The sequence below is a fragment of the Euwallacea similis genome, chromosome 8 (assembly GCF_039881205.1).
Source record: "Euwallacea similis isolate ESF13 chromosome 8, ESF131.1, whole genome shotgun sequence".
NCBI classification, from domain to species: domain Eukaryota; kingdom Metazoa; phylum Arthropoda; class Insecta; order Coleoptera; family Curculionidae; genus Euwallacea; species Euwallacea similis.
In genome coordinates, this window is record NC_089616.1 from 2,006,180 (window position 1) to 2,078,268 (window position 72,089).

Consider the following 72,089-nt stretch of genomic DNA (forward strand, 5'->3'; position numbering starts at 1 on the left):
GACACATTACCACTTATTGTCGGACTACAGATGGCGTGCCACTCTCATATGCACACGTGACTGGTTTTACTTTGTAATCCATGGGGACACACTTACCGCTGAAGTTTATACAATTTAAATTCGAATTTTGACTTCTCATAAATCCCTTTTTCTCTTATCGGCAATATCGGGTGTTCACACGTGTCACTTTAGGTGCTTTTGAATAACTTCTTCTGAATGAGGCGCAGCCATTGGCTTTTTTGTCAGATCTAATAAGATCGAACCTAAGCCTGGAATAATAACGCTCGATTAAGGGGCCACAGTCACACGAGTGGCCATTGGGCTTGAAATATTCCCGAGAAGAGACTGTCTTTTGAATAAAACATCGACGATCAATTTATGAGTGAAGTTTAGGAAAGTCGCTAAAGCATCTATCTGTCTCTCTTGTGCATACTATCAGCCACACAAGTATGTCTTCGTTCGAGTTACTTACGGTCGCAAAAACTGACGATTTTCTGTAACTGAAAATTTCTAAAAAAGCCTGATTTTTTGCGCTCAAGTCCAAGATATTCCGCTCACAAGCTTCCAGGCAATACAATGAGCGAAAAATGTTATTAACCTACTAACGTCCCATAAAGTGTTAATCATATCTTCTGAAATTATACGCCGATTTCATGCTTGCTCATGAATACTCACTCTATTAACATCGCTCGGGCAATTACCTCTTCATATTCTTAAATAATACATACACGGCGCTTTGAACTAAACATAATTGCCCTAAATCACACTGAAATTAGGTTCTTCAATGTACGTTTTACGATCATTACGATAATTGCTCTAACGGTAAAACACTTTATACGCCTGCTAACGTTTTTTATAACAAACACTGAGAATTGATTAGCTTAATTTCGATTTTTTCCGCCGTTCGAACGATAATTTTGCTCGCCATTTAAAGTTAATACAGCACCTGCATAAACTTCCTAATTGCCTCCATCCAGTGAAACCTGATGAATCCTTGCGGGTCAATGTTTAAACAGTGCGCCAAAGAAGCATTATCTGTGCACCATAACTCACCCCAATATCTTCTGTGCATTTCACCCTATTCAATAATCAATCAGAATTACGCTCGCAATGTGGAAATTAGGTAAACAATGGGTTACATTTAATTATAGGTGCAAGTACTAGAGCCTTCTGGGAGGCATATACATCCTAATTGGTGTTTCAATAGTCATTAGGCCTAAGTAGTAGTATCCTTAGAAATCCATTAATTGCTATGCCTTGTGCCCTCTCAACCTTAAAAGAGTGGTACTTATTACTTATTCATCATATGTAAGCGGTTTTTAAACATAAAACCGCCATTGTTGCCTATTGTTTTGAAATATTTAACTTTGCTTGGCGAATTAAGGGGTATTGCAATGTTGGGTTGGGTAAGAGTCAGTCGCCGTGAACCTTATGCGTTAAAGGCCAGATGGAATTGACACATTTTCCGTTTGTGATGAGATTTGTGCCTCAAGTCGACTCATTTATGAATATACGGAAAACATAAACACATTCATGGTCAATGGCTCAGGAGGTGGCTGACTGGAATAATTGGGAGAGATCGACTGAGCCAGCTATCAAACAATGCGACAAAAATCTGTCCGAGCAATCGATGCGCTGAGGCTGTGAGCAGACTTTTTAGAGAATTTTAGAGAATGAAAAACTCTTATACACCAACTTATCCATAATTTTCCTCTGCACCCAACACGAGAAACTTTCCAAAACTCATTAAATTTTTACGATGGATGATTTTTCACTTAAACTCATATATCATGTATCAGAATTTCCCCTTGCACTCGGGACAATGAAATGACCTAGATACACACTGCCTTACTCAGGGGTTTGCTATAGCAACGGGCCACTTATAAACTGCATTTATGCATTCTTTAATGCATCCCCTATCCTTCATTTCTTGCTGGATTAAGACACATGTAATTTGCAAGGGGATTTTCTGCAGGGAGGAAGCACTTTAGGTATTAAACAGAAATGGGCATCTGGGGAGAAAACTGCGTATAGAATCAGAAATATGAAATGGAAATTTAAATATGTGAGCCTGTAAATACATTTCCAATTCTCATGAGAGACAAGCCTGAAAAAAAATTGCTTTTTTAATGATCCAGAGATTGTATCCAGAGATAAGATGAAAAAATTAATTAATGAACGGTTAGGGGTGATCAATCTAAATCTTTATCCAGAGATGAGATCAAAAGAACGATATCTAGGATTGGTGAGTACTTTCTGAGTGAACCAAAGCAGGCATCAAGCATTCAAAGTAATCACCGACTTCTTTTGCATCGTTGGTGACCAAGAACAGTGGTACAATCCCAATATAACTGGACTCTAGAGAGTTCGATTCTTCAACTTCATTGCTAAGATTTATTAGCACCATAATTTTCTTCCAACCACTTCACATTCGCAAAAGAATTCACGTATTTCTGAGTTTCATTGTCTGGTGATTAAACTCAACTTTCCGTATGAAACGGCAAACAAGTTACGTTGAAATAATCGAACCAGTAAAATTAACTGAAACTGATATATTTTAAAATTCATGACATCTAACAGGTTCGTGATTGATGAAGTTCTCATAACTACTGATAAAGTACATTTAGCGGCCTATCCATTAACTCTGGCTGGCAAGTGCCTATATTTTGCGATTTTCTCAATGTGAAGGCGAGGGAGGCAGAAATTGCCAAAAACCATCAATCAATGAAAAGATAATCTCTCTCTCGTAGATTTGAGGCCGGCATTAATTCGGCACGTCATGGCGAGAAGCTAAGCAGATTTCTGGAGCTAATGCAATAAAATTGAATAAAGTTTTTTCCAGTCATCGCTTAACTTTGCAATAATTTCTCAGTAGGGAGTCCCAGAAGTATTTTTCCATTCTGTAAATGGTGTGGCCGCTACGAAGTCCTGATTTAAACCCATCAAACTTCCTTTTTTTTCGTTTTTTTTTAGGTACTGATATTCAACTTCGTACCTAACAGCCAAGAAAAGTTCTTGTCCACCCTTGTTTAAGGTAGAATCGCTCTATTTTTTGCCCTTTAGCCCCCTATACTTATTTGCACTATTGCCTCTGGGAAGCCCTGCATATAAACGCGGTTGCTAGAAATTATTAGCAAGAAGGAAATCGAAAAACCTCAATAAACTATTAATGAAATCGATGGCAAATTACAGTCTCATACTTCAGTGAATCCAACGATTCGGTTTCTTTCGCTTCAGAGCTACCCTGAGTGACAACCATGACGTAGGAGTTAAATGAAACGTCACTCAAACTGGAGCATAGTGTCCGCCTTATACTTGTTCTTGGTCAGCTCGCAATAATAAATCTTTACATTCCAGTCTGCCGGACTGACCCTTAATGGTTATTCAATTAAAAACATCCCCGCTTCTCTAATTGTCAGTTAGTTATTTATTTCCTTTAACACCGCAAATGCTCCAAATTGTTTTGTGTCATCACCTGATGATCAATCTAGTCAAACTTTAACCTAGATAAAATGTCTCTTTCCATGATCCCGACCGATCTTTATGGCCAAAATGTGCGTTAAAGTAATGATAAATCGCAACATTTTATAATTAAGTGGGCGTAGAGAGGGAATAAAACCCCGACACATTGTAAATTGTTTGGTTAGTGATTTACACGTTTTTTTAACACAGAGAAATATTCCCAATTGTAATTTATATTCAGTTTTGGTCAAAAATAAATCTTCTTCTGGTTACTTTATTATTAATGTGATAAATGGTTATTTACGCCTTTGTCCGTTTTACGAGCTTATTAATTTTATTGAAATGTATTGTGTTGTTCTGCCATCAATGAATTGACACTTAAAAGGCAAAATTATTTTTATGGGCACTAAATTTTTTCTGCGCCCTAAATCAAAGTAAACTCTATATTGTTACGGTCAACAGAATTTTAAACTCCCCTCGGTAAGAGTCTCATTTACACACTAGCGGAATGTTGTTCTCAGACTTAAAGTATAAAAACGGATGGGTGTTCACACACTCTGTGACAAACAATATCTGTCAAAAATGGTGGCAGTTCATCAGCGTGACTGGAACTGTCACCTACCTCTCTTATCAATGGCGTAATGAGATTTCATCCAGGAACCCATTGGTCACACACCCAGGGTGAAGATACGAATTAACCTGAACTAACCTGAACTAACCTGGATCGGAGAACGAGATACCAAGAAGGTCTGTCTGCTGAGGATAAACAAAGGAGAGAAGTGTTAGGACTGGCGAGTGGCCGCCTCAGTTAAAAGACCTTCGAGTATGTAAGGAGATCCTTGTTAAGAGTGTCAGTGAGCGAGTCACTGGGAGCTATGCAAGTTTCGGCTTCTAAATGGTGTGGGGAAGATTATTAATGAATCTCAACAGGATCATGTGTTATGCCCTTATTGGACATAGGTATAATTTGTAGCATAGCCGATAATCTCCGATAAACTCGAATGCCAAAGCATTAATTTTATATTCTCTCTGAAATCCCGAATTAATTCTCTGAAGGGACAAATTCATGATTCCGCTTGAAATTTTACTAAGTCAATTTCCAATGCACTAATTTCGTATTCGCCTATGAAGGAGACCGGTTTGGTTTCCGTTTGAAACATCCAACACTATTTGAACATAATATTCTACGAAGGAGGAAGATTTAAGCCGAGCCATTACATAATGTTATTTCGACTTAATCCTGATCCCTTTTGGGACCGCATTAATATTCTACAGGTAGTTCCATTCAGAACGTGTCTATTCAAATAGAAACCGAAGCATTACGGGTGTCCCGCCATTAGCTTTGTTCGTCCAAACAGCAATATGTTATCGGGTGATGGGAAATGTCCTCTACTGGGCATATGCAAACTCGCATATTTGGATTATGCGTTTTGTGCGGTTCAATGGCAGAGATAATCATAAAGTTTCGGCTGACTGTCAAGAACGCGTCTTTCTGCAATTTCGATTGTTCAACGGAAATATGAATTTTTGCCAAGCAGGATGCAGTATGAGTCATCAGCCCTCTCTCCTCCATGGAATGATGCAGGTTGGGGGAATGAGAAGGGACAATTTGGAAGTGGTTCTGAATTTTGCATTGTTTCAGGTTGTAAGTTTATTGGGTTCTGCAAATGTGTCTCCATGTGTTAATTTTATTTGAGCATATACAGAGTGTTTCAGAATTGCACGGCACTATTGGAGCTACATATGTATTCTCTAGTATAAAATACAGAAAAAAGCTCATATGAGCATATATCCGATTTCGATCGGTAGCGAAGTTAGTGGGTGTTAAAAGTTAAGAAAAAAATTGTTTTTTTATTTTATTGTGCTTCATCTACTGCAGGTAGAGCTTTCAAGTTTTATATGCGTATTAAGTAATAGGTGCTGTTTAATACGAGAGTAGATTGCTTCTATTTACTATACATTCTATTATTTTTTGAGGTTTTGGCACATAAAATCCTTTAGAAAAATATGCTCGTGCGCCCATTGGTGTATGTTAATATTTTTTAAAGATCTTCAATCCATTACCTAAATTTTCTCTTTCTTGATTTTTGGTCAAATTCCGTTTAGTTTCTTCATAAGTTAATTCATTGATAAATTCAATCAAATCTACAAATCTCATGATGTTTCAGAATTGCACGACACTATTTGAGGTAAATAGTAAATCGATTCATAATTAAATTTAGAATCTAGACTTGTAAAAATATATACGAGGTGTTCCATTTAAAATAAGCGATTTTTTTGTCTTAAAATTTCTTTAAATTTGACATAATTTTTGGAGGCCCCGTATAATATTTGTAAAAACTTTTCTCGTTAACCTAATTTACCATGTCTGGTTAGCATGTTAACAAATTTTCGTAAAGCTAGCTTCAATAATAACTGAAAATTTTATATTTTGAAAAAATGGTGTTTTAGAAAGGTTTTTTTTTAAATCAAAATATCTTCCAAACGGTTAGGTTTCGGTATAGGGATATCTAATAAGAATTTAATTAGGTTAATCCTCAAATTCTAAAAATACAAAAATATACCGGATGTTCTGTTTAAAATAAGGAAGTCGACCTTGACTTCCGGTATAACCGGAAGTAGTATGACCTTCAAAGTGTTTTTAAGAAATAGAGATATTAATTTAACCTTAAAATATGAAAAATTAAAAATATTTACAAGTCAAAAAGTTTCTAATGAAATAATTACGTGAATCACCCTGTATTTGTCGTAGTTTGTTGTGTATACAGGATGTTTTAAAAAAGGATTCGGGAATGAAGGGTGTGATTCCTTAGCTCATTCTAAAAAGAAGAAATTTCTATTAACAAGGGTCTGCAAACGTACCGTTTTCGAGATACAGGGTGTCAAAAAAAAAGAATGCCGATGTTGCTGTCTTTGTTGTTGTTGCTTTTTGTTCATGGAAATGTAATGTTGCAAATGTTATTTAGTAATTGATAATAACTGGTAAATAATTGGTATATTCGAGGCCAATTATTAATGTGGATGAACTACAACAGAGAATAGAAAATGAGTGCCGAACAATTAGACAAAATCCAGGGTTGTTCGAAAGAATAAGAGCTTCTTGTGTACAAATGACAGATGGACATGTAGAACATCTTTAAGTAAGGAAAAAAAGTTAAAACTGTTTTTGATCATGTTTTTTTTGGACAAATCTTTTTTTTGACATCCTGTATCTCGAAAATGGTGCGTTTGCGGTCCCATATTAATAGGAACTTTTTTTCTTAGAACGGGCTAAGGAATCACACCTTTAATTCCTGAACCCTTTTTCTAAACACCCTGTATGAGGGCCATTTAAGCATGTATTTGTGCCACTGAATCATCCGAAATATGTGCAATAAATGAAAATTAATCTTGCAAATATAAGAGAAATATAAATGAGAATCATTTGTCGTTTAAATCTGTACAAAATTCAATGATAAATCGGCTCAGATTGTTAATGAGGGTATTATGGAAACGAGAGGGAAAATCCTCCAGCCTTTTGACCGGACCAAATTAAAAATAACCTTAATGATTATTACGAACGGTCCATTTCTATTCAAATAAATTCATGCGACTTTTATGAACATTCTTCCGCCAATAAGCACCCGTATGAATGGGCATTGTATTGGAGGTGTAATAAAGGACTTGAAACGAGTTTTTTAATCCTTTCGGTAATACGAGTCCGAGCCCGGGGTGCAAATTGAATTTGCGGGGTTGGCGAGACATATTTGTCCATGACGCGTCCTGTAATAGCATTCCTGATACTAATAATGAAATAGGCATTGTCCGTTAATGCACAAGGGATTCCTAATTGTTTGTATATTGTCAATTTACATCTGATGAATTTTACGAATTCGCACTACCAATCAACGCGCCTGTTGATCTGATTAGCGTCCCAAGCTTTTTCAATTTCCATGAAAAATGATTGAAATTCTACCATGAAATGATCTTTTATACTTCGTTGCTTCTGCGAGAATTTATTATCTTTAAAAATTCAAAATAGTTCAGATTTGATCTGAATTATTGATTTAGATCGAATTGGTGAAAGATTGAACTTCCAGAAAATTCACATCGAACTGCTTTTGAGCAGTACGGTAGTAGCAACCCCCATTAAAGGGTCGTTTTTGCAGTGGACACTTGCGTGTTACTGTGTGTAATTAACATCAGTAATAACTCAACAAATTTGATTGACATTATTTAGATATAAATCTTCCCTCAACTGGCATATCGTAATCATCTTTGCTTTATTCCGTAGAATTTTATCTGATAGCAGCTACTACTAAACAGGCATATATCTCTCTATCTATATTCTTTGTTTGTGGTCATTTCAAACAATAGTTCCCATGAAAGACCGGACGTTTTTGTCGAGTTTACACTTCGAACAAATGATCCATCATAAATTAATTGTATTGTGCATAAATATTAATGATTTATATATGGGTTTAATTCCATGAAATGCCGATAAAGAATACCTCCCATTAAGATAGTCAAAATGTCCCTTGATCTAAATTGAAAACCTAACTCAATGGGCATATAAGTAAATTAGTTATATCCCTTTAATGCCAATCCGTTGGGCAAAATACACTTACCCCCATCCCCTAGACCAAAAAACCCATAAGCCGCCATCTTCTCAATTATAATTTTTAACTTGAAAGCTGGTTTTTCGAAAAATCTGAAAAAAATCACACATATATAGTAAACCCTCGCGCATTTACCACATTTTTTTCCTGTTAATTCTAAAACACGATTTTAAAAATTTCAAAACGTAATAACTTTTTTTCAGAATGGGCTGTAGGTCCAATTTTTTTATTAATGATGGGTATTTTTATGGCAAATCTAAGTGTATCTAAAATATGTCAGTTTTTAGGCTGCGCCATATTGAAAAATGTAAAAAACTCAATTTTTTGGAATTTTTTTCAATGCCGAATTAAGCATTTCGGCTTGTTTGGGCATTTGATGCATTTTTTATATATCTATTTGTGAATAAAATATTTTTCCAATTCTGTATATTTCGTAGTCATATTCAAACCGTCTTTATAAGTAGTAAAAAACCATTTAATTTAAATCGAGAAACAGTAAATAAAACGCGAGAAACAGATACTATTAGATTATAAAAAATGCAAGAAGTGCCAAAAAAAGCCGAAATGCTTAATTCGGTATTGCAAAAAATGCCAAGAAATTGAGTTTGTTGCAATAATCAATATGGCGCAGCCTCAAGTGACACATTTTATATACATTTAGATTTGCCATAAAAATACCCATCATTAGAAAAAAAACTGGACCTCCAGCCCATTCTGAAAAAAAGTTACTTCATTTTGAAATTTTTTTTTTCTTTAAAAATCTTTTTAAGTTAGAATTAGCAAGAAAAAAAAGGAAAAAAATATGGAGAATGCGCCAGGGCTTTCTATATACATATGTGTGATTTTTTCAGATTTTTCGAAAAACCAGCTTTCAAGTCAAAAATTATAATTGAGAAGATGGCGGTTTAAGAATTTTTTTGGTTTAGAGGGTGGTGGTAAGGGTATTTTGCACAACTGATTAGCATTAGAGGGTTATAACTTATGTACTTATATGCCTATTCAGTTAGGTTTTCAATCTAGATCAAAGGGCATTTTGACTGTCTTAATGGGGAGTACTCTTTGAAGAAGTAAAAATCTGCGGTGATAGATGCGAAAAGAATGTGTCTCCTCGGCAGGACACAAGATTAATTGAAGTAAGTAGTTCAGAAGGCCACATAACTACCAATAAAAAGGTGCATCTTCTGACCGTTCAGAAAAATTTAAACAGCAATTATTTTTCATTTTCTGAGTACCATTTCTGAGTACAGAGTTGAGATTTTCTAGAGTACTGAACTAACTTCAACTGAGTATAAATTATTTTTGATACATTCGGCAGTCGGAGATAGTCATCAAATAGCCTTTCTGGGTTGTAGTACGTGTTCTTTGGTTTTTTTGAGACCCGCTATCAGCCTGAACCTGTGCCCTCTTAGGGGATGGTAAAAAATTGCTCAACTTTGCAAACAAAAATGATAAAAAAAAGCGAATTAATTCACATATAGGGTGCTACACGTTCAGTTTTTTTTTTGTTTTTTTTTTGTTTTTTTGCAGGTTTTAAATATTTTCGGACGTTTAGTTGAAATTTACCCCCAATCGAGACACTTACCTGCGAGGCACTCCATAGTGTTCCTACGGACTTTCGGACAAATAAATTCATTTGGCGACTCATACTGCGGGGTTCATTTGTCCGACGATGATTTTGAAAATTAATCGCTTCCCCATTCTTCGTGACTTCCGTCCCATGCCATCAATTACCCGAAAGTAAATAGAGCTTTTGAAAATTTCGCACTGTCATGGAAGACTTGAAGCGAAAATAGACGCATCTCCACTTCAAATTAATTCCGAACCAGAGGGATAGTGTTCCATTAAATTAATACAAAATAGAACATGTGGCCGCCCTAATTCCTCACCGCTCAACATTGAGATCATGATAATTCGACAAGTGCTATTGTTGAGAATAATGCTCACTCACGGTCGCTGGACGGAAGCCAAGTGAAATCTGCCCAATCGAGGGGGCCCGGAAGGTTGTACTTCAGCATTTCAATAGGAATAACACCTGATAAAACCACCCGTGATTAATGAAATGAGACAGAACACTAATTATGCAGGAAACCGTGGAATTAGTGGAAAAAATTGCAAACTTATCGCACAGGCAGAGTCGGAGTTCCCCGCTCTTCGGGCCGGCACTCTTAGGGTCCGTTCTCGGTTATAAGGGAACTGGGGTTATTTATTTGACTTTTTAACCGGTAGAAATCCAATTTTACTTATCGCACAAAAGTGTCAAATTACTTTGGAAGATATGGTCTGTTATTGTGGATAGAAAATACGGGGACAAATTTTCACCGGAAATGATATTACCCTCGCAATCTTGTGCTTGTAACAATGAAACTACCCTGAGTAAGCGGAAGCTATTTTTTAAATATTCCTCCGGCAGCCCGTTCATTCTACATCTGTAATTTATGGCTATAACAGGAAAGGGGGTCGTTTTCGTCGCGACTCTTCCATATTACACATTACATCTTTCTTGCAGCATGGAATTGCGACAGTTGTGCCATGAATAAATTTCCACTATATCAAATCGTACATATGAAATGGTTATTTAATAATTTAACCCTTTCAGTTCTTACGGTGCTTATTTGCCCTATTAGCATATTTATGGCTTATTTGATTTTCTAAGGGTTAAATCGCTCGAGTTGCCAATGAATGCACACTTTCGAGAAATAATCACGCACATTTGCCAGGAAATTGGTAGTTGCGATGCAATATTTTCCCTTAATCAATGGAATAAACAGTTCGTGCACGTTAATTAAAAAATTGTCGAAGAACACGAGTCGACGCGACCGTTTTCCAGAATGACGAAGATGAGGCCCACATTAGGCAGGTGTTGATGAACGTGCTTGATGAGGCCCATTTTCACACGCCGCATTGGGCCACATGAGATCCCGATTCTCCATGGTCGGATTCCGAATTGACCCAAAGGGGTTATAACAGGAAGCATTTATGCTTACTCGACCATATTTAACCGTCATTTAAATCTATAGAAAGATGCGCCCATATGTTACAATTTGATTTTTGGATAGGTATGGGCGGAGGGCTGCCCCCTCATGTTATTTATTGATGTTAGCTGCTCGGAAGGAGCAATCTAACGAAAGTAGATATTATGGGGGTTTAAATCGTGCTTCTTGAGACAAGAGGAATTTAAAAAGTTCAGTTCGGCACCCCCCGCACTTACACAACGAAGCGACGGAACTCAACGACATTTTACAGGGTGTATCAGCATGTTTTTAAATTTTGTACTGACCTTCGAATTACTACCTTTTTTTCCCTGAATGCCGGGAAGTGCGTCCTCTCAGGGTGAGCGCATAATAATCGAATGTGCGTTCGATGAACTACGCAAGAATTTCATTTGTCCATTTTCTCACGAGGTGCTCTAGAGTAATTCGCATTTCCCCATTCCGAGTATTCAGCGAGTTAATGCTCCGATATAATTCTGCTCTGGTAATAGAAAGCTCTATTACCATAAAATCGGTGCACGCTGCTTATTTGTACTGCCAATAATGCTTCAGTTAGGTCTCCACATGCAAATAAGGTCATAAATTTCTAAATTGCACCTCAGTGGGCAATAACTCTGGAGAATTAGACAGTTCGTGTCGCTAGTTCCTGCTATTTTTCTAATGGAATAAAGAAATTGGAAGCGCTTAAGTATTTCCGATATATATTGCCGTCTCTTTGGAAAATGAGTGGTAAACTTCGAGCGCAGCCCATTCCGGTAATTAAAATCCTTCTTGGGGCCGACGATTTAGGGCTCTTTGAAAAGGGTGTCCAGTGGGTCAACTGCGCGTTATGCCCTAATCACCGCCATTTTTCTAAGTATGAAAAATAAGTGGAAGTATCTATGCCCTCTGCATGTTACCACCTCACAGGTCTCACGTAAGATACAGTAGCCTGCTCAGCTGGTTAGGAGAGGATTATAAAGTCCCATCGCCCAAAAGACTTAATCTCACCCTCTTTAATATGAGGTCAAGAGCTTAATTTTTCATCTTTTGTGCAGATACCGGTGAAGCACATATTTTAAAACACGTTAAGGGCCATCGCCGACAACAAAAGTCATGAGCCGCTCAAAATGGGTAGCAAAGATCATTTTTAATCTTGCACGTCAGTTGGTCCACAAAGAGCAGTTAATGTCCGTGAAGAAAAGCGACAATATGGGCACGATATGATTAATGCAAACCGCTTTTATTTTCGCCCAATGACCATTTTGATTGTGTGACGAATATCTCATGATCTTGTTGCCGTTGGAAGGAATGCTGCTCGGCAGCCCCTTATTATTTAAATTGTCCACTTGTGGCCCTTGGATAGTTCAAGTAGATGTCCTGAAAAGTTGACAGCAATGGAATTTTAAATCGGCAGGAGGAATATTCATGGTGTCTCAGAAACAATGGTATTAATTAGTGCAGCGCGCTAGAGGGTGAAAAAACACAGCGAAGGAGTTAAATATTCTCAGTAAGGAAATTTTATTCTGTCTCGATGTAAAAAAGTTCGAAGTACCAGCTCGTAAAAAATCAAGCTATACGGGGTTATTCACCCAATCCGTTCGTTAAAAGTTTACTAGGATCTAAAAGTGATGCAAATTTGAAAATTTGGAGTTATGTTAACTTCGACGTGTACTGTTTTTTTTTAAATATTTTCGACTTCCCGTCACTTCCGGTTTAACCGGAAATAACTGTCAACTTGCTTATTTCAAATGGGACCACCAGTATATTATTTTATTTTTAGATTCTGTTTAATATTTGAGACACATTTTCTGAATAATGTCCTATATTTAGGCCTTACCGTTTTTGAGATATTTGACCTTGAATTAAAAACGCGCCTCCATAATGACCAATTTTAGAATTGCATATCTCCGTAGTTGTTAAAGGCATAATCTTCATATTTTACAGAATGTCAATACATAGTCTTAAGTTTACAATTTTGCTATTTATATGGCTTAGTATTAAACAAATTGTTCAAAATTTAGCTCCTAACATTTGCCTTTTTGAAGTTGCAAATTCTTTTTTTTAATAGGACGCCGTATAACTTTAAGCAGTATCAGGTAGAGAATGTAATTCTCTGTCGAACTGTATTAGGGTTACCTATACCTACTCCAAACCATTTTCGAAATAATTAAGTTTTACGTGAAACTAATAGCACATATTTATTTTGGTAAATTTTTATTCTTCACGTAGTTGGCCATGCAAAACAAATAATGACAGTTATTATTTGCATTGTATGTTTTTACATTTATATTTTTTTGTTTTTATGTTTTTTATTTATTTTTTTTATTAAAAAAATAATTCAAATGAAAAGAGGATGTTGCTTCATGCTGCGCATGTCCTAAAACATACGCGCATGGGCGTGTAGCCTGGAAAGCATGGAAGGGAAAAAAGAGGGAGTCATAAGCAGGCATTAGCTCGGCCTATTGTGGAAACACCCAAAGTGTCCCCAATTTCGGCGATGATATCCGCGGCAACTTCGCCATGGATACTTGCTGGAATTTACCCAGCCAGGAATATCCAAAAATTAAAAAGCTAATATTTCCTTCCATCCTGTCCAGGCTACACCTGCATTTGCGTGTCTCTTCAGATATGTGCAGGTTGACGTGTGTGTCCTTTGTAGATAAACATGTTTGATGAAGCCAATAAGTAGAAACTCGTATTCTACGTGAACGTTTTATTCCTTTGAGGACTTTCTATTAATTTTTTGTGCGCAAATTTATTACTGCTCTTGCAACTACATTGTTATTATTGTTATTCAATGTTTGTCTCGGTCTTTAGTAGAAGGCAAATGTTATTGTCAGGTAGTTTTAGCTCAGAGTAGCGTGCGATTCCACCCCTCCTTGTGGCTGAGGTTGAATTCCCCAATAGAAGAAAAGTAGAAAAGAATAACAATGCTATACAGGGTGTCCCAAAAGTAACGGGACAAACATCAACAGCAGATTCCTGCCATCAAAATATTAAGATCCAGTGCAATTGTTGTATGCCGAAAGTTAATACCAACAAACATACAGGGTGTTAAAGTTTAAATTTTATTAAGGTTAAAAAACACAGTCTTTTAACCTATGACACTGAAATTTGGTATATGGGTGTTTTCGAATATGGAAAATAAGCTAGTGCTATTGATTTTATTGTAGCTAATAGGGGGTGCCACTTGAAACCGTCTTGGCTAGTTAAAAGGGCTCGAATCTTTTTCTGTACAAGTTTAGTAGTCCTATTAATAAAAAATATTGTTCTGTTTAATATTTTAGATAAAAAAGGTATACTTGTTAGTAGCTCCAAACTGGACGGTTTTCTAGATATTTGTCGTTTTAATAACGTTAATATATTCATAATGTAGGAGGAAGTCAGGAGAACGGTTGAATCCACGTCATCTTCGTTCCACCGTAAAACATTGAGGCGGTAATGTTTTAGTGTATGTATGACTGCAAATGGGGTAGGCAGTCTGTATTTCATTGAAGGGACTATGGATAGGTTCATGTATAGAAACATTTTAACTAACTATTTTGAAGCGAGTGCTGGGAATCTTGGATTGGCCAGGTATTATTACTTTCAACAAGATAGTAATCTAAAACACACTTCACAATTAATGAGGAAATTGTTGTTATATCATATCTCTCATCAATCAAAAACACCCCCTTAGTTCCCAGACCTTAGTCCCATTGAGAATTTGTGGCAACATCTGGATAGGCAAAGTCAGGAAGCATAACATTCAAAATAAAAATCAATTTGAAGCAATTCTAAGGAAAGAATGGCAAAACATTTGATCAGGTATTACCGAAAACTTGGTGAATTCAATGCCCCGTCGCTTACAAGCTATTGTTGAAGCAAAAGATTTCCTACAAAATGTTGACAATATCCTTTAAAAATACTGTTAATAATACAGTGTACGAATACTTTTTTGACCTACTGTATATGACAACATTTGCTTTACAACAACGTCATAAAACTTAATTAGTTATCTGCGCCAGCAGCCTGAATTCAAGCTACTGTACGTTTCTCGGTAAACACAGAAATCTGTTCTTGAACATCATCGTTCATTTGATCCCGACTGTTGTATAGTAAAGTTGGATTGTTTTACAACATCGTCTTAAAGTTTCATTTCTTAACCACTCCACTGTCCTGCATTCGAGCCGCTGTATTCTGCATCTTCCGAAGGGAAATTGAAGCCGAATCATCATTTTTAGCTTGGCCCAAGGACGTTTGATAAGACGCGCAAGCGATTCACAATTGTTTGTTTGCGTTCGTCACAGCCCTCCACGGCCACCTTCGGCAAAAATGCTAAAATAATCAGCGACGATATACAAATCTGACAAGGGAAGGGACCCAAGTGTACCCCCCGCTTGTAACGACATTTTGTAGAGAAGTAGCTTAGACCTATCTAAGAATAGTGATGTATATTTTACGTGCCATTTTCAAGGTTTAAGGGGTGAAAACTACCCTCAAAGTTTCGCCAATTTTTCGTTTTTTGACGATAACTTTTGATCCAGATGAGTTAGAACAATAAAAAAGAGAAATGTTCCTTTTTCAATTCGCTATCAACCTGTCAATGTCCGTAAGAAATATCTTTTAGTTTTTTTCTTTTTCGAAAATTTCATTTTTTTTTCGCCCCGTTTTTACACGCGTCCTTAATTTTTTACCATTTTATAGAGAAAATATTTCTCAATAAAATAGTACAAAGCAGAGCTCAGTACCACGTTTCTAACAAAAGTTATAATTGTTTATATAAAAGTGTGCACGCCATGTTCGACCTCTTATAACGTCAGAACCGCAGGTCGCAGAAGAAAATGTATCCTAATAAAAAAAGCTTTATTTAAGGAGTATTAAAGAATGGTACCATCGAAAATATACTTTCGATTGAAAGTTAGATTAACATTCTCTCTGTAGTTAACATGTATTATGCATCAGCGTAAGGCATTTTTCCAGATATGAATAATATACAAGAGAATATTTCATTGGTATCTATGGATTATATGTATGTTTTGCAGTAATGATGTTCGTCGAAAAAATGTTTAAAACATACATTTTTCTTACACCAAGAACGTCTAAATATTGCCACTTGGTCACATAAATTATAAAAATAAATAAAATATAAATAATAAAATTTATGTTTCAAAAATTTTTCGATCAATACCAATACTATAACGTGCACACTTTTATATAAACAATTATAATTTTTGTTAGAAACGTGGTATTGAGCTCTGCTTTGTACTATTTTATTGAGAAACATTTTCTCTATAAAATGGTAAAAAATTAAGGACGCGTGTAAAAACGGGGCGAAAAAAAATGAAATTTTCGAAAAAGAAAAAAACTAAAAGATATTTCTTATGGACATTGACAGGTTGAGAGCGAATTGAAAAAGGAACATTTCTCTTTTTTATTGTTCTAACTCATCTGGATCAAAAGTTATCGTCAAAAAACGAAAAATCGGCGAAACTTTGAGGATAGTTTTCACCCCTTAAACCTTGAAAATGGCACGTAAAATATACATCACTATTCTTAGATAGGTCTAAGCTACTTCTCTACAAAATGTCGTTACAATCGGGAGGTACATTTGGGTCCCTTCTCTTGTGAGTTTAACCCGAACTAATCTGGACTAAAATAGTAAACGCTCGCATTTGCTAATACAAGTGTGGGGTGTTTCATGGAAATCTTCAAAGAAAGCATCTAAATGACCTTTTTCACCTCTCGGAATATACCTCAAATACATCTAAAATTGTAGAGAACTGGGGCCCTCACATATTTGATCACTTCACATTCTTTTTGATTGATTTATCACGCTAATAATCCCACCTATTGTTATAGGAATTCTATTATCTAAATGATTTTCAATTTAGTCCAATACAGGCAACTCCCTCGCCTGCTATTTATTTCCGATTTCACTCCATCAAGTTTATTCATAAGCTGATAAGATTTTTAGTGCATGAAGACACAGGATATAATCTCTTTAATATATTTCGAAAACACAAAGACGTGAACCAGGAAACATGATTGATATATGTGGAAAATGAATTTCCATTTTACCGAAGACATTAGTCGATAGTCACCCCTGGCCCGGCACAATTTGCTTTCGTTTGACAGTGGCCATCCATCATTTCGCTTGTCCGAATTTGGCTCTACCAAATACTTCATATCAGAATGGTACATCGCTTTCGTAACAATAGACGCTTTCCATTATGTTGGGTCAGTGAATATTTAGCTTTACTGAGATATTGGATAAGTGGTTTTGGTTTATATAATAAATTTCCCATTTGTCAACTGAAAAGGCCATAAACTCACATATTATCGTTCGGCTCTGTAAACGATGTTTTCACAGGCGCAAATTTAGCCGAGGTTCAAAGAGGCAGTCCCACTTAATATTTTCGGAGCCGAGTAAATTTACGATCTTTACCGAAGTTCTTTTATTAATACAGTCACCATAAAATGAAATATGTTTGCCATTAGACGTAAACCACGCTAATTTCTACTTCGATGGAGAAATTAATAGGTCCCCGACGGAGATAACGTTATAATCTATGACGTATTTCTATGCGGGGAAATTCTACTTTGCTGACACTACGCCCATAAAATAATGATCATGTAATTACACTTTCCCTCATTTCCATAAAATGTCATTAATAGGTCCATGTCAGACTCATTCTTCTGATTGAAGCCTTTTTGCCGGTACGTTTTGCCAAGAAATGCACGAAATTTCTCCATGTCGAACTCAAATACGAACTATCTCGTTCCTTTTTTTTCTTCAGTTAAAGTTTTTTCCCTTGTTACCATCTCACAATTCTTTCCGGTCGCTATTGTTAAACCTACTTTCTTCACAAGTAGCTCATATGTTAAATTGCCAAGAAAGACGGATTGTTCCTCCTTTCTTTTGTGTCTGGCACTATGCGTAAATACTACTCAGAAAATATTTCCATGGAATAAAAAAAATTCATATACCTTTATCTACCCCAGATACCGCTTGAAAGCCTCAATTTTTCTGACAAACTGATTTTTTGGATTAGTTTTCGAAAACGCGAGAGATTTTAGGGTACACACAGCCAACGAGTTTGAACGCTTTAGAGCGTCAATAGAAGCAGCAGCGAATTGATAGTTGGTGATAGTAATAGTTTTTGTTAAGAGGAAATGTATGAAAAAAAAGAGGAAAAAGTATTAAAGAGAAATTTCATCGTTTGTTTCAATTTAAACTTAGCCAAAAATTAGTCTTTGCCGCTTGAATGCTGGCAATGGAGACCTGCGCACGCTGATAATGGATAAAGACTATTAAGAGGTTTGCACATTACGCTGACAGTGATAACAATAAAAGCAGAAATAAAAGTAGAAACTTTTAACATCCATATTGCACGTGCAGAGTGTATGAATCGAGTTATACGATCAATAGGACAGTTTATGGAGATAGTTACCGCCAAAGAGAGTAACACTTGTGAGGGTCGTATATTCGGCTATAAAAAGTCCCCGAAGAAAAGAGATGACATCAGAATAAAGTGGATCATCGGAGATCGAAAGCGATTTCGCACTCGCCGGTGAATGCGGGCGTATTATCCGGGTTCACTTAAATCAAAAGCGGCATTAAACTAGTTGATTTTTATGGGCAAATTAAAAAGTTCCATTTAAATACATTTGAAATATTTTACGGCTTGATAGTAAAGCAGAGCTATAAAGCGAGGTTTGCATGCTAAGTGGCTTGACATAGTTCGCTCTTCAATCACCATAAAATTTCGGTACATGCCTCTGCCTTTGTGAAAACGTATTAATATACATATACATTGTGTCGTTGGCAATAGCTTTTATTTTTACAGTGTCAATTTTTACTACCCATTACCTATAGTTATTTATTTTTTATTGGCCTTATTCACATTCCGCCTCTTTATTTCCTGAATGCCGCTATGATTACGTTCCCATGTTTAACGATATTATGGTATGCAACAATTCTTTTCAAACAGCTCTAAAGTGCTGTATCTCTACTTTGTTGCGAACACAAGTTTTTAGCTTCCAAAGAAATTTTTTATGATTTTTTAATAACCTCTTTGAATATCTGATGTTTTACGAGCAGTTACACGAAATAACTAAACCAACACTAGATATATCTTGAGAAGTTAATAATCTGTAATATGCTTCTCCGCGAGTCAACGACTCTATTATGTTAAGCAACTACCGGAAACTATGTTTTGTTACGCAACGATTCAAATCAAGCACAGCCCGAAGCCTTAGAGAGACAACGTATCTTCCTCCTTCCTACGCAACAATGCCCTCATCTATCCTTCATCAATTGGCCGCTAGCCTGCAGCACTTATATCCATTTTACTAATCTCAGTTAAAAAACTCCGGAAAACACAACCCTAAGCCCTGGAGGCCGACCATGTCTTCCTCCTCCCCGCGCCACAATGCCCTCATCTCCTCACGTTCCCAACTTAGAAATACCGCAGGTGGTAAACTTCCTGTATAATAAATATCCCGAATCAAACCCAATCGATTTGTATCCATTTTACTAATCTTAATTCAAAAAGTTCGGAACGTTAACAAATTAAATGTCAATTAGGGTATCGAAATCGAACGAGTAAATGCGTGTTCTTGATATGGCAGGCTAATTTAGTTGTGATGGCGGGGTCTTCTTTGCACTTCGGGACGATTCAATTTAAAAAAACCGTAATTGTCTTGTTGCATGTTTATCGTGCCCTTGAGCGTGAGAGCCTGGAGATGGCACTAATTGCATCGAAATTAGACCACAAATACGTGGCTGGGCCTATATGTGCAACAGTGTAACTGGAACTAATTATAATTTCCTGGGTTGGACATGCAAATTTAGAAAGGAATCACTCAGGAAGAGATGATTCGGTTTCGTTTGTTTGTGCAGGGAAAAATAATTCAGCTCGATTGGCTGTACAGGGTGTCCAATGTGAGGATTTCCGGCATGGGGATCTGGTGACGGGCCATTCTTTAAGAGAAGAGGAAAAGTTGCGACGTTGATTTTGGCGTATAATTGAACATCAAATTGCTCGAATTTAACCTAGCTCTTAGGGTTCCTGAGATCTTCGTGGTTGAGCTCCAGGCATCCTGATATCCAGATAAATTTTTTTTAATCGAAATAATTGCAAAGACTAATTCCCATGCCACCCAAGTTTCCTGTGCGATTTCCACCACGCCATGGTCAATTACCCCTTATTACTCATTTTTATGTGTATTTTAATCTGAGATTCAAGCCGGAGCATTCACCTTGCACCACTGTTCGCGACATAATTAGCAAATTGGTTGAGTTACTTTAAACATTTATCACATTTAGGGGTGCTTTATTATGCACGAATACATAATGCATCGGTATAAATCTTATAGGTTTTCGCATGGCGGAATAACTTAGTTCCAGCTACAGCCGAACAACAATATAAGGCAATGGAGCCGAGATATAATAATTCTTCGCGGAGGTTAATAAAATAGAGTGAACTTAAAAACTGCATTAAAACATGGCGGGCCACCTTTGCATGAAGCAATAAATTGCAAATTCAACGGCTTTAAAAAACTTGATCTCTGCCATTAGTGCTTAAACTATCATAAATCCTCAATTGGTGTTCGACATGTCGACTTTGCAGTCAGGGACGGCGCACTGATAGTCCGGAATTGAAGGTGGTGATTTACTCCTTCGATTCTGATACCCATTGATTTTGATTTTGTTTAATAATATTTTGCACCGCTGTTAGTGCCCTTTTGGTAGCGCACAAAGGAAGCAAAAACCGGAGAGGGTGGGCATCAACCCAAAGGCACGTCACTGGGAAGTCGCCGCTTTTAAAGTAACTGCAGGCAAGCATTTAAGGGCGCCCAAGTATGAAGTTTATTTGTCGTCCTATATCGGATATGGTAAAATTTGGGGGCGCGTGACATTTTTATTTTTTAAGGGATGGGAGGAGGACTACCCCTGTGACTCTCTTCAGGATCACCCGCACGTAATTATCAGTTATCGGCCAAGCGTAAAAGTGCACGAGCTTTTTAGCGCCGTTTTCTTTAAACATATTTATGTCAAAGCTTTTCAGTTTGCCCATGTCGGGGCCGATATTTCACGTTCGAGCTTCAGTTCACCCAATTACCCAGCAGCATTCAGTTTGATCAGCGGTGTTTTAGATGCTGCACATAATATGTTTTAATCGTAATCCTCGAAAAATCACAGTGCATTCTCTTCTTGTGTTTGTCCGTTCAACACAATTTCCCCATCTAAACTCGCTTGTCTATCTCTCTATCTATTTGGCTGAGAAGCACATCTCCTGTACGACTTTGGAATTTCCTCGCTTTTCCAAGATTTATTAGAGAAATGCGAGCTTTACTCCGACCACCTACAATTCTCAGATCTGGAAATCTTCGTCCGGCAGAAGTCGCCCCTGATCCTCAAGGTCGACCAGAGGTTCCAAAAATGCTTGTTTAAAATTACAGAACACCCCTGCGCCGAAAAATGGAGCCGCAAAAATTTCCCTAACAGTTTTTCAGTTTTAAACGCCGATATCTCAGGAATACGTGAAGCAACTATCTTGAAAAATAGCTCCAATGGATGCGCTTTATAATCCTGCACAAACCGAGTTGCAAGACCTTTTTGGTTCCTGAGATATGGGGTCGCATTAATGCTGATTTGTGGGGTTTTGAATCAGCTTCAGGATCCCACTGAAACGAGAAATAGCAGTCCGAGGAACATTAGCATGAAAATTCCTAAGTAAGCTGTACGTAGGTACAGTAGTGGCCAAAAGTAGATCGACAAACAGAATTTTTCAATTTAATCATGCATATGTTAATTGATCTGTTTCCTATGTATGTATGTTATTTGTCGCAAAACACGTTATAAGAAATAATAAATAAATGTTGATAAAGTTACTTTATTGTCAATAAAAAAATAAATATTTGGAATTCACCCGATCAAAAGTAGGCAGACAATTTAAAAATAAAAACAAAAACATAACAATTGCCTTCAAATTATTTCAAAAATCAATTAGAACCTTTCTCAAGGTATTACTATTTGGTAAAATACTCATTGTTATCAATAACTGCCTGACATCGACGCGTCATAGATCCCATCAATTTGTTTAATATTGCTGAATAAGTATGTTGCCACTTTTATTGTATTTCAGTAAACAATTCATCGCAATTTGAATAATTTTTATGTCTCAATTCTTGATCAACAATTTGCTACAGGTTTTCTGTGGGATTCAAATCGGGAAATGGGAAGGCCACTTCAAAATCGGCACTTCTTCTTCTTCAAGAAACCGTTTAATTAACTTTGAGGAATGTTCGGGGTCGTTGTCGTGTTGAAAATAGAATCTTACGGGTAAGTTGTCTTCAACATAAGGTAACATCTGAAGTATATCCCTGTACACAAATCTATCCATAATTCCATTTATTCTATGTAGTGAACCAATGCCAAAACCGTTGAAACATCCCCATATCATTACTGATCCTCCTCCATGCTTAATTGTGCGTCTGGTGTATTTATGGTTTAATCGCTGACTAGTTGGACATCTAACGTATTAAATGCCATCGGAATTAAACAAATTAAACTTGGATTCATCGCTCCAGCAAACTCGTTTCCAATCCAGCCAATGAATGTGTTGTCGAGCAAATTCCATTCGGGTCTTCCGACTTTTCTTACTGAGAAGGGCTTTTTGCTGGCCTACCTGCAAATAATTTCTCTTCGACTAATATTCGTCTTACAGGCCTTGAAGATGCAGAAACTTCGAAAACATCCAGCTCGGATCGAATTTTCTCAGAAGACAAATGGATTTTTCGAACTAATAGTCTTTATCTTCAGCACATTTCTTTTGTTTAGCTTCTTTGGTCATCCAGTTTTTAGCTTTGGGTTAATTGATCCAGTTTTTTGGTATATTTTTATTGTAGCTCAAATAGTGCCCTTTTTAACATTGAACCTGCGGGCAATTTGCACTTGCCGTTCACCCTCATTAAAAGCTTTGGCAATTCGCTCTTTTAAATTGGTGGACACTTTTACACCACGAGGCACGTTGTGGACTATAAACCAAATGCAAATTGTATTAATATTTTTCTGATATCTTAAGAATTTAAAGCAAATTCAACTATCTTTTTATTGACAATAAAGTAACTTTATAAACATTTGTTTATTATTTCTTATAATGTGTTTTACGACAAATAACATGCATAGGAAACAGATCAATTAACATATGCATGATTTATTTAATTGAAAAATTCTGTTTGCCTATCTACTTTTGGCCACTACTCACCAACTATTAGCTTATATTGTAGTATTCACAGGGTCGGTCTTAGCAAGTCTGGCGCCTTGGGGGAAATTTTTAATCACCACCCTCCTGCCCCCAAGAAAAACCGTCGGCCAGGAAAGTCCACCGTCTTCCTGATCTGCCGCCCTGCGCTATCGCCCAACCACCTCGCCCCCCACCCATAAGATCGGTACTGAGCATGCGAACTTACACCAACGAAGAACTCTTAAGTAATAATTGAGTAATAATAGAATTTTGATTACTGTGGTGTTTTCTTTACACGCAAATTGCCATGAAATATGCCGAAGTAAATATATGCATTACTAAATGACGATTTTTCCTAAGTTCTCCTGTAAACAAAACCCGAAGCAAATTACCTTAGAGCTCGCCCCACTAATTCGATTTACTGTGTTCTTTTGGGGGATAAATATTTATAGTGTTGATGTTAGAGAGGCAAAATTATAGGGGTTGCAGGTAAAATGATAAGAAAAATATGCCTAACATCGTTATTTTTGAATGAAGGTACGCCTGAAAAATGTCTCAGAACGTCCGAGGACTCTATTTGCTCTAGCAACTAAAACTACTGTGAAAAAACAGCTAAAAACGCAATTATGTACGATAGTAATCTTGACAAATTTCATTAAATAGTACACATTCTGTAGAATGGTGGCTTTGTACCTAATTGGCAAGAGAAAAAACATGTGTCCATACATGTAAAAGGGTAGAAATTAAATCGTTTGAATTAGATGGTCACCACTATAGATAATATCTCTCGGACGAATTATTTGAGCCTCATTTCCAAATACCATTAGGACAAATTACCTATAATTTGGACGGGACACCTTTCTTATCTATGAGTTTTATCCTGGAAACAGGTCTGTTATTAGTAGTTTGGTGAAATCTATATCGTCACATAATTAATATTACAATGAATTCAATACAGTATAAAATAATTTTAGAAACAGACAAATATGTAAGAGAAATTTTGCTGCAATTCTCAAAGACTTTTTTCACCTTTGATTGTCTCAGTATTATGTTCCGAGTGCAGTCCAGTTCTTTACACCAAGGATGGTACCAACTTCTCTTTTTCTCTCTCTCTCTAAATACCGAAAAACAGTTTTTCTCATTAAATAAAAATCAATTATTTAAATTGCTTATGAAAGAAAAAGTACTCAATGACAAATTAGTATTTTTCCTTATAATTTTGACCTAAAATTGGGCTTAATACGTATGCCTTAATTGCGTAGTTCGACATAAAAGAAAACACTATTTTATTTTAATGACATATTTTTGTAGATTAAAAATGACCTCTAGATTTCAAATAAGAAAAAAATTATAGGGTGTTATTACATTTAAAAGTCGAAGTCTTTCCGGTTAAACCGGAAATCCTAGATAAACGTCATTAATGTCAATCAATCGTCTCTATTCTCATATAGCTTCCCTCAAAATTTCAACTTTCTAAGTTTAAAAAACAAAAAAAATTATAAGGGCGAGCAACCTTCTTGAATCACCCGTTATACAGGGTGGCGCATCGAAAATCAAACAGAAGCATTTTCAGATATTTGAAAATTTATTTTCGAAAAATGTGCGGACACGTAAACTTTATATTCGAGGGGGACATATGAACGTATACTCGCTCCTTTCACATCAACCCCCTAACCGGGGTGAGTTAAACCCCTAAAATCTTACATGGAAAGTAGGGTTGAGTAGTATCTTGTTTGAAAGATCTTTCGATTCTCGTTATAATGATCGGCAATTTGACTAACTTTGATTTAGCAGTTTTCGAGAAATTTGATCAAGAGATGTATGGTCTGATACGAATTAATAGTGCGAAATTGGCAACAAATATAATATAGGTACTTTTGACTGATTTTTCAAAAAATTCTGATAATTTCAACTACTTGAGAGAATCAAACCCACCCTCAAAAGAAATTAATTTGAAGTACCAAATTATTTAACGAGTGATGAATTATTCATTATTAATGTAAGAATTTTTAAAAAGCACATATCCAATATTTATTTACGCATTGATTAGTTAATTAAGTGTTCGAAGCGGTGATTGCTAGTTTATAAAAAGGAATACAAATTTTGCTCAAATCACTGTCGCACATTTTTGAGCATTTGAGGATTCATTTGACGGCATTCATTTATTATTCTTTGGCGAAGGTCTTCTAAAGAGTTCGGTTGAGTTGCATAGATTTTGCTGTTTAAGTGACCCCACAGTAAAAAGTCTAAAGGTAATAAATCTGGCGATCGTGGAGACCACTTTATAGCGCCTTTCTTTCCAATCCAACGACCTGGAAATTGTTCATTTAAATACTGTCAGACACGTAATGCGTAATGGGGGAGGGGTACCATTCTGCTGAAATATCAACTGGTCCTCAATGTAATTTTCATTATTTTTACATAATTTTGTTAATGCCGGATGAATTGTATTTTGTAATAATTCTAAGTGCACGTCACTAATAAGATTTCTGGATAATAAAAAAGGACCAATAAGATGATCGCCAAAGATGCTAGCCCAAACATTTCATTTTTGTGAATACGGGTATGCACCTCATGAAAAATTCTGGGATTTTCATCAGACCAATATCGACAGTTAGGCCGATTCACCGTTCCGTTTAGAAAAAAGAAACGTTCATCAGAAAAGCAGATGTTAAATAAATAATTATTATTTACAATTACTCGTTCACTCATAAATTCGCAAAATTGTTAACGACGGTTACAATCAGCCATGTTCAATTCTTTCAATAAGTGGATCTATAAGGATGAAAATGATGGGCCTTTAATGTTCTTTGAATAGTGCGTCTACTGATTCCAGTTACAGTATCCAATTGATGAGTACTTAATGTAGGATCCAGATGAACCTGTTCTAAAACCCCGACATCAATTTCTTCATTTCTAGGAGGATTTCCATTTTTCCTTTTTTTATTAACCACAGGTCTGACGAAATTTATGATCAAATTTCAAAACGTACTTGCGTTATACTTGATTATCTTCATGATTCTGGTTGAACAGTTGAGCGGTTCGGTTGGCACACTGACGATTTTCAAAAAATAAATGAATGATTTCTACTCTCTCTGCAATCGAATGAACCATTTTTGATTTGCAATATGTAAACGGAATTATGCATATAATCTAAAACGCGTTTATTTTGTGAGTGTGTGCCAAACAAGTTTCTTTTCCTCTTTTTTTGTAAAAATATTCAAAATATGAAAACGATGCTTAATTTCTATTGTGTATCTTTACGGAATTTTTTTAATAAAAATAAAGAACGAGTCAAAGTACCTGTTTTATGTTATTTTTACCTCATTTGTTGTCAATTTTACATTGTTAATTCATATCAGATGATATATCTTTTGATCAAATTTCTCGAAAACTGTTGAATCAAAGTTAGTCAAATTGGGGATCACTATAACGAGAATCGAAAGATTTTTCAAACAAGGTACTACTCGACCTTACTTTCCATTTAAGATTTTAGGGGCTAAACACCCCGGCTAGGAGGTTGATGTGAAAGGAGAGAATGTACGTTCATAATGTATCCTCCACGAATATAAAGTTTACGTGTCCGAGCATTTTTTGAAAATAAGTTTTGAAATATTTGAAAATGCCTCTGTTTCATTTTCGATGCGCCACCCTCTATATCCAAGTTAATGAATATGCAATAGGTACGCGTACAATATATAATATAAATATAAATATAAAAAATACCAAAAATTTTAAAAAATACCAAAAAAAAGACAAAAAATACAAGAAATGCAAAAAACGCAAAAAATAAACGAAAGACCATGTTTTGAATACTTAATTCTATTTTTAAATAACTAGATTTGTGTACATCATTTTTCTCGTAATTTGTACGTTTCGTAGAGCTACCTATAGTTATGTAATGCGGAATTTTAAGACAAGCGTGCGCAGATTTAACGACTTAACCAACCAGACCAGTTTCACTTTCATCTCGGAAGCTTGCTAGGAAGTGTGTCGATTACATAAAATATCCATTTCTTCGTCTGACCATGTTAGTGTTACAACACCAGATAACAAAACCGTCTGTCTGACGTAGAGTTTTAGCAAGAATTTCATCGGTTAATGATGATTATTACGTATCGTATGAATGCATGCATTATTTATTAATCAACGGGACCATATGGCAGCAGCACGAAGCAAGTACTTTTAACGTTACGTTTAGAGCAGCTGAAATCTTCCAGACATTGAAGAAAAGTGGATTAATACCTCTAAATGCATTTCCTTGCCAGGTTTATGAGAATATTGCTTGGCAAGGCATAAGGCTTATAATCCTGGATAAATCCCTGCCTCTACTCCTCTTTATTTAAAAATAATGTAAGAAAAGCTCGTTTAAAGAACCTCTTTTATTATTACCGAACCACTGCTAAAACGAATGCTTCGATTTCGGCTTTCACTATTCGGCGTATACACAACAAAACAGAGGTGCGCGGAGGGGCTAAAAACCACAAGGTGAGCGGGACTTACTAAGCGTTTAAACAATCAGTTTAACCATATTTTAGTTCCACATAATGTGAAGTAAAACGTTCTTTTGAAATTTTGTCACGAACAGATAGCATGTATCATGGTTCTTTCTGGAAAAGTAATTATAAGAATTGTGTTTGTTCTGTGTTTAGTGCTTCTTATAATCTCGGATTACTCGGGACTCTTCAACAAGCTGATTGGAGGCACTCGGCCGCAGGAGAGTAAAAACACTCCACCTCGCCCTACGAATCCTGGATATGGAGACCCGAAGGCCGACATAGATATAGATGCGGACATTGAAGAGGAGTCCGTAAGACATTTGAGTGAGTTCCAATACTTAGTTAAACAATATTGCGGAAGCGATCAAGGCTGTACCTCCACGACTTGACACCTTGCGAAAGCTGCGATTTTCGGCTTTTTTGCACGTGCCATTATGGACCTTAACAAAACTTTTACTTTTTACGAGTCTATGAAATCTTTATGGGCAAATATGCGCTGTAAATACTTAACATGTTGCGTAATTATTAAATCCTTGAGGGATTAATATCGATGCAGAACAAGTTAAGAAAATCAAAAATGAAAGGTTTCGTGGCAATATCCTCAAAATGGGTTTCTTGCGAGGTGTCGGGGAGATTGATCTCAGAGAATTCAGTGAGAGACTATGAAAATATAAAATCAGGTTGAGGCCCCTATGTCGTGGCAAGTGATTTCGGTTTCCTTGAAGATAACGAGAGAGTCTGTCAGAGCTAGTCGGCGTTTTTCAGAATCTGTCAGAGCCTGTCAGATCTTGTCAGTACTTGCTAAAGTCGTTCAGAGTCTATCAGATCTTGTCAGTGTTTGCCAGAGTCTGTCGGAGCTTGCCAGGGGTTCAGTCAAACTTCTTGCATTTTGATTATCATTTTTCATTTTCCCCAATTTGCAACCCGTGCCGGCAGCACTGATTCAGTAGCAAATAAATCCTTGAATAGATCATGTCATAACACATAATCGCATTCCCTCTGTTATTAATTTCCGTTACAGACTTCTGTTCAGCAATTAGATTTTCCATATTTGGCCCAATTTCAATTAAGCTTTATTGGCTTTATTACTATTATATTAATATTCCCTTATGTATTTTCAGCTACGCAGACTGCAAGGTCGCAAATATTGCAAATGATCAAAAATGCCTGTCTGCCGAAGTTGATCTGCGAACTAACGGCAACACCCCAAAAGGAGAAACTCACTGAAACCGAAAAATCCCTATTAAACTTACTACGGTAAGAGTAAACTTTCGCCAGCTTGCAATTACTATTTTTGGCCAGAAAGCCTCGGAATTGATCCAATTTATTCGGCCGTAAGTTTAAGTGCGCTGTATACATTTCCTTACTTAACTAGCGATAGTTATCCAATGATGATGTAATCCGCCTTAAACCGGCACACACGTATTCATTTATTCAGAGAAAGTCCCCTGCTCAGTTGTTAAGTAATATTACATATTATAAAGACGTGTGTAAACAATGTATTAAAGCTGCTTGGGCACATGTTGCACGCGCAGGTATCGCTTACTATTAACGTTTAAAAGGACATAACATGTACGTGCGCAATTCAATAGATATGTTTGTAAGGCAAGTACACGTTATGTTCTTGACCCTTTGAATGGAATTTCTAGACAAAGACCTCGTTTTGGTACCGTTTAACAGGGACATAAACTAAACCTATTTCGCTCCGTTCACTCGGAAACCAACTCGAGATAAAAAGAGCTTGCTTTGGCTGTCCGGAATTAATCAAGCCCATAAGTTTTCCGCTGACCAGTCGAACGTCTGGTCAATAGCAAACGGTCAATGAGAAAACGGAACCTACTAATGATTTTTCCAGGGACACAACTATAAGCACTACGGCGGAATTGACCTCTAAATATCACTTTGCGGCGCACATGGGCCAACTAATCGCCGGAGTTGACGGAAATGGTTGCCATAATTTTTATCCAACATGTCCATTTCCTGGATTGCAAGTCCTTCAGATGATGAAAAAAGTTCGGATGCGCTGAAATTAGGACGGGCCGTTCAGAGGGAATTGAGAGAGTCTCTTTTAAGGTGGGTAATTGACAAGGGATTATCGGAAGGATTAAAGCGCAGCAGTTTCTAGAAAATCCGAAAAAATACGCGAGGACTGTAATATTGCAATAATAATAAAATTTCAACCATCTAAAGAGTAAATGAATCCAGTTTATTGACCCACGTCTTTGAAGTTTCCGACTTTCTTACCGAAATTGAGTGATAGTATTATAGAATTATTCCAACCGGTCGGAAACCATCACAGAACTGCTCAGGAATTCTTCTGGGCAATTAACATTGCGAATTTAAACCCGAAATTTGCAATGCGTTTGCTTAGGATTGTTCTTGAGCCATTGTTTATATACAGCATAATTATTTCTTTTCAGGTGTATTCAATGAATATAATATTTAACGGTGGTTCTGTATAAATATAAACAGAAGGTGACTGGTTTAAGCCAATTTCATCGACAATTACGAAGCTGTGATATAGGCTGTACAATAAAACCCGGCTTATCTCCACTAACATATATTTTTAAGCTTTCTATTATTGGACATGTAAATAAAATCGTTAGAAAACTGATTTCTGGTTTTAGTATTGGAAATGACGAAAAACACATGACTGATGACACGTGACAAATTACCAGTGACATGTGGTAACTGACAATTGAAATATAACAGCTGATTAATGACAGTTGAAGTGTGGCAGTTGCCATGTCATCTAGCAATAAGAATTTCCTTGCAATGCAAGAATTTTCTAGTCTAAAATCCATGTTGCCCCATTATACATAGACTCAATGAATCCTTCCTCTGCCAAATCTCCAATTAAATCTGCACATTCTAATGCTTATAGAGCTGATATGGCTTGAATTTAATTATTGCTAAATCTGTGTACAGAAGGCGTAACTTTACAACGGGAACAAAAGGTCCTAATTTCAAAATGAAATAGTTTGGAAATGTATTCATGGGCGGCAATAAAGAGCCAGTTCTTTGTTTTTATGCAAAAGAGTCATAAAGTTTCGCGCGCGATATTTAAATTTATTTTCCAGAGAAGAATTACAACGTCTTTTCCATTTTATATCAGCATATTTTAAGTTAATTTGGACGGAAAGTGTACGAAAACTACATTCATTTCCATAAATAAGCTCCTTCTTAAGTTTTTATGACATTTTGTTGAAGTGTAACGCGTTTAATTACATACAATGAAATATTTCTTGTTTGTGTTTAATCTTCCTTAATGATTTAGATAACGCTCGAAGGCGGCAGTAAGAAGGTACATTTGTAACACTGTTGCTTGCTTCTTGGGAAAAAATATATTTAGATGATCCATAATGAAAATACCTCCAGTTAGGGAGAATGACTTAAAGAAGTTGATGGAAATGGGTTGTGAAAGACCGATTAAAAAAATCAAACGTTTAGTATGAATATTCCATGAGCGATTTGTTATTGTTTTTCTCATCAGAGCATTGGTGGTAAGATCCTAGTACGCCTGGAGGTATGGAAATCATAGAGAGGTATTGCCGACCATCCACTAAAATGCCTTCACCACGTAGAGCTGCGGGCAGATCTTTGACCTTCCCATAATGCTCACCTGAACTATCCTTGTTTTTATGGACGATAAGTGATCTTGCTGCCAGACATGTAGGCTACCTCGGAGCGATTATCGGGAGCCACATAGTGTCGAGTGGATATGTCGATCCAGGATCACCAAAACTCCTTTCCTCCCTTCATTCTGACAATCCCTCCCGGGACTGCATAGGCGTTCGTTCGGGAAGGGACTCAACTCGTCCGGTTTTTTGATCCCTTAAAAATTGCCTCTTCTTTGCCTCTCCTTCTCCTCGCTCGTCATTATTTCTCCGAGCATTGTCGTTATCGATATTGAGAGTTTTTCGTTCTTTATCAAAAATTCCGCGACATTGTTCTTCGTCAGTCGCGTGTGTGCGATTTTTCGAGCAACAACCGTCGATCTCCCCCAAACAGGACAATTTTCCTCGAAACGCAACTTCGCAAATGGTTTTGTTTAATACGCAAATAGTGTTCGAATTTTTATGCAATCACCCAATGCAATTACATAAATTAATTATTCCTGAGTGATGCAACACTGCCAAATTAATGAAGCTGCTTGATGCGTTGCACTTTAATGACTTTGTTCATTGTTTGTTTAATTCATCCTCGTTCAGCTACGATTCGATATTCCACCGTTGCTCAATTTTTGCTTATCTAATAATGCCTATTTCGCATATTTAACATCGGCATGCCCTCCACAGACAATTTAATTATGTAGAGTGGTGGTCACTTTCACTCTTAAAGTCTGACTTACAAACATAATTCTTAACCCACTCTTGCTTTCGCGGTTCGTGGTACCATTAAACGTCTGCGAGTCTGTTGTCAAATATTTCATAATATGAATGTTCTTAGTGTTATTTTTCTTATGCACTTTTGCATGTGTGTTATATTCGTTTTAATGGACGGTCCCAAACTAACAGCTGCCCAAGAGCCAAGCTTCGAATTACCAGTGGAATTGATCGGTTTTCCTGTCATTATTGTCGCAGTGCGATTATCCAATTTTGTTAAAAAATTGGCCTACTCGTTAAATCCCAGTAAGTAATTGCATGGTAGGGCATATGGTTCAATCGAAATTTTTAATTTCTGGTTGCGTTAATAACGTGACCTATTTACTGGATTTACGAAGGTTGTTTGCTTTCAGTCCACTTTTCGTTCAAAGCACACTTAAAAGCGGCTTTTGTGTCGTCAGTAGTTTCAACGGACCTACAGCACGTACGACCTTGGTGTTCGTTTCACTTCCTAAGAAATCATTATGGCTTACTTGCACATGTGTGACAATAGCAGAGGAACATAACTGGTTTTTAATTTTACATTCACCGTTGTGAACGGAGGAAACCATAATTGCGATTTTCTGTAATTTCCTCAGAGTTGGTGCCAACAGTGGAGCGGCATGTTCTGGTTCTTTCGGTCGCGGGGTCTATCAGTAGCTACCGCTGGAGATGTGAGAGAGAGAAAGATTTTCCTTACAGCTCTCCCCTTTAGAATGATTTCAACCGCCGTTTCTTCTTTGGCCTGGGATGGTAGCTGATGGAAACGTTCTTTGGTTGTCGGGATGACTCACAGTCAGGGCCGGCCTTAGCAAATCTGCCGCCCAGTTCGTTATGGGGCCGGCTCTCACATTGCCTACAGTGGATTCCAATTTTCCTTTAAAAGCCAATTTTTTCCTGACAAAACCTTCGAATCACTGGATTTTAACGGGTTTTCGACCTGTCTCTTTCCACGTTGTTTTTCCACGGGTGGAAAGTGTTCGCGCCCCATCCGGGTGGGTTTCACGCTTAACCTGGCTAGCCATCAAACGATACTTGAAAAAATGTAGTAAATTCTCCTGGTAAAGTGACCCACATTATTGGCACTGACAGGAAAATTAGGTCGATGTTTGCTCCTGGGTGAGGCGCAGGTTAGCCCAGGTTAGCCAGCTTGAGTCAGAATCACTTGAATTTATGATGTCCAAAAACTATTAAATTTTTTTTCAGACACATACACCAGCAAGAGGGCACGCAGGAGCATAAGCAACGAGGAAATGATCAACATGATTGAGGCTGAAAAGCGACTGGTCACCGAGCTTGGTCAGAACGTGTGCATCTACCCGAGAGTATGCCTGCACCACGCGGAAAAATCCCGCAAATTTGGTCCACAGCAGCTCGAGGTCAATTGGGACGATGTATTCAAGTAAGTCTGAAGCTTCTGCGTAGGTAAGCAAACGAACTGCCTCACTTACCCCTAAAAAAATGTCACACGTTAATAACATCACTTAATTAAGAAGCTATTTACATAATAGCGGGCGCTATTATGAAAGTCTAACACATCCAAAAACCGAGATAACAATCGAAAGGGTTGCCTAATGAATTAAAATTTAATTAGAACAAATTGGGGTGTTTAATTTTTAACTGTGCATACTGTGAAACAACGTGTTTTTGGACGTTGAATGTAACTGCTGGCGTTCTCAATGTAAATTGGTCACGGTGGTGCTGTTTGACACAAGTTGCATCTGCTTGTAAATGAGTCTGTAACAAATTGCAGGGAAATTTCATGCAAATGATTTGGATTTACTAGTCTCTATTAAAGTTTAATATTTAGTTTTAGTCCAAGCAGGTTTCTTAACGAAGAGTTTTTATCTGCAGCAGCTACAAGACCTCCAAGGAAAAACAGAAGGAGTTTTACTTCCTGAGTGTGTTTTTGGGGGACTTCCTGGCCTCGCCCAAGTTCTGCAATCAACTAGTCAAGAGAGGACGCAGCTGCAAAAACTAGTATTCAAATTCTGTGAAAAGGTCGCTTTTCATGCAACTAGTGCATGCTTTATGATAGGCGATGAGAGCAATGTGGTGATAGTATGAGATACGCGTTTTTTTAATTTAGTCATATACGAAGGTTTTATTTCTCCGGTGGAGCCAATACTTTTAAGGAAAATTAGGAGCAATTAAAGTCAATAAACTTAGGAAGCTACAAATGAGATCATTTTAAGGGTTGCTGACCCTTAAAAATTCATGCTCTTTTCATGCTCTTTTGGTGACACGTAACCAATTTTCATAAATGCATGGAACAAGAGGCGGGTTTGTTTACATAGATTTGAACCACCCTGTACATTTATAAATCCTACGTCCTCGTGCGCCATTTTTAATTATATTATAGGTAGCGTAGTAATAAATAAATGTAAATAACGTTATTTATCGAAGAAAAATCAACTAGCTGCAGCTGAAATGAATCAGTGCAGACACGAGAGTATATATTTTTAGGCTTAATTGATTGATGCCAATGATGATATAATTATTCGTGTATACGCCCGTATGCTATAAAGGCCGAACGTGCAATAAAATAACTTTTAAGGCTTACTCATGTACATAGATTGAATATTTTTATACTATTTGTAGCGATTTTTCATCAAGCACAGATTTACTAAAAGAAAATCGAACAGGAGTTTCATTTAGATTTCCAAAGTTTGCGCATACTACAGTATGGTTTTTCGTACTTGTCGAAGCGTTACCTGGGTCTCAGAGTTCACGTAGCAGTTTCACACCACTCTAAACAGCTATCGCACTCAAAAAGAGAAAAATCCAAGACGTTGTCCTTAATTAAAAAAAAATGATGATGGCCGTGGAAAATCGAAACGTCGGATTTCAAATATAACGTCGCCTGTTCTTCTACTGCAACCCGTTAATAAGCATAAATGCTAAATTATTTTTTTATTAATAATTAGAAAATCAATGAAAGAAATAAATAAATAAACACAGTTCAACAGCTTCTACTTAACAGAAAATATCGTATTTGGATCTCTCTGAGTGGGGAAACTCAAACGATGAGATTTTAACCTTTTATCACTAGGAAAACTATCATAAAGAAGTTGATTGTAGTGATCAACTTCATACGGAGAACTCTCTTGGTATACTGACTCAAAATCGTGAGAATCCAGCTTTAGCTCCCCAGTTCCAGTTCTGTCAGGAAAGATGTTTTTGGATGGAACGTGGTTGGGTAGTGGTCGTTGAATGTCAAATGAATCCACGTTATTCAATTGCAAGAATTGCAGTCTTTTCCCATGTCTAGAGGGAACATTGTCGGTTTGTGATGGAAACTTGAACAACAAGCGATTTTCTTGCTGCTGAAGACCGCTGTCTCCAATATCAGTGTGCGGAAACGCCACCTTATTAATCTCTGGTATATCATTATTTAAATTATTATCACCAAATGCAAAACCTCTATGTTCTTTATGATCTAACCCCTCAGGGTTGTTTACATAGAACCCTGGCCGGTTTTGAATCCGTTCTTCAGCTACAGCCGCCTTCTTGCTGAAGTATCCTGGAGCATAGTGGTTGAAGCTCTGAGCGTAATTCTGGGGGTTATATTGATTTTGCTGAGTATTCAGGCCTTGAAAGAATCTAAAGAAACCACCATTATGGTTATTCAGATACTTCATTAGTTTTTCTGGATCACTGGGACATTCCGGATATGCAAGTCGACATGACCTGGTATTGCCTCTAGCAGCGAACCCCAATAGGGCTGCCTTCCCAAAATGCAGCACTGGAGACATGTTTGCACTATGCAAACCCGAAAGGAACCTATGAAAATAGCAAATTTTAATAAAGGCTCCAGCATGATTGGTGAGTAATAATATACGTGGTCAAAGACTCCAAATCAAATCCCACAGGGAAACTCCCTCCTGCCTGTCTTCCAGTCAGGCCTCCAGCAGTGACTTCACACAATAGTTTGGGAACACACTGTAGATCGTCATTCTGAGCTATTGAGAACAAAGCGTCCATCACAGATTCTTGGCTTTTCTTGAAAATGTTTTGAGCATGGTAAGGTGGTCTTGGGCGATATCCATATTGGTATTGGTATGGCTGGTAGTGTTGGTAGTAGGGTGGGTACTTATTGTACTGAGGGTGGTAAGGTGGGTAGGGTTGGTACTGTCTTCCTTGTATCGCGAGGTTGGAAAGGGATCTGAAAGGTGAAAGATCAATACAAAATGTAGGTCGATCTTAGGTAGAAAGAAAGAAAAAGAGATGTATGAAATTTGCCCTCTCCTCATCGTCGCCAGCCGGAAGCGACGCAGGGAAGAGTACCCACTAAACACCTTGGGTACCTCTCTTCGAAGCCTTTCCGAAACATCATTAGCATTACTTCAGAAGAGGTGGGGGTGACTGAATTAACCTGGACTAATCACCCTATCGAAGTACTACACAAGAATGCATTAAGTTCGAAATTCACAATGAGTAATATCACCCTCAGAAAAAATTGATACTTACAGCAAAGCTTGATCTACATCCCCAGAGGCATTTCGATTTGAAATGCATCGGACCCCACTTGTCGCAAAGATGACCACTGATGCACTAAAAACTAAAAACATTTTCACACAGGAATTGAAACGAATGCGATCTTCTTGAAAGAGTCGTGCAAAATGTTCATTAACCTGAACGCAACCGTAAAAATATCTCTTAAGAAAGTTACGTAGGATAGAAAACCCACGCTAGGATTGCAAATCGTGTATTTTTGTTTGGACACTTTCTTTCGCCAAATATATCGAATTATATTTCCCAATAAGATTACTGGAAATTCCACGGGATCATGACAACATCTTTCCTTTAGATGGTCACTATTGAGGTCATCTAAGTCCTGTTTTTACGGTCTTCCCGTAATGAGGCTACAAAGGCATATTTCTCAAATCTTGCCCATGGTATTATATTAAAGAATTAAACGAAATGAGTGGTTTGAATGTGTCCCCGTTCCACATTAATATTAATGTGATGTACGTATTCATTTATTACGGCACAGTGTATGACATCAAATACGTGATTCACTTTATATGCGGGATCCATACGGCGTAATTCTGCATATTTTTCTGTAAAATTAAATTCATTAAATTTAAAAGTCACCGCATTACATAACAGGCTAGTGTGAACAGTAAAGGGGACTCGAAATTGAATGGAATTTATGGAAAGGAAATATGACGGTGCGGCAGTAGGGTTAGGGCTTTAGATTAAAACTCCTCAAATTAATATCAAAGGTTTCACTATAATTAAAAAGCGGGAAATGGTAATTCATTGTGAACTATAGAGATGTAAAGGCTCAAATGAACGTAATAATAAGTAACCGATGACAAAAGATTCTTTGACTGTGGCAACTTCAAAGTGTTTGCAACACGTCGAAATCAGAGAGCTTCCCCCAGTTTCCCGTTTATCCCTTAATGCTATACAAATCCGTGCCTCCATGGAGCTTACCGTCGGTTTTTGTTATTCCTCGAGACATTGTTCTTCCTCATAGATTTAGAGGAAATCACAAGGGTGACGATTCCTACACGCCTAAATGCTCTTTTTATAATCCGCAAATTTTACAGGTGCTCGGGTCTGCCTGCATAGACGCAATTTCATCATTCACTGGCTTCAATATTTTACGTTATGAAATTGATGGAAAACTTGGTCACATGAAAACTTAATCGATTGACGAACATTATTTTTAGTTGACTTGACCACTTAATTACTGAGTGTGCCGAATTTCCTAATGGGAAATTCGAAATTAGGAGGGCAAATACCGGTAGGCCACAAATGTTAAGTCCCAGCAGGCTTTGAATTTGAAGTTTCGGTGCGGCTGCGCAACGTCAGCACGATTGCTGTCACTTCGCGGTGGAAAGTAGTACTGAATAGAAATTCAAAATACTGTAGATTTTGTTGTTAATTATTTGGTAATTTAATGTCGGATTACGTAGAAATTCTCTACTCAAAATCAATTATGGCTAAATCAGTGAAGCCCTGGAAGCAGACCAGGAGAAACTCCTTGGAAAGTCAACAAAAGCTGAACTACCCGTGGATTACCTGACATAGGGATTTGGCGTTGGAATAAACAGCAGCGCATCCTTCTAGCGAAATTATTTAAAAAGGATTTTTAACGTATCGCATTGTACTCGCGTATTATGGCCATTATCCACTTAGGAAAATGTTACTAGAAAGAAGTGGTGATGCGACAACCGCCGGAGACAAGAAGAAACCAGGGAGCTGGCGAAATTTCATGTCAGTTAAGCAGAAATATCGCACAAGAAACGGAGTATTCTGGAAAGGAAGGGGGCTCAATGAAAGCCAAGTCTCAAATAGAGGTATCGATCCTACAAACACCGAGGAAAAGAGGGAAAAAAGGGGCTCGACAATCGCCTCTTTCCACTCTCTTCCCTTTAGGAAGGCAGGAAAATCCGACGAGCATCCGAGGACAAAAAAAAAGATGGTGAATATGCGAAATGCAATAGAAATCGGGAACAAACGCCAGATCCAAAAAAGAATTTAGAGAATTGAAAGTCGGTGGGGCGTAACAGTACGCGTGGTTTATGATCTACTTACAATGTGATTTGCAGTAAATCATCATCACCCTGTAAGTAAAACGGTGCCCCAAAAGATTCAGTCCTGAATTAATTGAAGACGAGAGAAGAGTTGAAGAGCTTCTTGATAATGGAATTGTGGAAAGTTTTCGGTTCTAAAGAATGGGCGAGGAGTTCTCATCAACCCCCCTCGCCCGTCTCAACAATCTCTAAATTAACTTTTGAAGATTTAATGACCTCCCGACGACCTCCTCATTCATTCGACATCTCAGAAGATCGAATTTCATCTACTTAATCTCGTGCGGGGGCCATGGGTCGTTCAATTTACATTTTCAACCACAAAGAAGAGTCTACTAGTAGTTATCTATGCCAAACTCAATATGTGTATCTTCGCTATAAATTAGAAATTAGGGCGGAATTCGTGATTCCGTTCGATTTATATGCCATTGTTACACATCGTGTTTACTTAAAATTACCATTTCATATCTCGCCAAGTGAAGCAACAAGAATATACGGAGCGTTGTAAAGATATAATAGAACTAAATATTGACTCATCCCATTCCTACATGCAGATGCGTTCTGTGATGCGGCGTTGTGAGTCAAAACACTCATTCCAAGCGGGAATCGCAAATTCACGTTTCGTCATTACCGAGGGGGGTGATTTTTTCAAAGGCATTTAGTCAAACACAAAGAGCTGCAGTATCGCAAGAGACCTTGCACCGAGCGTAGACTATTTATTGTTAATTACGATATCCCTTTCTTCCTTCTAATTAACGTGGCTGAAAGCAGTGGCCTATATAGCAGAGTGCATGATGGAATACTGCAAATAATCTGGGTATTACTAACCTACATTACACCCCTCGCTCTTGAGTCTTCATAAAGGAAAATGTGCTTTTTATATTTAAAATCCAGAAGGGGGGTTTTTTCCTCTCGTATCAAGGGCTGTAGTGCATCTTTTGTTCTTTAATAAGCGTTCCTGAAATATGCAATATAAAACCCGTTTAGTATCCACATAAAGCTTTTTATCTAGGATTGCTAAGCTATAATTGCGCTCTGCAAATATTTGGCTTTGTCATATTTTCCGCACAGAAAAATCGCGAAAATTACACTTACTTAAGCGGTTAAAGCGATTGGGCCCGAATAACTGATTATATCTCTTTATTTGCTTAACTTTGTCGCAGCCCTGTGGGCACAAAAGCCTATCGGAACCAGATGTCTCTCCCCTATTTACTCTTACTTAAAAATATCCATGGAACACTTAAAATCGTGGAGACAAATACGATAACATCAGTGTTTCTAATTGTTGATACTTGGAATAAACGAGCGACCAACCGTATTTACATATCTATCAAACACAGGGTTTCAAAGGGTTATCACACGCTAAGCAAGAATAATTAGATGATTGAAACGGGCATTTTGTATCAGTCAACCGCACACTATTTGCTAATTGCAAACAATTAATTACAGTGCCACGTGATGACATTGCGAATGACTATTGTTCCCAATATCTTGCATACCACACGTTAATCAAGGAAATGTGATATTCAGACAAATTTCGACGGTCGAGGATTACATAAATATTGATTTATGGCTATGGCGTTTCCAGATTATCCAGTTTCCAGAAGCCAGGGCTGGAAAGGCTCTGGTTGGACTCCGACTTTCGGCTAAGGTTTCACACCCCCGAGTTCCTCCATGTCCACTAAAATTTCCTCCCCATTTACAGTCAGAGGACTATAAGTTGATGGACAGTAACTGTCTATCAATCAAGATGTTTTAAGACAAGAATTTGATTATTGAGAGGTCCTCACGAGTCCAACATTTCTAGAAGAATGGCGGTAGATTGATGGCGGTGGATCTAACTGGGATCGTTTGAACGCAGGTATCCAATAGGGGAACAGGGAAACAGGTATCCAATAGGGGTCCAATAGGGGACACTATTGGATACCTGCATCCAATAGGGTAACAGGTATCTAATAGGGGAACCGATCCTTTTAGAAAAACTCCGTCAGAAGCGTACTTTATAGATCGTAGCGGTCTGTTCTTTGAGAGTTCTTCCGTGGGGATCAGGTCCTGAGACAATAATTTAGTTGCTGAGTTGCTTTGATAATTTCAAATAAATCGCGGTAGATTAGGGAGCTGGGTCTAACTGCGGCAGTATTTCTCGATAAACCATTCGAGAATTTGCCATCACGTCCATATGAGAGGCTCAAGAAATATGTGTTGCGTTCGCGTTCACCTCCGACCTTAAATGACTGATTGCTGGTTGAAAATCTATGTCATACTTATTTGAAAATGATAACCAGTTTTGTCGGAAATTGTCACCTTGGGTTCGTAACATTGCGCAAACGGCAATCAACAAAATGAATCTATGTCGAACAGAAGACTTATTAAGTTGCAATTTCACGTTCAAACACGGTAATTTTGGAATTCATCTTGGACGATAACCTGTGGTTACTTATTATAGAGGAAATTTGACCTGATTTTAGTGTCTTGTCACGCAGATTTCCGTAAAACGAGGAGCTTTTGATTTAAGAAAGAACTAGAGTGTTGCAATGCTCGTAATTGCTAGGTGTAGCAGGAAAGTTCCTGTTTGCCCAATTCAGTCAGGATTTGATATCAGGATAAGTCACATTTCGCCGGAAAAGAAAAAAAGGATAATGAATGCAAAGTAAAATTTCCAGGGCTGAAAATCTCCGAATCGCTCTTCCACTGGGTGAAATTTTACGGTACTCGAAGAATCTTGTAACCGAAGCCTCTTGATATGATAATGTAATTTTCAATTTCAATTCTCCATCGTAATTATTGTCTTTTTTGTCAGGAAATTGATGGCACAATAGGGCAAATGGGGGCGTAATATTACGTTCCACGAAGGCCCCAGAAAGTTGACAGCCAACAAGAGTCCCCTTCACGTCACCGACAAATTCCACTTGGAATAAATTTAGCCATCGAATTGTTATTTTCTTGTCAACCAGTTCATTGCCCGTATCACTTGGGGGTTTCATTCAAGGAGGCAGAATTTTTGATTTGAGATATTGCTAGTGACAATTGTTTTCGGGACAATCTGCTCTCTTGCAGTATTCGATTTTAATAAATCACTTTAATCCTCTCCGCGTTTCTTATTGAGGGTTAACACCAGATAAGAGTTTTAGTTTAAGGCGGCCCATCTACATATCCGCAGCAAGTCAAATGAGATGTATCATCGGCAAATCGGATCACAATGCGAACAGTTCTTTATGGCTAAAAACGAATGAAAGACAAACAGTGACACGCGTCACATGTGTCAAATATCAAACGCCCCCTCGTGCACTAGTCCTAAACAAATGAACTCCGCAAGTCACGTGCTAGTTACCAACGTCGTTATTTTGTACGAATCAAAATGATTCGATTGAAAGAGATTTTCGGGTGTAAATTATAGTGTAAGCTTCAATCTGCTTGGATGGAATTAAAGAACATGATATAGATGACGGCGCAAGATGAATGATTCATCAAACACGCGTTTCGGTTGACAATTAATTTCATGTGCGAGGATTAAGAATATTTATTCTTTATGCTTAATCTGCGAATGAAACAGGGCGAAGCTCTAAAACCGATGGTAAGAGGGGGGTGCTTTGTTGGAGATAAAAAGGTGTGTCCGTAAATAGTCGAGTTGTGTTAAAACTTATAAGTCATCGCGGTGTTGAAGGATCAATCATACAAAGGGTTGGTTAGAGATACTGTAATTTGCAAATATCTTAACGACTGCTATAAACTAGATATAATAATAATAACAGCCACAACTGACTCATATCTAAACCTTCTTTGCCTTATAAGACAAACAAAACAATCCCGCGTCTTTTCCTTTCAAATGCATTTTTATTGTAATTGTATATGTTATGCCATCATAAAACTTAATTTATTAACCACTCCACTGTCCTGCATTCGAGCCGCTGTATTCTGCATCTTCCGAAGGGAAATTGAAGCCGAATCATCATTTTTAGCTTGGCCCAAGGACGTTTGATAAGACGCGCAAGCGATTCACAATTGTTTGTTTGCGTTCGTCACAGCCCTCCACGGCCATCTTCGGCAAAAATGTAAAAACAATCAGCGACGATAAAAAAAAACTGCAGAAATTTGGGAAAAAAATGCCGTGAGGTGTAGAAACGTGATACATCACTTTAAAGAATATTTAATTGTCTTTCAGGGCGTTTGCTAACATACAGAGTGTCCTATTAAAAAAAGCGCACCTTCAGCAGGTTTAGTGTATAACTGTAAAAACATTAATTCTGCGCCATCTTTTGCAAAGTACAGCCATTTATTTCGCGAGGGACAAATTTGTGGCTCTACCCGAAACAATCTCCAAAACTTCTCCTTTTGTGAATTCAAATAGCCTTATAACAAGTTGTTGCATTTAATATATTGGAAGTGTTATTACTTTTTTATACAAGGTGTCCCAGAAACTTATTCAAAAGTTGCTTGTTTTTATTCTATAGGATGTCAAAGTAATTTTTTATTATAAAGGGTGGTCCCCTTTTTTGTAGCAGGACTTTAACAATTGATAGAAAAACTTATTTTAAGAAGAAAATTTCATATCAACATAGGCCCATAAATTCTTCATTTTAAAGATACCGAGAGTTGAAAACTTAAAAAAAGAGTTGATTATTTTTTATGATATTCCAACCTACGGAAATATTTAAACCAAGTTTGGTGTACAGCATCATATTGTATGCTGTCATATTCAGTGATAATATCACAGTCCATGAGCAACCTGAACCGGAGTTGTGTGGTTTTACTGCCATAAATTCAATAAATTACTAATACGGTTCTGTATAAAATTAAATTTCATTTTTTTTCCTAAGTGAGTAATGTATTCTCTACAAAAAATGTCAACATACATTTTTTGTATCTGGCTTAGTTACGTAACAAATTAAATTTTAAAAAAAATTAACAAATTATCCCGATCTAACCCTGTTAGACTTTTTTGTTTGGGGATTTTTAAAAGAACACGTGTATGCAAGATATGAAGAAACAAAGGAAGAACTTATTGGCCGCTTTAGAGATGCGTACACTGAATTGAGAAATCATAATTTAAATGGTATTCTCCGATCCATTAGACGTCGGTGTGAATTATGTGTGCAACAAAATGATTCATATTTTGAACACCTACTGTAAAATAAGTAAATTTTTGCAGCCGTTTTTCACTTTTAATTATGCAATACGTTTCATTAACAATAATAAATAATAAAATTTGGTTTTAAGCAGGACTGTATTAGCAATTTAATGAATTTTATGGTAGTAAAACCCCACAACTCCGGCACTGGTTGCTCATGGGCCGTGATATTGTTACTGAATATGGCAGCATACAATGTGATGCTGTACACTTTTGGTTTAAATATCTGCAGAGGTTGGCATATTATAAAAAATAACCGATTTTTTTAAAAGCTTTCAACGCCCAGTTTTTTTAAAACGAAGCGTTTATGGGCCTGTGTTGATACAAAATCTTCTTCTTAGAATAAGTTTTTTTGTCGACTGTTAAAGTCCTGCTACAAAAAAGTGGACCACTCTGTATATATTGAGAATAAATGTCCTAATTTCGTTGTCTACAAACTTGAAATTGCTCCTTGGGGGGTTTTCGGGTACGATAAATTAAATTACATAAACCTCCGTACGGTAGGTGAAACTGATTATGTTGCGCTCAGAAAGCATTACTTGTAAAGATCCATTAATCAGCATTTAAATAATTTTGAGAGCAATTAATGACTTTAAAATCGATTTAATTCTTTAATCCTCCAGCGGTACATTCAGGGCCGTAGCCGGTATTTGACGCAGTACTCGAATTTAGAAGCAGGAAATGTCTAAAAATCTTTGATCGTGTCAGTGAAAAATCGATTAGAAGTTGTGTTAGTGATGTTCGGCTAATATATACATGATTCAATGTTAAACGAACATCAGGCTATATAATGCGACTATTTATCGGTTAACACGGCCCAAAATGTAAATCAGGAAGTTGACATAAAGCCCCAAGTAATCCGTCACAGCAAACCAAGCGACCGTAACTTTTTTTTGAGTTTAACAAAGGGGGTATCAGCATATCAGGGGGAGCATATTAGGGGGAGGAAGCTCACGCTCAAAGTGTGATAATGTTTTAGAATTGACACCAGTTTCGATTCCATTTGCATTAAGCGGACCGCAGATTCCATCTCTGCCTAATCTGATGACGAAATTAATTCGATATTGGATATCAGTCGCGAATCAGCTTTTTGCACGTGAATGATTAAAGCTGCACTCCATCATTGTGCAACATTTAATTAAAAACCGTTTCTAATCTGGAAATAAACGTAGTAAAGAAAAAGTAATCGGTGAGTGCGACTCCTGCACATGCCAGAAAGAACAATGATCGGAGCGTGTTTGTGTATGGCAGAACACGAGAATTCCATAAAGAAAATGAATTTACCTCTCCATGCCCCCTAACCATGGCCAGTGACCGCTAGAGGAAATCGGAAGAGAAAATAAAAAGATTAAAAGATGAGTAACTCAGAGCAAAATGATTGTTCACGCAAAAGCTGCCCCTAGCACGTGTCAAGTGTAGTCGCAAAATAATGGAGGGAAGTCTTCCAAATAAAACGCAATTACTCCTTATATCTGGCCCCTACGCTGGTTTACAACTCCTTGTTGACACCAAATACCCTTCTATTGTCATCATCTTGGACATTTTTAATTAACTACGACGCGTCTCTATAAAACCGCTATAAAAATCCTTAAAATCTCTATAAAACTGAAATGCCCCCATTGATTCTTGATATATGGTTTAAAGCAGCTACTCTCTTTTAATAATACAAATCCCTAAATTTGCTTAAAGCTTCGCTGCTTTCTTTCTTTAAATCTGTTTTCATTCCGGCAACGGGTTTACAGCACAAATACATTTGAGCAAATATGGATGTTTTAAGGAAAATGTTTTCTTATTATAGTGGGAGAATTGAAATTATAAGAATCGAATTGAAATTTCGTGCATGAAAAGGCGCAGTGGTAATCTGCTCTGTGTTATGACAAATTTTAGTTCTCAGGCTCTTGGTAAAGCACTTTGGTCTGTTTTCTCCTCATGGAAAACATTTTGACTGTTTTGACTAGAGGTGCTGGGAGCCGGCTAAAAGTTAAAAATTAACGTTGAGCTCGATTTCCTTTTTTTCCAATTTCTTCCATGTAAGGTTCGATCAGTGAGTTGCCCTTACCTGCTTTGTGGCGTAAAATTATAATCAGCTCTGTATTAGAATGAATTTCTTTCATTCGCCTCTTTCTCAAATTCTTTTCTGTCTTACCTTTTATTGCAATATTTTTTTCTGAGGTCGGAATTCCAGTGGAGCATTGAAGATTTAGGAACGTATGGACTGAGTAATAATTGATTAACAAGTTTCATTTTGCGTAGAATGATGAAACGTCACTCTAAAACAAAAACCGAAAAAATTACTCGTTCAGCCCTGCTTAATTTTCAATTGGAATTTCGCCCCCCCAACTCGCTTGCAGCGGAGTCTTTTCGCTAGGCCCAACCTGAGTCATACTAAGTCCTAAGTCAAGTGCCTTATTGTATATCTCCTTGGATTATTTCTATGAATATTAATATTACTGTTTTTCTTAAATTTTTTGAGTACTTTTCCACATTCTCTTTTGGAATTCGGCGAGCCTTGGCAATTTTGGAATTGAGCAGTTTTTGGTTAAATTTATACGTAAGAGAGAGAAAAAAAGAGGGAACAAGAGAGAGAGAAAATAGAGAGAGAAAAAGAGAGAGAGAGAGCTGCGTCTTTTGAGAACGCATTTGTATCGCAGCGATCAAGTTACTTTTTATGTCCGCGAGACAGCATGAGAACCCGCAGGGATTTCATAAGAATTTTTGATAGCACCAGGGTTATTACTCCGTTAACAAGTTAATCATCTGCCCGCTCCGAGCAACCCAGCCCTATAAATCAACTAGGATTTTAATTACCTTTTTCTTAAAGTAGCGCAAGTAGCTAAAAAAAGTTGTTGCAAGTTGCAACGCACCTGTTGCCATTACAACTATTAAGGCCATAATGATCAACACTGAAATAGTTCAAACATCTGCACAGAACAGGCATTTCAAATATAACATGTGCCTATTAATAGAGGTAAATTAACTGCTTGATGACAGATATCGGGTAATTCATTACCCTGGTACCTCAGATTCTAAACTGCCTGTCATAGGATGTGTTTACCTCTTAAGACGATCACGTGCTACAAACTGCTCATAAACGTGATGGGGGTTGATCCCGAGAGACCTGCCAAACCGAGTTGCCGAAAGGAAATATTTATTATTTGGATAATGTTATTTTTAAGGGACGTCAGCGAGAGATTAGCTGCACTTGCATGTGTACCTTACACCTTGTTAAACTTGTAAACACTCATCGTGTTTAAGGGATATAATGTTTCAAGTATTACTCAATTCCCGCCTACCAAAGATATGAGCATTTTATGTGGGTAATAATTTATTACTAAATTTACGAGGAAATTCTAATAGTTCACAATAAACCCAACAGAATCAAAGTAGGGCTATAAAAGGCCAATCTTAGCTTACGTTCTGCTACATAAAAGTTGTTGAATTAATAAAGATGAAGATGTTATTACTACTTTAATTTGAACATGTTTATGATGTGAGTTAATATGTGGGCCGAGTTGTGTCAATAAAGGCCAATTGGTGAAAACTTTATTATTTTATTAGCACAAGCCTCAATGCATTTCTGCCCGAACGGAGCGGGCTATTTAAATAGTTAAAATAATCTTAGATCGTCAGCAGTTACATGACCGGTCAGATTATTCCATAACAGTTAATTATGACTTATTTGACTTTTGCTTTAATTAGTTATTCAAGTCAATTATTGCTTAATTTATTGACAATTTTGAAATATCAATCCTGGAAACCCACTTACTGAGCGTGGACTCTTCAGGTGCACCCACCGCCAGCGCAATCGAATATTTGCAGCCAGCACAGGCACTTGCTTTAATCTGTTTTTAGTCACGGTTGAAGTCAGTTGTCAAGTCCTCCTTTGTTAGAGATGGTGCCCCATCGAAGCCACACTTCCACTAGTTTTCTTGGGGCTCCCGACCCGACGCGAGTTATGAATAATAAAGTGGCATTTTTAATTTTGTCCAATTAACCATGTCTGTAATTGGTGGCATTCAGCGCCAGCGCCGGCACCAAGCTTGATTGGCCTACTGAGCTAGTACCCAATGATGGGACACTGAGACTTGATGAAGAGATGGCAGCTTGAGCGAAATCTGGAAGAGATTGCACCTGGAGTTAGAAAAGCGCCCTCAAGATTCAAAGCTGGAGATTCCATCTCGGTAAAGAATATGTTGCCCTGATAGTACCGATAAACATCACGAAGAGTACCAATATCAATTTGCCTAATTTCGCCCCCCTACTTCGCTTTTTCATATTGGCAACCATGCTGCAGAAAGAAGGCTCACGCCTCACAAATTAACAGAGCTTGCCCCTTCTTCCAGAAGATTCTTCAATTCTAACAGATTTGAATATCTTGAATAAAATAACTAGGAAAATAAAAGACAGTTTCGAATTGGGCAATTGATCTATCGTCATATAAGTTTACTTCAATAAATGCTTGAATTTTGAGTTTGCAAACATGATCATGGTTGTTTTCTGAATTCCGCATAGAACCGTGCAACTAGAAAATGAAGACACCTCAAGGTTGAATCCTGTAGCTCATACCCCATTAGGAGGACTTCCCATCACAGGCTTCTGCCGCTCACGCCTACGCATGCAGTAACATCGGGGATGAAGCAAAATTCAAAATTCACCTGCAAGGAGATAGTCGTCACAGCTCACCTTTCCTACAAAATATCCATTTTTCAATCGATAGATGAACATTTAATTAGCGGAAAAACCGAAGTTATGCCTCATTAGAGGTTCGCATTAGCTGAGGATCAATTAAAACTGGAGGGAAAATTTATGACGCATATACTTGATTTGATATTAAGAGGGGAAGACTTCGTATAAAGCTCAGAGAGAGAGAATCGATTTTATTGCGCGATTTCATGTCAATAGCCTTGATAACTATGGGAAATATTAATAAGGTGAAGCCTGAAGTAGATTGATTGTAGGTGTGTTAGGGCGATGTATGATACGTACCTATGTAAGTACCTTATGCATCTGCTGTTTAAATGCCCAAGAGCGCATAAGTGCTAAAGCATGACTCGAAATTCTGAGATTTCATAACTAATAGACCGGCGTAAGGAACTTGACGGATTTCACCAGGACCGGACTCCAGGGCCATTTTAGATCTTTTTCCTGTCAGGCGTCGTTCCTATTCAAGGCAAGGAGGTGCGGGCCTGCATAGGTGAAAAATGGCTAGGTTTTTCTTTTGAATGAGTTTTGATGAGTAAAACCATTAAATATCTTTCGGCATGTTTACATATATTTCAAATCAACTAAGTATGTATATAAAAGTGAAAAAGTTATATTTTGAAAGACGTAGGTTGAGATGTGTGTATGGCCTCGTGGGTCACAGTCGCACAAAAATCTTACAACACATGTTTGGCGAACCAAAACAAAGAACTGAACCTTTCCATACATCACAAAAATATAATTATATATTGATATATATATGTCTCCAATATATGTATAGATAAAACATTGACATTTATTATATCTCAAATTATATAGAAGCTATATTCAAAACCAAATATTTCAGGTTTAAGCAACTGATGCGGGCTATTATTATCACACGCCCAAATGGTCATTGTTGGTCCAAGTCAGGTAAATGCAACCGGCAAGAACTTCAAAACCCCTCAAAGAAATCCGACAAGGAAGGCTGCCCCGATGAGTAGCAGAGCAGTTATGATCGTTTGTGAGGGGCCTTGAGGATAGTCACGGGTTGCGAAGCAGAAGATCACCTATCAGCAAGCAATCGTCGTTTTATCGAATGAGAGAGTTTTGTTACAAGAGAATCACTTGCGCTATTTGGAGAGAACGTGAAGCAGGAAAACAAATCTGGTTCGTTATGATACAGTATCTATATTATGGGTCTATGGGTAAGACGAAATCAAGTAAATATGGCAATTGACAAAATGCACCTATATATAGCATGATGACAAAAATCAATAAACAGTAACACACTACTATTTTAACTTAGAAATATAGAATAAAAACCTAGCCATGGCCCTAGAGAAAACAACGACTATACTGACTAGGGTCGTAAAATCTACCAAACAAATCTGTCAAAACGCATTAGAGATCAATGAAAACAGGAGTGTATGTAAGAGGTCCGGAGGCGTTTGCCAAAGTCCCTTTACACGCATATTCGCCGCTGGGGCTTGATCACAGAGGTGCTTTGAAGAGCTAATTCTAGCGACGGCTTCCTATAGCACCGGAAGCCACGTTAAAAAACTATAAACTAAACCTTAAAAATACATATCATTGCTTTATTTTCAAAAATATTCGGATTTGCATAATATATACTTAATCTTACATCTTACCTAGAAAAAGTAAAAAAAGTGGAAAGCTATGTTACAATCAAGGTCGAGGTCAAGCCACTGACTAAATACGCCCGAATCTTGGCTTGACCGCTTCACATATTTACACGTTACGCAGGACAATTTAAAACGTCTCATCTCACCCCCGCGGAAGGAAACCTCGATAACAGACGTATATGGCAAATATTGCTATAAAAATACATTTAAAATTGACCGAATTTTAATTTAATGAACACCATCGGCGGATAATTTTAAATTGTCCTGCAGAGGTGCGAGCTGTTAGAATTCAGCTCCCTGGCCGCACCACTAATCTAACTACGGAGATCATTTGAAAACTCTTTCAGTGGCAGCAAAGACTTTGCTGCGCAATTTATACAAAAATTGACAGTCAGACTCATTTGTAGCAAAGAAATAAGTGTTAAAAGCTAAAAGTTAGGTGAAATAGACTGCATGGCGAGCGCTAAAAATTTCAATTTCGGCAATGTCAATCGATCGAGCTGCAGCCTATTTTACCCAGCCACTTTGTGTTGATTAAATGGGCCTTTTTGGCACTGTAACTCTTTACCTTGGCTTTGCTGAATCCAACTTTTGACAAAATTCCTGCGGGTTATTTACAAGAAATTTACAACACCTCCACAAAATGAGAATCACAAAATACGTCTACGTCTCTTACAACCTGCTTAAAATTCCGAAACGGGCCAGTTTAATCAGCTTTTGCTCTAAACAACACACGTACATAATCTAGATAAACAGAGCTATATTTACTAATAATTCTCATTTCGCGAGACTGAGCGAAAACAAATCAGTTACCTACGAATACAAAAAAAAAAATTCCTGAGTGCAGACCTGCCCTATTTAGTTACGGTCTAACTGAATGAGATCAGAAACTTTGATATATTTTTCTTTCTTTGGAAAAACGCAAACACAGATTTAGCTTGGGACAGTTTATATATCTTTTCGAACCAATTGGTGAGAGATTTTGCTGGGCGCACTTTACCCAAGAAACGGTAGTTGTCTGGTAACTCTTTAACGCCTACATGCGGTGATTTGAATTCTGAACTCGGCAAGATGAGAATACAAACTGTCCAAATCCACAAATGACCTGCGCATAAAATAAACCCTTAAAACATAATCCAAGAAATATAGAATATGAATTTTACATAATATATAACAACGGTGCGGCTAGGCACCACCACACCTAATCACATGATTTTCTTATTTGCTTGGAAAATATTTATTTAATATAAATCCCTAAAGTTAATCCTAACACTGAGTATATTTATATATAGAATACTATATAAACGGAACTAAGAACATACCGAAAGTATAATATGAAAAACAACATAAAGCAAAAACATAATCTTTAAGAATGCAAAAACTCTTATCTATAATTCAATCACGTTTGCTTTGGATGAATTTGTGCATGTGGGCTCAGAAGATGTGGATGGGTTTACCGACCTCGAAATATGTGCCAACCTACGAAGCAAATCATGGCAGTCATTAGTGAACATGAGGACATGGATGCAGGCATAAGTTTCGAGAATATGCCATCTGTTTCCATCGAGTCGATCTCTTCAACGTCCACACAGTCCAGCTGAAAGTAAAAGAAAACCATGTTAGTCGAGAGTTTTGATGAAACGAAAAAAAATTGCGAGGAGAGGGGGGCGGTCAGTTTGTGTTAGTTCAATCAAGGACGCTCCAGCACTAATCAATGCCTGATCATCGGGAATTGCGGTATGGTGCTCTAACGTTCTTAAAGAAATGCGAAACTTTGCCACCCAGTATATCAGAAACGGTGCCTTTCTTTAGCATGGGGCTATTAGCATTTGTTAATTATTTTGCAGAGTACTATCGCCTCCTGAAATATCTTCATAATACGTTACACCCTGCGTATAACCAATTTGAATCCGTCTCATAATTCGATGATTCAGTGTTGAAAAAATACCTCGTTTTGCCCATGTGTGCAAACAAACAAATGTGTAGAATGAAGGGCCTGGTGGGAACACATTTCAACCATTCAATTTAACTGTGTGATGTATTAAGCGAAGCCTGAATTTTATTTCAAACGCAACTAACTACTCAGTAGGTACTCATCGTTACCTAGAAGGACTACCTGCTGGGCCAAAGATCTCTTTGGCGCGTTAAAAATCAAAAGGTGGCGCTCGAGGAACCCCCAGTACCATTGAGAAGGCGCTAACAACATTTCTACCCTACACGTGGATTGCGGTAATCGGGAAATAGTCCCTCATTGTCCAGTATGAACATTTCTGTTTCATGCAGAGCTCCAGTGATTTAGTAGAAATTTAGAACTTATACTTAATTTATCCCTCTACGTTTTACGGCAAGTTTAAGCGGATTTATGTACTTTCAGTCTTGTAACGCTCGTTCTATTTTACCCTCAATATGCGAGATTTCCTATTTTACGGTTTATTCGTAAGAACTCTGTGAAATGACGTTGTTAAACAAGGTTTCTGTCGGATTTGATAAAATGGGAGAAATACCTTCCCTCTGAAAGGCCCCGGTAAGATGTTTAGCTTGCGAATTTTCTGTAGAAATTCTATGGGATATCGTTATCAAACAACGTTTCTGTCGGGTTGGATAAAATGAGACATTTTGTATCGTATTGCATGCGATTTCATATGGAAATTTTCCCTCTATGGATGCGAATACCCGTCAATATACAAATTTTGCTCCCACTTTCTGGACGACCTGTCAAGAAAATTGTTGGTTTCATGATCAAACATGTGTCGTTTCTTGATCGTACCTATTTATGCCTAACACCACTTTTCACGAGATTGACAAAGGAGGAATCTCTCCGATATTAGTACGAGCGAAATAGGTCTTACTGCAGGCACTTTCAACACGTCCAATTCGATTTCGATTCATTTCCATTAATTTCCATGTTTTTCCTTTTTCCGCAGGAATTTTAATGGTCAGCTGTTCGAGAGAATCTTCCTATGAATTCTGATAATTTACACGTGATTATTTTGGTTGTAGCTGTGACGTACGTTCACAGCTGCAAATCGCGTGCCAAATGGCCGAATGTTGGAACGAACCACAGGGACCAAACCAGAACCTCACATTAAATGAACTAAAACTGAGATCAATCAATATAAAATTAACTGTTTAACGTTAGGTGCAGAGAGTTTATGGATTTCCCACTGAGAATGTTGGCAGTAATCCAGCTTTATTTTTGCAAACCTGGCTAAGACGGGAGACTTATTGCTTACTTCTATTTCTGAGTTAGAAAACAAGTAATACTTGAAATAATTTATTCATTCAGGCATGCATAATTGGGTGTAAATCTGTAAACGAACGATTATTTCGCTCGACTCTACTTTTCCAGAAAAACTGGAGCTATTTCCTCAAACACTTATTAGCGCTTATAATTCTATTGTTAGTTTAATGTGGTGTGTGAACCAAAAGGGGAATCACATGCGATCATTTTTTCGTCCATAGTCAATCATTCTAGCAACAATACTCAATAAGGTACGTCAAGAAGTAGATAGATTAGTTCAGGTTCTGGAAGTCTGAAAGTCAAGAAGTGTTAGATCAGGTTATAATTATCAGTTCAGGTTATAGAAAGCAATTCTAAGAATTTTCAATATTGTTAATTGAAGAAGAACGGATATATTAAGGCAGATTTAAACAATAATTTGTCGACGCATATCCGAACCATCGAATATGTCATATGTGTACCATAAATCATACTCCCTAATGCCTGAACCATAAGCATTGGTTCGCCAAGTTGTACGATTATTATATCAGATGTTTTCATGCGATAGTCCTATAAATGAATTATGCAACGTTGAATTTGTAATTGTTCGTTAATTGACTTTTTCCAATGTGATATTTGAAATGCATATCATTGATCTTATTGAATATTAAAATTTGATTTCCAAGTCTCTCCTGGTCCGAGCTCATAAATACAATAGAACAATAGGAAAAGAAACTCGGTCAAGAAAAGATGAACATAACAATGTAAACAGATTCTAGATAAATTGGAGTAAAAAGTCTATTCACATTGAACTTCACATTTAGCACACAATGTTGGAAATTGGAACCGTCATTAACACGAACTAATAAGACATTAAGTTGCCTCACATGCTGCATCTTTCATTCAGTATATGTTTGAAGAAGCATTTCTGAACCACTAGACTAAAAGTGTGTTTGTATAAATTTAATTTTCTTTATTTGTTTTGTTTCCTCTTTTACCGTAACATTTTCGCAAGTTGCAGTTTAACGTGGGTTCCGAATCGAGGGAGAGGAGATTACACCATCAACCCCACCAAGGGAGGACAGTACGCCCCGATTGGCCACCACCCCATCTTTCATGCCGCCGGTGCGACCTCGGAGGCCTTAGCGGAAGCAGCTTTCATGCTTTGGGTCTGATGAGGGAAAGGAATTTTTTTCACTATTGTAAGTGGTTTTCAGGTGAAGATTCACTTTCACGCATGCAGCCTGGTGTCCAACTCGCCAAAAAATATCCGAAGGACTTTTTTCAAGGCCTGGCAGAAATTTAAAAGCAAATCTCGCCCGATCGTTGGTTTTAACACGATAGTCGGGGGGTTTTAAACCAGCTGAACTGAGGTCGGGTACATTTTTTACGTCGGATTAATTTATCGCGGAATAAAATCTAAAACGGTTTCAAAAAAATATATATTTGCCAAACTGTATCACCAATATATTTCAAATAGTAATTGCCGGGACGAACAACATTTCAGTCACAAAGATCAGGGATTTCCGCACTGATAAGCCGCGAATTTTGAACAATCAGATTATTTGCCTAAATTCACCTAAACATGCCATAATTTACTTAAATAAAAACATATAACAGTGGGTTAAATTTAGTCTGCTGATAACCTTATTTGTCTACAGTGATTACTCTCCTAGGGCGGAAAATTCGCCATATTTTCCAGCTCTCAAGAGTAAACGACCTTTGGAATAAGTCACGCCAGATAAAATCGTGAATAATTTCACGATTAACATTAAAAGATTAAATACTTCTTATTTTACTGCGTCGTTTAATTTATGTGAAAAGACAATAGCTATATGCAGTTTTGACCTTGGCCACCGTTTTACAGATAATTGTAAATGTAATTATATTTACTCCTATTCCATTGTTTACATGTACGTTAACAGTTTTCTTTGTTTAGCAAATGTGATGTTATCTAATAATTTGTTATTAGTTTCGCGTAATGTGAAACAGCTTGGGATAAAAACGTTTAAAGTTGGAAAGATTAAAAGCTAAATTGGTTAGTCGGGATTAACATCATGGTCAGCATCACGGTTAACATCATGACATTTTATTATTCAATGTTAGTGGTTCACACATAAGTAATCTAACCTATTTTATTCACAAAAAAAAAAATGAACGATGAGGCGCCTTAACTCCGACGGTACCTACTAGTAAGCGCATCGTACAAGTCTTATCTCGTGCGATTGTCCCGTTAGAGAAACACGTTCAAACAAGTATTATCGAACTTTCGCTGATTAGCGAACGAGCGTTCGTTGCCTCTAAGACTCAAAACAACATTTCCTAGGAAGTCAACGAGAAGAAAAACTAGCACAATATTTAACAAGTACCCACCGTAACATATTAAAAAGGACTGACTGACCTTATTCCAATCTTGAGCAACAGCTTGTTTTACAATGGCAGTGATGGAGATCTTTGTTTCTTCGGGGCTCGAGGATTCGGAAGTGGTTCTTCGTCGAGGAGATCGCAGCAATGTGTCAGTTAAAGGTGACGGAGAACCTGAAGCTCCATTATCAGTCAACCATGATAAGTTCATCAACAGATCAGGAAGGGCATTTTGAGCGGTCCGAGCAGAGGGTTCTAGAGTTAACGATTCGTCGTTTCTTGTTCTGGTGGTGGAGGATGACGAGTGGCCGAGGCCGAGAAAGTGGCGAGCTGAAATGTTGTAAAATACTGTTTTCTCACATGGGTATTGGGAAGCTTCGCAAAAAGCACCAAAGATTATGAAAAGCGTAATTTTCGCAAAAATTACGTCAAAATTCAGAGTCGATTCGAGGACTACTATCGGTCGTCGTGCGAGGTTATCGCCTGATTTGCATGATCATTTGTGAAGGTTTGTTTATTAGAAAAGATTTGGGAACATGTGTTGTTTGATGATAAGGAAAATTGGACAAAGTTGCTGAGCTCTACTGGTTGGTGGTTAAGGATGATGTCATGCTCAGAGTTGCAGACGGCACAAAATGGGAAACGGCGAGGTTTTCCAGATTTTGTGCTTAAATGAAAACGTGTGTTGAATAAAAATAGTGATGGATGTAAAACACATTTTTCGGGTTTACAATTTGCCAGTAAGTGCGTGCTGAGTAAAAAGTGATAATAAAAATAAATTATATTATTGGCCTTGGAAAGACGGGATAGGTCCGCTCGGAGTGAAATGCTAAGTGTGGCGGTTAATTCTGGCCGCGCTTCGTGTCAATGAATTCCTGGCCTTGAAACCCGTGCAAATCTTACTGCATTGCCGGATGGATGACATCGGGAGGTTTTATTCGGTTTTGCATATTTTTGGAACAGAGAGGAGCAACAAGTTTTCGCGGGAAACTACTTCTAAACAACTTATCAGGCCAATTTACCTCGAGAAAAGTGTAAAAGTAGAGAGGAGTTTGATGAAGACGATGGTTGTTGTTGTTGCTGTTGCTGCTGTTGCGACAATTGTTGACTTCTGCAAACGGCCACCTGAAGTCTGCTGAGAAGTGTTTGAAGCTGTATAACGAGGACTTCCACTTCGTTTTGATCTTCAGGTAAGTGAAACGGCACTGCCATTATGGCCAAATAAATCACAGAAAATTTCCGAATAGTGAACACAAAACACGTCCGAACACGCGGATGATTTCTAAGCGCAAGAAGGCGAGACGTCCGCACTGAACGAAGCTTAAACGAACTTTGACGTAGTCGACTGCACCGCACGATACCAAAGCCACCGTTTGAGTATTGTGACGTGATTCTCACCTAACTTCACCCCGCGCTTCCAAGCTAGCTCCGCAAGCGATAATGAACCCAATGTAACGTGGATATAGGGGAAAGCGTGTTTTTGGGGCTACGGCCAATAGGCTGCGCGAATGGGCGGGCCCTCCAAAAACTCAGGGAAATATTGGCCAAATATATTTAGAAACATTAAGCCTTTGTTAGTTTACAGCTAAGTTGATGTTGCACTTACTGGCTCTAAGTGACCTCAAGAATAGGGGATTTGTGATTTTGTTACAGCTGCGCTTCAAGTCCCTTTTAAGTTTTCACACTTCGGAAAAATTCGTCGCTGAGGCCAAGTCAAAAAGTTTGCTCTTTGTTTAATGTGTATTGTATGTTTGACTCACGAGTAAACTGAGAATATAAATTTTAGAAGTGAATTAAATGAGTTTAAATGCTATAAGGAAGAGTCAACAGAACATCATCGAGAAGTTGAAATATGAGTCAATCCAACGGTTTCTCGACCCATTTCCCCTACCAGCGAAGTTATTTTTGTTTTGTCATCAGGTTATTCCTTCGGTAAACAAATCGCTCTCTCCATATGAAAGTAGATGATATTTTATTATTTTCTTCGAGGTAAATCCCTACTTAATTCCTACCCAAATACCCACCATCAAACCAAATCCAAATACCAATTGAAAAAACCCAAAAAAAATCTAATGGGCTTAGATCGGGACTGTGTGATGGCCACAAATGTTTACCACCTCGACCAAGTTCACTTTTAAACAAACAACTTCGCTTGGGAGAGACGCCTGATGTTGGCCCCTAGGTCCTCCAGTAGTCGGGCGAAGATTTCCTCTTCTTGATCGACAGTGAGGTTTTTTGATCTTCCATTATCCAGTTCTGCACGAAGTGAAGCAGTCTCGGTTCAGTCAGGGTTCGATGATCTGGTTGTCTATTATTAGACTAATATTCCAGGAACCTTTATATATATAATAAACCTTTCCGTCGAATGCTTTTTCTGGTTTTTATATTCCCTCCTATAGAAGGCTAGTAAGAAGTTTGAGTTCGACTTGGTCAATACCTTAAAAAAATTTTATCGCTAATTTATGGAATTTTGAAAATTATGGAAGCGGGTAACATTAGGATCGACTTAATTATGAGGCAGACGTTGTTGCCAAGATTATGTTTTTTCCCCAGTTTCTTACATAATTCCCCAATGTACTATTGTAATTTTGAATGCTGTGAACAACTCAAACAGCCTCTCTGTTCCTATGAAATATGTCTCATGGCTCTCGCCGATAGTTTCTGAGATAATAGCTATAGAAGGTAAGAATAAATAAGTAGCAATAAGTGAACAAAAACAAATAAAAATAAAAATAATAACAGAGGCAAAGTTCTCCATATTGAATAGAAAATTTTGAAATTTGAAGTATTATTAAAAGGTGGCATGACGCCAAAAGAGTCATTACCCTGTGCAGGATGGCAAAGATATATTCCTTAAACTAGAAGACCCGATACTCAGAACCAGCCAGATACGAGCTTTTTTTCTCGTTAACTGCGATTTTTTCATTAATTTTATTACTGCATTTACTGTGGCATTTTGTTATCTTAACTAGTTTAAATCACATGTTTTCTTGATCATTGACGTGGGTTGGTAATAATTTTTGCACTTTCTCTAGGGAAAAATTCGTTAAAAACACTGGATTTCTTGTTTAACTATCAAACACACGTACATCTATCCATCGTACAAAACCAATATTTAAGGTCACTTTATATGAGATTTTTATAACATTTCTAATCCGATTTTGCAAGACATCAGAAATGGCCCCACATTGACCGAAAGAATTCGTTATGTAAGAGCAGGCACAATTTATGAAAAAAGTGGCTTCAGCCAGGAAAGAAGGGGCCATACCTGCGAGAGGACTTCTCAGAAAAGTGATTCATCGAGGATGAGTCACAATATTTGCCTTTACTTTCGAATAGAAGTTTGAACCTACCGAAGTACTTCCGTACCATGCAGATAATGAATATGATGCTCTTTATAATGTAGAAGGAGTATGCGCTTTTATGGCTCAGCTGGTATTATATTTGCATTGTTGATTTGAAGTTAAACAGAATCTAAATTCGAAACTTCCATATATTTTAATATCCCTCTTATGTCCCTTTTACGAACTAACAAAGACACACATAATCAATGCAGCGTGAATATGCATAATCATAGCAGAACAGGGGTTTATGAACTTATATGTATATGAAACAAATACCTACATATCTTTGCAATATTTAGATTATGCGCCATGGCAGATATACTTTTTATTAGTATCGGTAATATGGTAAATATCAACGAACTGCAGTCAACGCAGATACCCAGAGGAATAATTGACAGAAATCTGGGCAGGAAGATTAATATAAAGTCAGCACACTTATGAGGAGAGTTAGAACAATCATGCGTTTTTTTGTTACTTTTAAACAAAATATCTGTTTATATTTGTTTAAATCTGATTGTGAGTATTAAAAACAGATTTTTAATCAAAATTTAAATCAAAATACCCAAGGTACGTCAACTATGAGTCATGCGTCATAGACTATGGATCATCTCTTGTCGTAATCTGACAATCGTGGCAACATGTAGGACCCGATTCGGGTGTCTTCGGGCTATGGAATACATATACGGGGTGTTTGTGAATTGTGGTGCCAAAAAGATCGATCAGGCGATAATACAAAAATCAGCTCAGCTTGATTAATAAATTAATAATTGCTGGAATAAGTTACATTTTATGTAAAGCTAGTTTAGCGCTATTACTATTTCTTATCAAGAATTGGATTGGATTGATGAAAGACTGGATTTGGACCACTTATTTTGTCCTATTTTTGCGGCCATGCCAACTGTTCGCAAAATTTTAGGGAGCGATATTTTTTTAAGGGTGCAGGACCCCTTTCACCCTCGAATCTTTCACCAGGACGCCATTGTCCATTATAAAAAAAAAACCTTAGTTACTTAGCTCTTGCTGTTATGACTCATCATCGTACTCCTCGAGTCCTTTTGACCTTCATCAGGAATATTCTACGTAATGTCACATCTTCTCCAGCAATTCGGATAAGCAAATAGGGAAATTCCTTGTTCTGCGGAGGAGCGTTGGATCCAGCTGCTTGGCCCTAACAAAAATATAGTAACAATTTTTAGTTACTCATGTTACTGAGAAAACCGATTGTGAGTGTATAGGTAGGTACCTATATTGCATAATTGTGGTTTGCTGGTTAAATGGTTAGTGAGGCATGGGCATTTCACAAACGCTGTGAGCACATGCCTCTCACTTGTTCACCTGCATGATTCGAGCCAAAATGAGGTCTATTTTGAGAAACCTTGTTGCATAGTGCAAACTTTAAAATGTACAACAGTTAAATAGGTTAACGTAAACCGGTCACGTCCGTTAGTGAGTCGAATGACAAACATATAGATTTGCTTGTAAAAACAAAGATAAGGTATTCGTTTTCTTCAACCGTGCAATATTCACGTCTCCTTGACATTTCTGTACATCTGCACATCCAGAAAAAAATGTGTTCTTTGAGCTCGTATTACGCCTTCAAGCTGCGAATATGGTGCAATCTCTTTTGATCTCAGCAGAGAAATAATTGTCGTATTAAAGAAAATTATTTCATCGGTCTGGAGTACCCAAAAAAGGAATTGGTTGACATAATATGGGAGTTCCTGTGCTTCGCAATAATACCGCTTTAGTTAGTTTTCTTGCAGAGCAATGCGTCACGTCTAAACAATTTCAAGTCGGCTGGTCTTCGAAGATCCATCAGAGGTAAAATTCTTGTGGAATACCCACTAAAAATCTTCTCTTCACCCTCGCTCCTGCTCCTGCAATCTTTTCTCCACTTTTCCTTTTTAAAATCTTTCCTACCATCTATTTGAACAACACCCTCTTCATCTCACAATTCGTGAGTTCCCTCCCCATTGCTTCACGTTCCTGTCTCAATCCGCATCGCTCTTGCCCTCTTCAGCTCCATTTTCTATTCAGAACACACCAGCAGAGTATGTTCTGGATTGTCTACAAATTACTCCTGGCAAAACCAGAGAGGACTCTCACTTTCCACTCCTATTCTGCATAGACATTCTCAAGACTTCATGTTCTGTAAAGATGTACAGTGTGATCGGAATTGGTCTGTTTCAACAGAGAACGCCCATTTCCCAATTAGATAGAGCAAAATCGACTTAGATGTTCTTGGCTCGATTTCCAAGAAAGGTTTAATGACAAAAACCACCTGACGATATTTTCATTGTCCACCGAGATATAGGGCGTTTTTCAATTTTAGGCCATTTTGAAAACTGTCCACAACTTTTTTTATTTCGAAGAATACTCCAATTCTGTAGTATTCTGTAGTATCTCAAGGATCTTTTTTTAAGTGCAATTCAGTGGCTTACTCAGATTTTTTGTCCATTTTCTCAGAGATACAGAAATATGTTTGTTTTTTAATGGAAAAAATTGTTGGTTCTGGACTTGAAAAAATTCTCGCGTTTAACTCTTTCTAATAATATAAAATTGTGGAGACCTATTTCTGCCATTTTTGAAAAGGGTTAAACACGGGCATTTTTTTTTAAGTTCAGAACCAACAACTATTTCCATTAAAAAACAAATATATGTATCTCTGAGAAAATGGACAAAAAATCTGAGTAAGCCATTGAATTGCACTTAAAAAAAGATCCTTGAGATACTACAGAACACTACAGAAGTGGAGTATTCTTCGAAATAAAAAAAGTTATGGGCAATTTTCAAAATGGTCTAAAATTGAAAAATGCCCTATATCTCGGTGGACGGTGAAAGTATCGTCAGGCGGTTTTTGCCATTAGACTTCTCTCGGAAATTCAGCCTGTGACATCCAAGTTGATTTTGCTCTATCTAATTGGGAAATTGGTGTTCTCTGTTGAAACAGACCAATTCCGACTATACTGTACATGTCTGTGCCAGTGCACAAATGCACTGCATCCATTCTGCCTTGCACTCTTCATTTCAGCACTGAAATTTTGGCCATCCTCCGCATCTCTCCCATTCATTCAGCATTCTCTCCCTGACATACTATGTACATCCTACTCTCCCATTTTGCCTTAGAAACCTCCTCTCATTCACTCTCCGCTCGGTTGGCGAGAGTTTCGCTCGCATTAGCACAGGCTCTTTTGCTACCTAAACATTTGTTACCCTTGCTGCCAGGGCGCGCTTCGTTCGTTAACCTAAAAACCTGAATTAACCTGAACTAACCTAATGGTTAAACATTTGGGTAACAGCTTCCTGGTAAAGACAAACACGTAAAGGAGTGACCTCAGCCTTAGATAAGCCAAGTGTCACATATACCAATTTGACCAAGGACTTATATTGCCATCCACTTAAAGCAAACAAAATATTTCGCAATATATACTTTTTAAATAGGTACTTGGTTATTCACGTGTTCTTATAGTTCTTTGTTCTAAAATACATGTGCACTTACCTCAGCAGTGCAGTATCTACTGGTTGAGTTTTTAATAAGATCTAGCTCAAGGTCAATGCAATATTCCTGCTGTCTAGAACAAACTTATCTTTGCTTTTGTTGCGAGGCATCAATGTGGTGCCAAATTGCGGAAATTGATTAAGAGCTTTAGATACCTGTTATCGTCCAACACGTAGGATAACTTGCTCGATTATCGTACCCATCCTGCAGGTACACAATGTTCTACGAAGCATAGGTAGATCCTTATGAGCATGACTTGAAAATTGGAAAAATGCCGATACGTTAGTAGGAAATTAATTAATATGAAAATACGAGCTTATGATTCAGCGGTTCAGGTGTTTGCAAGACTCCATCAATCATACGAACGCACACGTACTACCTGGGTACCTATACAAGAAAAACCTATATTTACTTACTTATGCAACATCGATGTTGCTGTATCAACGAGAATGTGTACACAAAGTGTTGAACTACCATGATAGAACGTAACAACGTAATTTCGAACAGACCGTAACATTACCAGTACGTATTTCTCCTTTACTAGAAAGCATAATGCCGCATATTCACGGTGATTCATTGATCTTTCAGTTTTATCTCATGGATACTTTGTTAGAACTAACTTTCAGTTTTTGGATATCAAATTGGTGAAACGCGACATCAGATGAATGCCAGATAAAGCTTTATTGAGATCGATTTTATCGCTCCACAATTTTTTCAAATTTGTGGGAAGTTTGCTTTAATGCGTATATCAACTTGGTGAATCCCGACCAAAGTATCGCAGTCAGTTCTTCGCAGTCCAGTCTCTCCAAAATATAGTCAGTTCTTATGCGATGTCCCTAAGTGTCTCGCGAAGAATACTAGGAAGGTCTAGTTTTGAAACACCCTGTATAAAAACTGATTTTAGCTACCTCACATTTTTCTCGATTAATCAGCGGCTTAAATATTACAGTCACTTCCTATGAAGTGAAAAAAATATGTAGAGTAGCTGGATTAAACCTGACATCATCATGTCCCCCCCTCAGCCATGCATAGGTTTACATATATTTAGCCACAAAACCAGGAACTGGTTCCTCGTCGCACATTTACAAGCTACAGTTTTCATCCATTTCCACTCTGCACGACCCAAAAATACCTAACAAAGCCCCATTTGAAGTCAACGGAAGATGAATGCGAAATACCAATAATACAATAATGTACTGGTCAGTGCACGAAGAGATGAAAAATAATACGTAACACCTGCAAAGTGAGTAAAACAATCACAAAAGTTGGGACAGGTTTCGACCTGTCTAGGTTCGTCGAGAACGGCACGACCCCATGAAAGTTGGCCTGAGGCTTGGGTACCTTCATCAGCGCCAATGCGTTCTGCCTTGAATGGAAAGAACCCGATGGAGCCTATGCCATATCATCAGATTCATAATGCTGGATATAATTTTGTGCGATTTTTAATAAACGTACTATTCATAGAAAATAAAATTTTATTTATTTTGGATTGTAGGATTGCTCCGAAAGGAGCCAAAAAGTCACTTCTTTGCCCTCCATCGCAGAATGTTGCGCTCATGGGGAAATGGATTTTCAAGGCATTTAGGTAGTATAGTAGATTTATCAAGGCAGCCATAATTCTATATTTTTAATCTTTCTCTTGGGTCAACCTCGCGCTATGGAAATCCATGGAAAGCACCATAGTTTTAATCCATTGGTGCAGTACATCCTTTACCTATCCCAACAAATTACTAGTTCTTTTTGGCTGACCCTTTTGGAGTTAACAAAAACCCGTTTGTTATCTGCAGTGTCTGTTTAGTTGGCAATTTGAAAACTATTTTTCTCTTTAAAGTAGTATTATAGATGCCACTTTTTATTTTATTAGATTTAGTCGATCTTCTACGCAGCATTAAATGTGGTCATTATCAGAACGATCAACCACTTGAAAATTTATGGTGTTATTGGTATATACGCTCATCAAAATGTAGGAAGATGAATCATAAAGCCACATAACTATTAAAGTAATATTTTAAGTCATTAGCACTGTAATTTCCAAACTTTCTGTGATTTGCTTTTGCTTACTTAAAGTTCTTTGCATATTCGCAACATGGTGCAACAGCCACTAAACTGTTGATTGCAGCCTATTAGTGGGGTGGGACGTAACAAATTTCCAAATACATGGGCTTGATGGGTCAAGGCAATTCATATTAAATTAGTATCCCCTTCAATGCTAATGTTGAGATGAAGGAAGGGGAAGATGCATATAATAGGAAGATTTTTTAATGGTGTACGGCTAGGACAAGTCCTGATGAGAATGTCATACCAATCCAGTCAGTAGGATCTGTGAACGTAGTTGGTTCTACTATAGTGACCACTCTAAATCTCTAAAGGAGCTAACCGTAAAAGTTGGTCTGATTTGAAGGGACTGGCGCAATAGAGATTTTTCAAGGAGAAAAAAGGGGAGATAATGGAGATTTTCAAGAAGAAGTTCTTTCAAATTAGTATAAATTACGTAATAACGGTAGCAAATACTTGTTACTTAGCGGCAACTACGGGATAACCGAGTGAAGAGTATTTGCCTATTTAGAGTTGCCTTGCATTTCATATTACTCATTCAAATGCTGTAACGCACTTACATTTAAAGGTACGATAAAAATATCTCGACCTGCTATTTACAAAAGTATTTACTTTAATGTGGCGTGATATATGAGTAATACGAATCCGTTACCCATAACGTTCGTTTGAACAGCGAAGCAAAGCACATCGTAGAAAATTCACTCAGGCGCGACACCTCGATTTAGTGAGATCAAAGCGACACCGATAGAACCCGAAAAAACTACCCTGGGGATAGAATGTTCCAAGGAATGACATCGAGGTGACGTAACTATAATATGCTGTTAATGTATTAAAGGGAGCTTTCGACGTCATTCTTCTTGGAAGCGATCCACTCCCCAGAGAATAGACAATCAGGCCTCAGGTGTATTCACAATTCCGTCACTTATTTTGGCTTGTTCTTCTAATGGCACTCTAAGCAGCGAAAGCAACAACTGTTGCTTTCGCTGCTTTCAGCGGGTGTAGGTGACAAGACATAGGGACAGGCGCGTTGTCAAGAGGGTATTCGACCACTTATCCAAGCGACTTTTCTGTGATAAATATATGTTCCGTGCCTATATTGTCAGGGTAATGCTTTGTAATCATTTACATCTCTCAAACCCAGACTGCTTGTCGTCATCTTGAAATCATTTTATCTCAATGTGATGCAATTTATATAGAATTTGATAGCCGCTGTAAACAAATAAGTCATACCATGGAACAAAAGCGTTAGAATTTGAATTCGATGATGGGAATAGTCAAGTGATAACGGATGTGCGTGTTATGCGCTCCGATGAGTTTGAGGGATTTATAATTATTCTTCTGTAGCTCGTCGGTGAGGATCTGCCTCTCATAAATGAACTATCAACTGCAGCCTAATTACATGATTTTCGCTTGGGGAGATCAATATCAGGAAAATCGACGTTTTTTCAAATGACTAGGTCCTTCTAGATGAGCTGGACCAGCTTCAGAGTCGCTATCCTCCTTGATGTTTCCAATTAAACATCGTTTCTAGATCAACTAGAGTTTTTGAGTGTATCGTGAGAACCGTTGAAATAAGGGTAACAATTACAATGTCGGATTAATTAAGGGAAAAGTTGCGCATTAGTGCTTATCAAAAATCCATCCACCTCGAAGGTTAATTTATCTGTCCTAGTTTTTGAATTATCTCGATTTTTATTTTATTATCTTTACGGTACGTATGAGACATCGTTCGAAGCGCAATTTTGTTCTTTGTTCAATGGCGAAAAAAATCCGTATCGGCATCAGTCATAAAAGAAATCTATCAAAATCACATGTAGCGCCATCATAAGAAATTACAAAAATCCCAAGGAACAGTTTTTTGCGATATCTCAGAAATGGCGAGAGAGATATCGCGAGATGTATCTAACTAATTTTACCGACCGTGTGTCACCCTATCGGAGATCCCAATGGTGGCATGTGGCACTGTAAAGCGATCATCCTGTATGACCCATAATTTAACTCTTTAAAAATGGGCCGAGAACAGTTCGATGGTTAAACTGCTTATCAAAGTGTGACATGATTTGATCTCCCAGCAAATTCTGCATAATTTTAACTGGCTCCTGACGAGGTGCTCTAGGTATAGGCGGGTTTTACCCAAATTCCCTAATTTACTGCGTTAAATAATATTAAATTTCGACTCGCTCACACATTTAGATAATGATTAAGTATAGCTTTGGTAGCCCTCTTTCAAACCTAAAACCCCATCCGATGCACCTGATAACAGCACGCATTTAAATCAGCCTCACCATGTGTTTCCACTGCATACTTAATAAGTTCAGGACAAGAAAGTACCATAAGAATATCGTCTCCACAAATCTGTACAAAGACAGATTGACCTTGGGTAACACAAAACGAACGACGTTGTTAAAAGGCCCAGTGTTTATTTAATTTTCGAAAACCATTCTGTATGCTGAAATGGCAATTTGGGAACCTACACAAATAAAATAAAATGTAGATGATAGTGGAGACCTGAACTCGAAAACATGTTCAGTGGCGTGCCCCTTGAAGCTGCACTAATCAACGGAGAACGTGAGAACCACATTAAAAAAAATTAATTTTCTTGATGATGACTCAGATTTGGAACGCGAGGGCGAGTTGGTCTCTGTATCTTGTCTGGACCGCGTGGGCCATGCTTTGGTATTTGATGCTCCCGTGGATGGTGAATCTGGGAAATCGCTCATCAACCACAAAAATAATTGTCAAGAGCACAGATGAAGCTCATAATAAATGAAAAAAATGACGGGTGATGTTAACTGTTAACAACGCGTACGCCACTGAGTGGAGCCTTTTATATCAGGTGTGTTGTGTGTGTCTTTGCTTTAGCAAGCCATCCTGTCTGGTTTTTACAGGCCATCTCCAAGAACTTTGTGGTCATTTCTCGGAACCCAAGCCTACTCAGGGCAAGTTTGGTAAACGGCACAGATGCTGACTTAAATCCTTAAGAGGTTCGCTGTTAATGCTCGGTGTTTTGATTATACATATAGTACCACCTGGGGTGCTACGCATAAAGCATATGGGCATTTTACTGCGTAGTGGGAAAAGCGTTTGGGCCACGCGACTCGAGCATGTTTGAAAAAATAAATGTTTCTTCCTAGACAGGTTTTAGATTGTCGAGGCGGATTTGTACCTGCACTCTTGCACCGTCGAATCATGTTTTTTCGGGTATTTCCCTTTTTGGTTGGGTTAACATAGAAGAAGGTTAACCTTTTGTCAGGGCGAAAGGCTGGTAATTAACACCTCTGAATTGTGGGGGTACTTTTGTCATTTGGCCACTTAACAGATTATTTTAAGTAATTTTTACGATTTGAAGGACTAGAAGCCCTTATGAGGATGGCTTAAATATACTGGTAGTAAAACGAGCATCTATAACCGCCTAAGAAATTTCAAATTGTTTAGTGCCTAAATTTGTATCCAAATACTCCCTCTCTCGCTGCGTCAGATCATTGACGTCGCTCCATGACAAGTAGGTTCGATGTACCTCGTCACTCCAACCGTTTCCGCGATATCGGAACCCATCAACAAATCGCCTGGATGTAGATTTAGAGTTCGATTTTTTTTTAATCTGTGCAAATTCCTAGATCAGCTTATCATCTCGTGTCAACATTCCCAGTTTCAGTTGCCCCTTATTAACAAATAACCGATTTTGCCGAGACGTTGCACCTCTTAAAAGGACAAGAGGCTGCATTGCATATTCCAAATATGCACAAAAAATAGTTTGCTTCAGATACTTCTAAAAAAGGCAACCGAATTTCCATTCACAGGGACACGAAAACAAAATAAGTACCTGCTCGAGCCCATAAGGGGTTCTTCAACCTGCACCTTGCACACCTGGCCATTTTCTTTGTGCATCAATCCCTACAGGTAGATACTTGCATGGAATAATTATCTCATTTCAGATATTCCGCAAAAAATTTCAGTGGTTTCTTGTGTTGAAACAAACGGTTTAAAGTACCTTTTTGTCTGTGAAATGCTATAACGGACACTCTACAGTCCAAAGCGGTGTCAAATCCAAGGCATCATGCATAGATGATGACTGAATTATTGCTTTCATGGATCAAATGGAGCCGCAAGGTAATGAAAAGGTGAAAGTCAGTGATATGAGTCATTGAAAACATCATGACTAAGTTTAAATCTGAGAAAGATTCAAATTGCGCTGTGAATTTTCTTCATTTTAATGTGCCTCAAATTCACATCTAAAGTATTCGATGAATTGCAAATTTGAAAATAGAATGATTCTATTTGCAAATTTTCAAGCTTCATTATGCAACGCATAGGACGAGTCATCGAATATTTTTGCTCATACATGCGGTCTTACATTTCGTTTTCATGGGGTTTTGCATGGTTCTTCAGGGTAGTCAAAGGCGTCGGGTCAGCCATAAGATGACTCATAACTGACTCATATGGGTTCCGAACAAGTACGCGTAGAGCAATTGCGGAGCGCAAGAAATATGCGCGGGTAAAACACCTGAACCGATTTACTGAGCATATTTCTGAGCGTTTCTGATGCTGCAAAATTGGTTTACTTTCCTGTTGGGGCAGACCTGTTATGCCGCCATTATGATGGAAAAAAATTAAGCAAACGCGAATATTATTTCACGTGAAAATTAGGTCAACTAATTTACCACCATCAAACGTTTTTTAATGTTCCTACGTGTAAAATTCACCGTTTAGTTTCAGGAGAATCAATATCTACATCAGCACGACCTCACAGGCAAATTTCGCAATATCATTTGGCTGCAGCAATAGACTTTCTGGTCGGCACGGCGGCCCATCCACGCTAGATAAGATTTAACACATTAACCAGAGAAATTGGTTTTCAGGCCCCTATGAATCAGTGTAAATCTGGAATTAGTGCGATTGGCCATAGGCCCAATCCTGTAGGTAATACAATCTTATTGCTACGGATTTGTGCCCCATGTAAATGTAACAGAATGGCACTAATGTTGCCCTGGTTGGTAGATACGCTTGTAAATGTCCTCAGTTAAAGCATACGACATAAACACAGAAACCTAGTTTTAGGTACACCAACATAATCATAAATAATGATTCCAGCTGTTTACATTTACGCCCAAGAATGCTTCGAAGGTTATATAGCGATAAACACTAGAAAGAAAACAGAAAATAGCCTGCTAAATACGGTAGCTTTGGAAGGATCTGTTTAGAAATTGACCGCGCCCAATTTGAAAATAAATGGGCGAAGGTCGACCTTGACTGGTACCAGAAGCTCATAAACAGAGGGTTTTTGTTACCAAAGGCAGGGATGGACTTTCCTCTTTTGGATTTTTTGATTTCCCAAATCACCAAATCAGCCTTAGGTTCTCTATGAGGAGATCTAACGCTTTACTTGATGGCTCATAAACGCGATTTTTTAACTCCAGTTAATCGAGGATTCACGTTTTTTTTCATAAAAATCAAAGTTACACTGTCCGGCCCTGCTCACATGTTTTCCGTAAATCTAGTCACTCTTTTGGCTTTTCAACCCTTGGACCAAGCTGGGCCTGATCTTAGAGGGATGTTCATTGTCACAAATCCTTTGTGTTGCTTTTTCCATCGGGTGCGATCATCTGGTACCCGTTAGATTTGCATAAGTAAAAGTTTGGGCAGGTTTGCGGTTATGCAATATGGCTGGGGAAAATCAGACTTGACCTTACCGCTACCTTACGTGCTAGCTCAGATTATAGGCGAACATTTCTTTAAAATATTATACTTGAATATATGCATTCGAATGCCCTTTTAATGGAGGAAACGCCCATTTCATCCATAAAAGACATTGTAGTACATGTCACATCATGCATCAGCGACGTCAAACGCAATTAATAAAGCTCATTTCATGGACAGAGCATTAGAAAATTGGACTGTTTTAGCATGTGATAATACTACGACGTTGCACTTGCATTTTGATAAGGATAAATTGACAGCCCATGCATGTACGAACAGGTACGGATATATTTTCAGTAAGTACCTACTAAGCTTTATTCTCAAGGTGCTTGTTAGAATGGGCGGAGCACCGCTAGTGCGCGTCTTTTCCAAGCGATCTGGCACCCACGAGCTCGTTTATTGTACCAAAGACCGTAAATATCATGGATAATCATGCACCTTCAAGACCCCAGTCGGGAAGTACCACTTATCAAATTTTAAAAGCAGATATATTGGCAACCCGACGAGCAATCGCATTCAAAATATACACTCACTTTCACATGAAATGCACCACCCAGTAATAATAATAATTAAGTCTTGTAATTTTGGTAAAATAATGCTTCATAATAGAGTATCAAATGATCAGACTTTCAGTTAAAAGATACAACATTTGATAATGAAAAAATTAATAATGAGTGACATCGCCTCGTAGGGCAATGCAAGCACGTACTCTTCGCGGTATGCTTTGCAACAAATGATCAATATCTTCCTGGGGTATTTCATTCCATGCTACCTCAAGATGATGTCGTAGGTCATCCACATTGTTTGGAGGCCTCGGTAAATTTCGAAGACGGCGACTCATCATATCCCAAAGATGTTCGATGGGTGATAGGTCCGGTGACCGTGCAGGTCAAGGCAATATTTCCAATTTTGCTTCTTCCAGGTATCTTCGAGCAATGTTCGCACTATGTGGTCTTGCATTATCCTGTTGGAAAATGCCATTTGGTAAAGTTTGCATGAAAGGTACTAATACTGGCCTCAGAACATTGTCAATGTAGCGACGTGCGTTTAGGGTGCTTGGAACGAACACAAGAGAAGATCTTCGGCCAACACATATCGCACCCCAGGCCATGACACTAGGTGTTAAAGCTGTGTGGCACCTTTCAGAAAATTGCAAATTTCTTCTTTCACCTCGGTATCGTCTTACTCTTCTACGACCATCATTGATCCATAAACAAAATCGCGACTCGTCACTGAAGACGATATTGTTCCACTCATGATTCCAATCAATTCGTTCTTGACACCAGGCCAATTTGGAAGCTTGGTGTTGGGCGGTTAGTGGCAGTCATAGATTTGGGCGGTATGAATGCAGGCCAAAAGACGAAATTTTTCTGTAAACTGTTGCCATCAATACCCGACGATTTAGAGCTCCCATCCAATCTACTGCAACAGACATTGTTGTTTGAAATCGATCACCAATGGCCATCCATCTAAGAAGTCGATCTTCACGTGCGTTGCTGCTACGGGGAGGACGTCCAGCTGGACGATGTCGCTGAACCCTTTCTTCAGACCACGAAGACCATATTCTCGCAATCGTGGTGTGGTTCCGATTCATTCTTCGGGCAATCTCACGAAAAGAAAGTCCACCCTCCTTCATGCCGATAATTCGCCATCTATCAAAATCCGAAACGTGGGAAAAATTTCGACGGTGTCTCACTGGGGGCATTTTGAGATGTCTTGTTCACAGTTCAACAACAAAATAAACTGATATTTCCATGTAAATATTATTTTATTTATTTACAAT

General features: G+C 37.7%; 4 protein-coding genes across 5 annotated transcripts; 2 read left to right on the top strand and 2 right to left on the bottom strand.

Moving 5' to 3' along the window:
- Positions 1-27,715: 27,715 nt before the first annotated feature.
- Positions 27,716-30,342, top strand: geko. Of its 2 annotated transcripts, XM_066392803.1 has the most exons (4): positions 27,716-28,088; positions 28,886-29,021; positions 29,620-29,837; positions 30,185-30,342. In XM_066392803.1, exons 1-3 carry the CDS (start codon positions 27,866-27,868, stop codon positions 29,789-29,791), a joined length of 531 nt encoding a protein of 176 aa, XP_066248900.1. In that variant the 5' UTR covers positions 27,716-27,865; the 3' UTR covers positions 29,792-29,837; positions 30,185-30,342. The 2 variants fall into 2 exon arrangements, with proteins under 2 accessions (XP_066248900.1, XP_066248901.1); XM_066392804.1 differs by lacking the exon at positions 30,185-30,342 and having other exon boundaries at positions 27,717-28,088; positions 29,620-29,898.
- Positions 30,343-31,824: 1,482 nt separating this feature from the next.
- On the top strand, positions 31,825-34,765 carry LOC136410590 (uncharacterized). Its single transcript, XM_066392805.1, has 3 exons — positions 31,825-32,395; positions 33,335-33,530; positions 33,983-34,765. The coding sequence occupies exons 1-3, from the start codon at positions 32,200-32,202 to the stop codon at positions 34,107-34,109; spliced, it is 519 nt and encodes a 172-aa protein (XP_066248902.1). The 5' UTR covers positions 31,825-32,199; the 3' UTR covers positions 34,110-34,765.
- A 318-nt stretch (positions 34,766-35,083) lies between these two features.
- LOC136410367 (uncharacterized) lies at positions 35,084-37,774 on the bottom strand. Its single transcript, XM_066392501.1, has 3 exons — positions 37,571-37,774; positions 35,970-36,293; positions 35,084-35,911 (listed from the first exon to the last, which is right to left on the bottom strand). The coding sequence occupies exons 1-3, from the start codon at positions 37,609-37,611 to the stop codon at positions 35,101-35,103; spliced, it is 1,176 nt and encodes a 391-aa protein (XP_066248598.1). The 5' UTR covers positions 37,612-37,774; the 3' UTR covers positions 35,084-35,100.
- Positions 37,775-49,051: 11,277 nt separating this feature from the next.
- On the bottom strand, positions 49,052-57,322 carry LOC136410588 (uncharacterized). Its single transcript, XM_066392802.1, has 3 exons — positions 56,734-57,322; positions 55,749-56,041; positions 49,052-51,724 (listed from the first exon to the last, which is right to left on the bottom strand). The coding sequence occupies exons 1-3, from the start codon at positions 56,921-56,923 to the stop codon at positions 51,581-51,583; spliced, it is 627 nt and encodes a 208-aa protein (XP_066248899.1). The 5' UTR covers positions 56,924-57,322; the 3' UTR covers positions 49,052-51,580.
- Positions 57,323-72,089: the final 14,767 nt, after the last annotated feature.

Excerpts from the sequence above, each read along its gene's own strand:
- geko (XM_066392803.1), top strand. The coding sequence starts at position 27,866 with ATGGTTCTTTCTGGAAAAGTAATTATAAGAATTGTGTTTGTTCTGTGT. Across the intron at positions 28,089-28,885 it reads GGAGTCCGTAAGACATTTGA|CTACGCAGACTGCAAGGTCG; the intron begins GTGAGTTCCAAT and ends ATGTATTTTCAG. Across the intron at positions 29,022-29,619 it reads TCCCTATTAAACTTACTACG|GGACACAACTATAAGCACTA; the intron begins GTAAGAGTAAAC and ends TGATTTTTCCAG.
- LOC136410590 (XM_066392805.1), top strand. The coding sequence starts at position 32,200 with ATGAATGTTCTTAGTGTTATTTTTCTTATGCACTTTTGCATGTGTGTT. Across the intron at positions 32,396-33,334 it reads GGCCTACTCGTTAAATCCCA|ACACATACACCAGCAAGAGG; the intron begins GTAAGTAATTGC and ends ATTTTTTTTCAG. Across the intron at positions 33,531-33,982 it reads AATTGGGACGATGTATTCAA|CAGCTACAAGACCTCCAAGG; the intron begins GTAAGTCTGAAG and ends TTTTATCTGCAG.
- LOC136410367 (XM_066392501.1), bottom strand. The coding sequence starts at position 37,611 with ATGAGGAAGAACAATGTCTCGAGGAATAACAAAAACCGACG. Across the intron at positions 36,294-37,570 it reads AGGAATAACAAAAACCGACG|ATCCCTTTCCAACCTCGCGA; the intron begins GTAAGCTCCATG and ends TTCACCTTTCAG. Across the intron at positions 35,912-35,969 it reads GATTTGGAGTCTTTGACCAC|GTTCCTTTCGGGTTTGCATA; the intron begins GTATATTATTAC and ends CTATTTTCATAG.
- LOC136410588 (XM_066392802.1), bottom strand. The coding sequence starts at position 56,923 with ATGGCAGTGCCGTTTCACTTACCTGAAGATCAAAACGAAGTGGAAGTC. Across the intron at positions 56,042-56,733 it reads ACTTTTACACTTTTCTCGAG|CTCGCCACTTTCTCGGCCTC; the intron begins GTAAATTGGCCT and ends ACAACATTTCAG. Across the intron at positions 51,725-55,748 it reads TTGCTCAAGATTGGAATAAG|CTGGACTGTGTGGACGTTGA; the intron begins GTCAGTCAGTCC and ends TTTTACTTTCAG.